Source organism: Hemitrygon akajei, unplaced genomic scaffold (genome assembly GCF_048418815.1).
Source record: "Hemitrygon akajei unplaced genomic scaffold, sHemAka1.3 Scf000075, whole genome shotgun sequence".
NCBI classification, from domain to species: Eukaryota; Metazoa; Chordata; class Chondrichthyes; order Myliobatiformes; family Dasyatidae; genus Hemitrygon; species Hemitrygon akajei.
The window spans coordinates 1276504-1348592 of NW_027331961.1; the positions used below are offsets into that span (position 1 = coordinate 1276504).

At 47.2% G+C, this 72089-nt stretch overlaps 1 protein-coding gene across 1 annotated transcript; it reads left to right on the top strand.

The window, feature by feature from the left end:
- The first annotated feature begins 1342 nt into the window (after positions 1 to 1342).
- Positions 1343 to 59452, top strand: LOC140722345 (NACHT, LRR and PYD domains-containing protein 12-like). The gene is made up of 13 exons (XM_073037110.1): positions 1343 to 1463; positions 5069 to 5236; positions 14705 to 14868; positions 16265 to 16361; positions 20252 to 20418; positions 24646 to 24817; positions 40454 to 42191; positions 55080 to 55166; positions 57729 to 57899; positions 58055 to 58225; positions 58381 to 58551; positions 58707 to 58877; positions 59365 to 59452. Exons 4-13 carry the CDS (start codon positions 16352 to 16354, stop codon positions 59450 to 59452), a joined length of 2946 nt encoding a protein of 981 aa, XP_072893211.1. The 5' UTR covers positions 1343 to 1463; positions 5069 to 5236; positions 14705 to 14868; positions 16265 to 16351.
- The last annotated feature ends 12637 nt before the right edge of the window (positions 59453 to 72089 follow it).

The following is a 72089-nucleotide window of genomic DNA, read 5'->3' on the forward strand; positions in this document are numbered from 1 at the left end:
CTTAATGCTTCCTCCCCAACACGCCACCACAAAGAAGAGGGCGCTCTCCACAACTGACCTATAGAACATCTTCAGCATCTCACTGCAGACATTGAATGACGCCAACCTTCTTTGGAAGTACAGTCGACTCTGTGCCTTCCTGCACAAGGCATCTGTGTTGGCAGTCCAGTCTAGCTTCTCGTCTAACTGTACTCCCAGATACTTGTAGGTCTTAACCTGCTCCACACATTCTCCATTAATGATCACTGGCTCCATATGAGGCCTAGATCTCCTAAAGTCCACCACCATCTCCTTGTTCTTGATGACATTGAGACGCAGGTAGTTTGAGTTGCACCATATCACAAAGTCCTGTCTCAGTTTCCTATACTCCTCCTCCTGTCCATTCCTGACACACCCCTGGTTCCCTTGTTCATTCATCCCTCCTCACTAATCTTCTTCCAGATACTTATCCCTGCATAAGCCTAAGTGCTACACCTGCCGTACCCCTCCTCCCTCACCTCCATTCAGAGACACAAAGCAGTCCTTCCGGATGAGGCAACGCGTCATCTGCGAATCTATTGCTGGGCTCATCTATTGTGTCCCGTGCTCCCGATGCGGCCTCCTCCACATTGGTGAGACCCGCCATAAACTGGGAGACGGTTTTTGTTTAGCATCTCTGCATCATCTGCCACAAGGGGGACATTGCAGCGGCCAAACGTTTTAATTCTGATTCCCATTCCGACGTTTCGATCAGACCGCCCTCAGGGTGGAGGAGCAACACCTTAGTGATCGTTTTCACAAAAAAAACCAAAGGCCGGCAGATGTGTGGAGACGGAAGGGATGGAGGAAATGAGGATCGGACAGAAACATGTGGCTGAGATGGGAGAGCAGCCGCCATCTTGTTGATGGTTAGAGGGGCTGAATGGCCTCCTCCTGCTGTTTTTCACTTGATGTTTCAGTGTTCCTGTCCAGTGAGGCTCTGGAGGAATGTGAATAGAAAAAGAGTGTTTATAAACAAAGAAGTGATTTCAATGAAACCTGCGCAATTCCTTTTCGGGTGGGAATTGTATGTCGGACCGGGATGGGAATCGAACCCTTAACTCTGAGAATCGGGAGATGGAGCCATGGGGACGGGGAAGATACAGAGGGGAAAAATAAAAATGTAGCTGGTGTAAATATGGAATAATGTGGGGAATGCGGCAGGTAGGTCGGGCAGCGTGTGAGGGGCGAGGAGCAGAGTCACCGGTTTCTCGCTCCCATTTCAAACGCAGATCTGCAGCATCTCAGGTTTTCGCTTCCGAGGCCCCGCCCCCGCTCTCACAGACTCCGGATGGGCGGGGTTTTCTTTCCGTTCTCTGTTGAAGCTGATTGTCTGTGGGTAGCAGGCGGACGGATCTCGCTGCTCTCCGGACAAATTGATGAAGTTCTCATCGGTCAGTATTGAGGCCGGTCACGGGTTGAACGCAACCGACAATTTCCCATCGGTGAGTACTGAAGTCGATCCCGGGGGCGGGGAACCTCATGCTGGGCAGAGAGTCCCGTTAACTTCCTCGAACTGGCGGCCTCGTCCCGCTTCCTGGATACAAACTGTCGTGGTCGGTCCGGGTTATGGGACCTTCACACCGAACCGCCTGAGATGAGCCGATGCTCAGCCCCTGGTGTTCTGGTCCCAGGAGCGGGATGAGGTGGTGATGCCGAGACTGAACCCATCCATTAAGATGTACCTGGTGAACTTTGCCTCCGTCACCCGGCCCGGTATCGGATCCAAACTCCACCTGGATCGACGCCTGGGGTCGATAATTGTTTTACATATTTCCAGCACACTGGAAGCGGCCGTTCGGTAAAACAAATCATTCTCAATGATATATATATCAACCATCTTGTTCCACCTCTGTCCAGCCTGTATCCCACTACCTCAATGATATATATCAACCTTCTAGTTCAATCTCTGTCCAGCCTGTATCCCACCACCTCAATGATATATATATCAACCTGCTTGCTCAATGTTTGTCCAGCCTGTATCCCAATGCCGCAATGATATATTTCAGCAATCTCTCTTCTAAACTTTGTCTTCATTGTGAAGTTTAGTATTGCAGCTTTCTATTTATTTATTTATTTGTGTGCCTGTCTGTTTGTTTATTTATTTATTTATTTATTTATTTAATTAGTTAGTTAGTTAGTTAGTTAGTTAGTTAGTTAGTTATTGTTCGCTAGGAATACCAGAGGTTTAGTTGGACACAACACGTGACAGGGTAAAAGCAACCATTTCAATTTTGGATTCACCGTTACAAAATGGCTGCACTGTTAATCTTTGTCATAACGGAACTCACAGCATCTGATGTTGAGTTTGTTATTTCCTTTTTCGGTTATTTTCAGTGAGCCACTTCCTCTGTTTCCAGGGTAACGGCCCGTCAGAGCTGCAGCAAGTGTTGCAGTTTTTATCGCTCTGTGGTCACCGCCTCTCAGTGTAGAGACAGTGGCCTCGGGAGCAAATGTAACAGAATGATAGTGGGAGGAAAGGATGCTGTGAGCATTGACTGTATGGGATGTGTTACACCAGGGTCAGAATGAACTCAGAACTAACAGAGTGGTTGGGGTGGGGTGGCATTTACAGTTCAGGGTGGCAATCAGTTACTATCTGTGCATTAAAATGAAGAGGGAGAAAATACCACAGTTGCAGGAAATTTAAAGTAAGGAAGGGAAAATACTGGAGACGCTCAGCAGATCGGCAGCATCTTGGACAGTCTCAGTTCTGGAACTGGGTCTTCCACCATTTCTCCTTTCAGAGACGTAGTCTGATGTACTGAGCTCCCAGCATTTTCTACTTTATAATTTTACATTTTGTTTCTGCTACACTGCAGGAAACATGGCAGCCCGCTCTGCTGTGCAAGATCCCACACAGCGATGACATAGAGATCAAATGTGCTCGGTTTAGCTGCTGGGGTCAGGCTGAAGTGTATCCGCATCCTCTATATAGACCGGGGAACCAGCCTGAGCACCGGCCCCGGCAGAGGGTCATTAGGTTCCAATTCCACCTTAGTTTGTGAATTGGAAATGGCAGGAACTCCACGGCAAATTGCCGGCACCAAGGCGTCTTTGTATGGGTGATAATATTGGGCTGGTGACTCTGATGATATGGAATTGGCAGTATACGGGCTACAGTCCAGGTTGGTAATTCTGCAGCTGGGATCGGAATTTTCTGTCTGCAGTGAAGCTGAAATCCCGGGCGGTTGGGCATTGGTTATGGGGAAATCACAGTCAATACTGTCCAATAGGATATCATATCTGTCAAGTATTTTGGAGATTATTTAAGAATGAACTGGGGCGTTAGGTGAAGTTGGGCAGTGATGTTGTTCATCTGAACTTTGGTAAAATCTGTAACAAGATCCTGCATGGCAGCTGATCGGGGAGGTTCGGTCACGTTGGATTCACAGGGGGCTGGCGAGGTGGATTCACACCGGGCTAGAGAACAAGAAGGAGAGGGGGATGAATGTAGATGGTTCTAACGAATGGAGGCCTGTGACGAGTGGGATGTGAGTTTCAGTGTTGAGATCTCTGTAATTTACTATTCATGCCATTGATTTGTATATGAATGTACATGGCTACACAGAAAATGTAGTGTAGTTTTTTTGGGGGGGTTTGATTTACTTTTCAGCTGGTTTGGCACACTATTGTGTTCCTGTGATGTACTGTTCCATGTTCTGTTCTATCTTCAGCATCTAGAGTTTCTCTTTGACTTCCACTGGCAGATAGACAGGTGAGAGTGAGGGGGATTTCCAAATGTGAATTCAGTTCTGAAACCCCGGCCTATTTCTACCGGTGCAAACACAAAACAGGGTATTTAATCACAGCCTCTCCCTGTGAGAGATGGAATGGGAACTCATTATCTGCTTTGCTTCCAAAGGAACTTCAGAAACAATCATCTGAGCACAGAACAGAAATACTCGCTCAACATCTCATAAACGCGGACAATTTGATTCCCCGATTCATTTTATCTGGGTCAAGACATGTGTGGTATCCCAGGATGCAACCTCAGAGGGTCACAGCCCGCACCCAGAGCCTCGCACATCTTTTTCACATCTCACACTGAGAGATTCACGCTACCAAGATCCAACCCCCGGAGACGTCTGCTTCATTGCGGAAGGAGGAACATCCAGCCGCATCTGTAAAAGCACCAACGGAGACTGAAGCCCAAACACTGACAGCTCCATATTCCTGGAGCCCCCATCCCAAGATTGTATCTCAAGCACCAGCTCTCCCAGGGCTCTGTGTTGCCAGAATAATCCGAGGAATGATAAGCATTATGCATGTGGAGCATTTGATGGCCCTGAGCCTGTGTTCAGTGGAGTTCAAATGGTTGGCGGGTTAGGACAGGGGTGATTATTTACACCGACTGAATGACAGGAAGTTTGGTTGCAGTGAGAATGGAGAGGGTGTCTTGATTAGACGGAGAGTCTGGGATCTGAGAGTACCGCCTCAGAATAAAGAAGCTTCACTTTAAAACTGAGATGAGAGCAATTACTTTAGCCAAGTGTTGGTTGATCTGTGGAATTGGATGCCACAGAGGGTGGTGGAGGCTGTCGTTGGGTATATTCATGTTCTGGATTGCTAAATAGGTTGCGTGCTATAGCAGGGAAGCAAGAATACGGTGTTGGAAAAAAAAATCCTCCATGATTGATTTTGGAGCAGACTAGAATGACCGAATCACCTAATTCTACTCCTGTGCATTATGATTTGTATCTTATACCATGACTGAGTAATGAGTTCTTTGTGTCCCATCACAAACAAGAGAAACTCTTCAGATGCTGCCAAGCAACACACACAAAATGCTGGAGGAATTCAGCAGGCCAGGCAGCATCTATGGAAGAGAGTAGAGTCGACATACAGATGCTGCCTGGTGTGATGAGGTCCTGCAGCAATTTTGTGTGTGTTTCTTTGTATCCCATGTCAGGCTTTGGAAAGTGTGAGGGGCAGTTACAGATTTCTTCACTCGCATCATTATATATGAGTTCAAGTTTAAGTTCCAATAAGTTTACTTCTTTGTTCTACTTTGTATGAGTAACATGCTTCATTATCTCTCTGGTTAAAGATAGACCTGACCTGCGAGATTTATTGGAAGAAAAGCCCACGACAGGAAGAAAATCACAACTGAAGACGAGTGAACAGCAACAATGAACCAGCCCGAAGACGGACAGCAGCAAATGGAGATAACCCATCTGACTTGGCGTCTCCATTGATTCAGTCAGGAGAAAGTTTGGTGAGTCTTATTTACCCAAGCACTGGTCCTTTAGACATTACATTTCTGTACCAAGGAAGGTAGGAAATAGCTGGAGTGGGACTGAATAAGCCTCGGAATACCAGTATGCGTCTGTCAGACCCATTTGCACTCACTGCAGATTTGCTAATTACTCTGAGAAGCCACGCACATTCCCTCATATTGTTTGCTCATTTCAAACTCTTATCAGTTCTGCTGTTTCCTTGCTTGGCTGTGTTAGGTCACAACAATCTCAAAATGCATTGAGAATTTCCTCCCTTTATAAGAGGCCGCAGTTTTCTCCTGCTCTAGTGATTGCAGAAATGTGGAATTACCGTGAACTACAGCAACATGTCATTGACTCCTCTGTCTATTGCAAGCTGCAACGATATACTTGCCCTCGAGTATGTTGTCGCACAAGCCTCCGCAAACCCTCTTGAAGCCAAATGTCCCAGCACCACATTTCAGTCTTAACTAGCAAATGCCAACCAATAATTTAGATTTGTATACCCTGTCGCCATCAAATGCTTTTCTGCTAATAAATTGTCAGAACCTACGAAGCTGTGATTAAGCATATTTAGGTTTTATAATGAAGTTATGTTCCCATTTGGCCCTGTACCAAAGGCATGGGTTATATCTGTACTTGAGATGTCCCTGCAGCCGGGACTTCTGGAGCTGCCGGGGTTAGTTTAAACTCAGTCGTTGCGGGATGGGAACCAGAGTGTTTGGTCAGATAATAGAAGAGTTGATATAAAGGTAGATGCGAAGTTCACAGAGACTGTGGAAGGGTCGGATGTGGACAGGGCATCATGTAGTCAGTTGGAAATGTCTTTAATTCAATACAATATGTATTAAGAACACGAGTAACTTAGAACATGGATGGTACATGTTATCACCATTACACAGACCGGACTGTTACAAGGGCAGGATTGGTGTTTGATGCTCCAGGTTTTACTTGTTTCATAATACATATGGGGGGGGGGGTGAAAGGCGGAGAATTGTCTTTACTAATTAGGAATCATATGACAGTTACATAAACAGAGGACATCAATGTGGGTGGAAATCAGAAAAGGGAAAGGAGCTATCATTCTGTGAGTATTCTATAGACCTCCCCCAAAGCCACTGGGATAATGAGAGCAGATAACTTGGCAGATTTGGGAAAGGTGCAAAAACAACAAGGTTATTATCATTATTGATCTCAACTTTCCTGATGTTGATCCCTCCTCCTTGTTCCAAAATGTGTCAATGGGGCAGAATGTGTTGTGTGTCCAGGAAGGATTCTTGACATGGTACGTGGATGGGCTAACTGGAGGATTTGCCATACTGTATCTAGTATGAGGCAATGATGCTGGTCAGGCGACAGATGTCACGATGGGTGACCTTTTTGAGATAGAGACCACAACACCTCAACTTTTATCATTGTCATGGACAAGGATAGTAGCAGACGATACGAGGCAGTATTTAACCAGTGGATGGATAGTTACAATGGTATTCGAAGTATCTTGGGGGTGTAAATTGGGAAAACATTTTCAAAGGGAAATGCCAGATGCAACTGTGAAGTTTGTTTCAGGAACACTTGAATGCGGTTCGGGGTAGATTTGTTCCACACACAGTGAAAGAATGTTTATATAAACGAACCGTGGTTCACAAGGGATGAGAACATTTAAGCAAGAGGGAAAAGGAAGCCTTATTTAGGTACAGCGAGCAACATTCAAGCGAGGCTCTAGAGAATTATATGGTATCCTGGAAGGAACTTAAGAAGTGACTTGGAGGTCGAAGGCAACTTGAGAAGTCCTTGGGAAGTAGGACGAAGGAAAACCCAAGGCATTCTACATGTGGGTGAAGAAGAGGAGGGTGAATAGATTGAGGGTAGGACTAGGACTACTCAGGAACAAAGGTGGAAACGTGCCTGGAGGATGCGGTGATAGGTGAGGTGCTTAATGAATGCTTTGCTTCAGTTACCAATGAGATGGACAGTGATTGTGATGATAGAATAGCAGCATGGCAATATTAAGAAAGAGATGTTCAATCTACCAATATGCACCACATTACTACAGGAAGTGAGGGGGGAGGTTACGGGGCATTGACAATGATCATTGTATCCTCTCTGGCCACAGGGATAGTAACACATGATTGGAGGCTGTCAAATGTTGTTCCATAATTCAATTGTCATGGTTCCGGTTGGCTGTTCCCCTTTAACGCTCCTTTCTCCCTAATTATGCCCTAATTTCAGTCATTAGATCTCCATTGCTGCTAGTTTACTCAATTACCATACACCTGGTTTTCATCAGAGACTGTGAAATAAATACGATGGCGACACGATCACAGGTTGCCAGTTTGTTGGTCTATTCCCATGTGATACTTTGTCTCTCGACTGCTTAGAACTGTTTGCTCTAAGTTCAACTCCGGTCTCAAGATATTCCATGAAAACCGCGTCACCGTGTCAAGACTCCATGTCAGAGCTCCGTGTCAAGATTCCTCCGGTTTGCTGTCCAACGTTCACGCCTGCGCCCGCATCCCCAGCTCAATCTCCACGCCGGTGACCTGCACTTGGGTTCTGCTCAGTCGCTCTGTGCCACATCAATAAACCCAATGGGTTTAATCCTGGGGATTATAGACCAGTGAGTGTTACATCGGGGTGGGCAAACCCTTGGAACTCCAGCTGAAAACAATGAAAGACAGTTCCTTATCTTGCTCCGGTGGTTGGACTTGACAGCGGTGAAGGCAAGGCTCAAGGCAAGGCAAGGCTCCAGGAGGAAGGTGAAGGGAAGGGATACAGACAGGGGGTATGGACAAGAATCAGCTTCCTCAACATAAACTGGGGAAAACCTGGAATAAGGAACATGGACCGGACTGTGAACCGGAAGGCGCTACGATCTTAATGTGTTTCCCCGGAAAGGAGCTCCAAACCCACCAGACAAAGCAAGACTACCCAGACACACCAAGTCAAGAGACCAACTCTACCACCCAACAAACCAAAAACTAAAGCTACAAGACCTACACAAAACCACATAGTTGTAGTTAACGTATAGTTACAACAGTGCAGCCAATACCATAACTGATTAAAAAAAAACCATGGGCACAGTAAAAAATAGCCCAAAGATGATAAAAGATTCTAAGTTCGAAAGAAACCATGACACAGTTTCCACAAGTCCTCAGGGTCCCGATAGACTCGTCATCCCACGCAGTCGGCAGAAGGGATTACCCTCGCTATGGACTTCCAAGGCGCCTGTGGACTCAGCTTCACAGACAATGAAAGCTCCGTCAGACCCAGCCTCGCAGACGCAGCACACAGTGAAAGCGCCCCGACCACAGCGGACTCCGAGTCCGTCGAACCCGTTGTGTTAAAGTTAGACCTGAGGTGAGAGATTTATTGGAAGAAATGCCCCAAATGGAAGCAAACCACGAGTGAAGACGAGGGAACAGCAGCAAGTTAACCTGCCCGAGGACTGAGAGCACCAACTGGAGAGAACCCATCTGACTCAGAGTTTCCAGTGATTCAGTCAGCAGAAAGTCGCGTGAGTCTCATTTACTCAAACACTGGTCCTTTAGACATTACATACCTGAACAAAGGAAGGTAGTAAATAGTTGGGATGAGACTGAAAGTGCCCAGAAGTACCAGTTATGCCTCTGTCAGACCAGTTACAATCATTCCAGGTCAGGTGATGTGCTGTCAGTATCCCAGCTCTTTAAAGTCACTCACATTCCCCACACTGGGATTTGATATTACTCTGCGTCCCCTCGTGCCTGACGTCACGTGTGAGTTCCCCCACACTAGGATCTGACGTCACGTGTGCACTTCCTTACGTCACACTGGTGCTGAGACGGTTGAATTTTACCGGCTAAGGTAACAGCTACCTGACCCACCCACCCCACCCGACAGTCAACAGAGGTGTTACCCTCTTCACATTGGTGAGAAGTGATATCAATCACTGCTTACACCCAATAATAGAGATGGACCTGCTGATACCGACTTCCGCTCCCGTCCTCAAACTCCCATTCAAAACAGAACAAATCTCAAAGTAAATGTCCAGCATTTTTATTTATTTACATTTCCCTCCACGTGAAGTGACTTCTGTGGCCGGATTATAATGTATTGCTGACAGAGAGGAGGAGACCGCTCGGCCCATTGGCTTGATTCAGGCTACTCGCAGAGTGAGTGATCTGGCAGAATTTTACTGAGATGATAAAGATGGTGTGTGAGGGGGGTGAGTCTCAGAGGTTGTTTGTCTCTGGGGAAGGAGCCCATTGACAGTGGGGAAGGGGGTGAAGATGGTATGAGAGGGGGGTGAGTCTGAGAGGTTGTTTGTCTCTGGGGAAGGAGCCCATTGACAGTGGGGATGGGGGGTGATGGTGTGAGAGGGGTGTGAGTCTGAGAGGTTGTTTGTCTCTGGGGAAGGAGCCCATTGACAGTGGGGAAGGGGGTGAAGATGGTGTGAGAGGGGTGTGAGTCAGAGAGGTTGTTTGTCTCTGGGGAAGGAGCCCATTGACAGTGGGGAAGGGGGGTGAGGATGGTGTGAGAGGGGTGTGAGTCTGAGAGGTTGTTTGTCTCTGGGGAAGGAGCCCATTGACAGTGGGGAAGGGGGGTGAAGATGGTGTGAGAGGGGGTGAGTCTGAGAGGTTGTTTGTCTCTGGGGAAGGAGCCCATTGACAGTGGGGAAGGGGGTGAAGATGGTGTGAGGGGGGTGAGTCTGAGAGGTCGTTTGGGGGATCAAGGAGCAGGATGGGGAAGGAGCCCATTGACAGTGGGGAAGGGGGGTGAAGATGGTGTGAGAGGGGGTGAGTCTGAGAGGTTGTTTGTCTCTGGGGAAGGAGCCCATTGACAGTGGGGAAGGGGGTGAAGATGGTGTGAGGGGGTGAGTCTGAGAGGTCGTTTGGGGGATCAAGGAGCAGGATGGGGAAGGAGCCCATTGACAGTGGGGAAGGGGGCTATATTATTGAAAGGATGAAGATGGTGTGAGAGGGGTCGGACAGGATACAGAGGCGAGCAGAGGGATTCACCACATTGGGAGGCAAACACCTGCACACTGTTGATCTGCAAGTGTGGCCGATGGTCCGGGCAAAGTGGTTTGGAGTCGTGTTGGGGGGCAAGAATGAACTGGTCTTGAGTCTTATTGAATGACAGGATGAACTGAACGGGCTGAGTGGCCTGCTCCTGTTTCTGGTGTCTTGGTGTTAAAAGAGAATGAATAACCAGACCCTTCTTGGGTCTGCATGATAGATAGATAGATAGATAGATAGATAGATAGATAGATAGATAGATAGATAGATAGATAGATAGATAGATAGATAGATAGATACTTTATTCATCCCCATGGGGAAATTCAACTTTTTTCCAATGTCCCATACACTTGTTGTAGCAAAACTAATTACATACAATACTTAACTCAGTAAAAAATATGATATACATCTAAATCACTATCTCAAAAAGCATTAATAATAGCTTTTAAAAAGTTCTTAAGTCCTGGCGGTAGAATTGTAAAGCCTAATGGCATTGGGGAGTATTGACCTCTTCATCCTGTCTGAGGAGCATTGCATCGATAGTAACCTGTCACTGAAACTGCTTCTCTGTCTCTGGATGGTGCTATGTAGAGGATGTTCAGAGTTATCCATAATTGACCGTAGCCTACTCAGCGCCCTTCGCTCAGCTACCGATGTTAAACTCTCCAGTACTTTGCCCACGACAGAGCCCGCCTTCCTTACCAGCTTATTAAGACGTGAGGCGTCCCTCTTCTTAATGCTTCCTCCCCAACACGCCACCACAAAGAAGAGGGCGCTCTCCACAGCTGACCTATAGAACATCTTCAGCATCTCACTACAGACATTGAATGACGCCAAACTTCTAAGGAAGTACAGTCGACTCTGTGCCTTCCTGCACAAGGTATCTGTGTTGGCAGTCCCCGTGGTGTTCCCGTGGGTGTTGTAGGGACCGGTGCTTGGAGCCCAGTCGTTTCCAAACTGTGTCAACAACTTGGCTGAGGGAACCAATTTAACATTTTCAAGACTGCTCTTGAAAAAAATGTATATTTGTACATTGTTAATGACAGAAAATCTATATTTATGATTATTGACACAACATATATATTTGTATATTGTTAATGACATAAAACTTGTATTTCTATATTGATAATGGCGCAGAATTGTATAATCTGTCATCTGAATGTACTTGCCTGTGATGCTGCTACAAGTCAGTGTTTCTCTGTCCCTGTACCTTCCCATATTGTGCACTTGGCAATAAATTCAATATTTGTTTCTGCTACAGAAGTGGGTGATCTCACAGTTCCCACATTGGGCTCCAGCTGACCTGTTTCTCCAACTCACTCCTTTTACCTCAGTTTCCCTGAAACCTCTTGACAAGAGACACAGAACATTGAACAGTACAGTACCAGAACAGGCCCTTCGGCCCAAAACGTTTTGCTCAGCTAATTAAATTAGGAATCAAATGGCTAACTAATCCCTTCTGCCAACACGTCCCTCACACTCATGTGCTGATTTAAATATCTCTTAAAAGTCACCGCTGTGTCTGCCAGAACCAGCACCCCGGCCAACACATCCTAGCAACCCGCCAGTCCCTCTGGTAATAACACTTGCCCCTCACATCTCCTTTCAGACTACTCCCCCTCACTTTAAATACATGGCCTCTTCTATTAGACCAGGATAAAAAATATTGTCTGTCTTCTCTGTCTCTGCCTCTCATAATGTTATACACCTCCATCGTCTCACCCCAGCCTGCAGGGCTCCAGAGAAAACAACCCAAGTTTGTCCAACCTCTCATTATAGCTCATGCCCTCTAATCCAGGCAATATCCTGGTAAACCTCTTCTGCACCATCTGTGCGTTAAGTAATGAGGGACTGAGGTGCAGTGGCTAGGGAGGGAGGTAGAAAGTACATTGTATTTATTGTAAGAGTTATCAGGTATAAGAATGAAAATGACTTTAACGATTATTTGGACTTTGTTGAGATTGTACCTGGAATATGGTGTAAAATCCTGCCCCACCTCAATACTAACACGGGTTATACAGACCAAAGGACAAACTGCCGGAGGGTCGGGCAGAGTGACAATTATTTGTGTTTTGTTGGGATTGTACCTGGAATATGGTGTAAAATCCCGATCCCCACACTAACACGGGTTATACAGACCAAAGGACAAACTGCCGGAGGGTCGGGCAGCATCTGTGGAGGGAAATGGACCGTCAACATTTCGAGCCGAGACCCTCCCTCTGGCCTGAGAGTGGACGGGAAATAGTCCGAGAAAAGATGTGAGGGGTGGGGATGGGGCAAGAGCTGGGGAGTGAGAGGTGGATCCAGGTGAGGGGGGAGGTGGGAAGGTGGAAATAGTGACAGGGGTGGGAGGTGAGTGGTTGGGGCAACACGGGGCTGCAGAAGATGGAAATTAATTCTATAGAGGATGAACAAAGAGGTTAGAGAGTATTTGTTGTAGAGAGTGCAACAAAGATTCAGCAGACTGATCCCTGGAGTGGTGAGGTCATCATATGAAGAAAGATCAAATGTGATAGCCCTTTCATTTAGAGAATCGAGGACTGAGAGGTGAACACATTGAAATGCACAACATCATTACTGGTTGAACAGCGATCCCAGTCTCTGGAAAAGGGGGTGGACTGTCCGGGACTGAGATGAGGGGAAATGTATCCACTCCGAGGGTGGTGAATGTCTGTAAATCCCCTCCACAGAGGGCGGTGAAGACTCGGTGATCGTCCTCACATAAAACAGAGGCCGGCAGATGTGTGGAGACCGAAGGGATGGAGGAAATGAGGATCGGGCAGAAACATGTGGCTGAGATGGGAGAGCAGCCGCCATCTTGTTGATGGTTGGAGGGGCTGAATGGCCACCTCCTGTTGCTTCTCGCTTGATGTTTCAGTGATCCTGTTCAGTGCGGCCGGGGAAATGTGAATAGAAACATAGACTGATTTAAATAAAACCTGCACAATTCTGGTTTGGGTCTAAAATGTGTGCCGGACCGGGATGGGATTCAGACCCGTAACTGTGACCTGGGGGCTGGAGGGATGTGGACGGGGAAGATGCAGAGGGAAATTTTAAAATATATCCAGTGTAATTATGAGATGATCTTTGAAATGCGGTGGGGGGGGGGGGGTGTCGGGCAGCGTGTGAGGAGCGAGGAGCGCAGTCACCGAGTCACGTGGGAGACCGTCCACCCGTCATGTGATCCCGTTGTACCGCAGGGCTGCAGCATCTGCAGGTCCGTTTCCGAGGCCCCGCTCACAGCTCCGATAACGCGCTGACGACATCGCGCATGCTCAGTACGGGAAGGGACTTTAGTCTGCAGAAGCAAAATGCTCCCACGAACGGAGCCTTTGTTGCAGCGCAGATGGAATTAAACACTGCCGGACAAACGTTTATGAAACCTGGACGTTTTTCTTTGTTGTACTGCATTTTTATCCTGTCCTTTAATTAGTAAGTAAAATCAAAAGAATGTTTTTTTTCTCTTGTCTGTCTTCATCCTAAAATATTCATAGATGCATTTTACAAAAGAGGACACATCTATGATGTTGTGCTTTTCTCAGTCCGTGTGAAAATTTCCGGCTCAGAGCAATGGTTGATCCATGTAGCTGCAAAAATAGTAATTAGAGGGAACATTGGAGACCGAACCACGTTACATTCTATGCATATTAATCACGATTGAATATGGTACATTATCGTGCTTCCTGTTATCGAGGAGATGTTAAAAGTCAATAGAGTGGACAAAACAGTTTCACCGGGAGCCTCTCTGGTATCCAGGAAATAGTAATGAATAACGCAAGAAAAATTAATAATAGTTTCGCCTTGTCCGTGGGAGCGTACTGTCAGGCAAAGACGCTCAGGTGCTGAACGATATAGAACTAATATTGAGCCGCGAATAACTAGACGGTCCATTTACTATAAATTCAAGAGCTTTTCGTTTTCGTTTCTCGAAAGATCACTATTAATGCCCCGATAATCACTTTTACTATCTTTTCAGAACACTGTGTGTAGTACCTCCCCCATTATAGGTATGAGCAAGGATGAGATCTGGGCCAAATTGCGCAATTAAGCGTTCAGCATATCACGCATCATCCTGGATAATCCCAGTTCTGATACTGGGTCTTCCACAGTGTCTTGTTCCACAGATGCAATCTGCTGTACCGAGTTTCCAGCACTTTATAAGAGGACGCAGGAATATGACATTGGGGCGGGAAAAAAAATCAGCCATGATTGAATGATGGAGGAGACTCGATGGACTGAATCACTTCATTCTGCTCTGATATCTTATCATGACTGAATGATGAGTCCTTCGTATCCCGTATCAGGATTTGTGACGTGTGAGGGACAATTATAGATTTGTTCCATGAGATTCTTTTATTTGTCTTAGGCGTTTAAATTTCAGTGAGATTCGCTTTTGAAAAAATTGAGCAGAAATATTTTTTTCTCCTTTGTATTGTTAATGTGCTTCATTATCTCTCTGGTTAAAGTTAGACCTGCGGTGAGAGATTTATTGGAAGAAAAGCCCACAGCTGGAAAGAAGCCACGAATGAGAACGAGGGAACAGCGACAAGTGAACCAGCCCGAGGACTGAGAGTACCAACTGAAGAGAACCCTCTGACTCAGAGTTTTCATTGATTCAGTCAGGAGAAAGTTTGGTGAGTCTCATTCACTCGAACACTGGTCCTGTAAACATTACATATCTTTACAAAGGAAGGTACGAAATAGGTGGAATGCCTCGGTCAGACCAAGTTGCAATCACTCCAGGTCTGGTAATGTGCTTTCAGAAGCCCAGCTCTTTACAGTCAATCACATTCTCTCAGTCTTTGCTCATTTGAAGGTCCTGCATCATCTGAAGTAGCTTTTGGTTAGTTCTAATGTTTCCTTGTTACGTTATAATCATCTTAAAATGCGTTGACAATTTCCTCCCTTTATAAGAAGCCCCAAGTGTGTCGTGTGGTAGTGATTGTAGAAATGTGGAATTACCATGAACTGCAGCAACATGCCCTTGATCCCATTGGCTATTGCAATCTTCAGTGGTATACTTACCCTCGAATATATCGTCACGTAGGCCTCCGCGGAGAACAGACCATTTATAAAGCAAAATATCCCAACGCTGCATTTTATTCAGTCCTAACTAGCACATGGCAACCCATAATTTACATTGACATACCTTGGCCTCATCAAGTACTTTTCTGCTAATCAAATTGTCAGAACCTGTCAACGTGACATTAAGCAGAGGTGGAAATTCAAAGTTATGTTCCCATGGATGTTGTGCATGCGACTTCAGTAAAGCCTTTGACAAAGTGTCACATGACAGCTTGGCCCCGATGATTAGGTCCCATGTTGTCCGGAGAGAGCAAATTGGATGTATTCAAAATTAGCTTCAAGGTAGCAAGCAAAGAGTGCTGGTTGAAGGTTTCTCCTCGCAATGGATGTGAGTAATTAGCGATGTGCCGTGAGGCTACAAATTGGGACCTTTGATATTCGTTATTTTATAGCAATGATTTGGATGCGGTTGCACAAGGATTACTTGACAGGTAAGTTCGCAGAATGCACAACATTAGTAGATCTGTTCACAGAGAAGATTATCGTAGCATCTAGGGGATCTAAATGGACAGGGGCTGGTAAAGAGATTGCAAAGCCAATCTGATCAGCAGCGGATTTATGCAGATGTTGGGGATCATGTGGAGGAAACAGCCAGAGGAAGTGGATGAGCCAGGTGCAGTTGCATAAATCAAAAAGCAGTTGGGGTGTGTAGATGGAGTGAAGAGGCCAGAAGGGAGATGGCCCCATCACAGGAAATTGTGACCATCTCAGTGGGCACTGTGGTTGGCATTGTCTCGTTGGGCCGAACGCTCTGAATTTAGATTTTATTGCTCTGTGACTCTGTCAGTAGATGCGCTAGGTATCAGTGGACAGATATGGTGTGGAAGTGGTTACTAACAGGGAATGTTTGGTCCCCATGCCAAATGCTACAGGGGATGGAAATACTGTCATATTTGCAAAGTAGTCGTACTCTCTGACTCACTGTCTGCTTGTTGTGAAATTTAGAGCCTCACCAGCAGGCGGAGCTGTCCTGCACAGCGACCAAAGTGTAAACAAGACGACGACAATCAACAATCGTCAGTCAGAATCAGAATGGACAAAGGTATGATCACAGGGATCTTTGAATTAAACTTTTTTCGTGTTTGTACACAATAGTTCAGATGAAAAAAAAAACTGACAGAGGTTTTAACAGGGCATAGAAAAGTTTCATCCAGCAGTGTCATTTATCCCACTGGTAAAGCGGCCTTGAGTAATTGATCAACCCAACAGTTCCAGCGCAGGGACCTGACACCAGTAATGGTCGAATCACTCCGCTCATCATACAAAGCTTCGGATGAGTGAAAGGAGCAGGGGCTCCTGAATCAGGTGGTCGTGAGTGAAACACAGACAGCAGTGTGACAGCGATCTTGTGGTTTATGTAAATGTTCAGGGTCAGGGACCATTTCACCTCCAGACAGGCCCTGATGTGTAAGACATCCTCAACTTTCATTTATAAAATTCAGAAGCAGATGATAGGAGCATTTCCGGGATTCCCGAGATTCTATGATTACACAGCATTTCAGGTTTTGGAAGGAAAGCTACCAACTCCCCCCTGGTTTTTCTTGCCTGCTACGCAAAGGAGGAGGGGTGTCACCGAAATCTGTTTTCTGTAGCGGAGCGGAGATCATTGCCGGTGCTGGGAATGGCTGAGGATCAGGAGGCAGCTCATTGTAGATACATTTGTGATCTGCTTCGGAGTTTTAACACCCCAGTGAATGTCTGGGCTGTGGAGAAATGGTGAACCTGAGTTTCTAAGTATTTCCCTCTTGATATGATCTTCTACCTGAATTTAAATTCCCAGGATCTTGGCTGGGAAACCCGGCATAACCAATGACCAAATGTCTCTGTCACCTGTAGACAATGTGATTGTGCTCAAATCTGAGATTCCAGCTGGAATAAAAACGATGCTCCAGCCTGGAAACGTGTCCTTCGGCCCATATAATTCATGCTGACCTAAATGTCCCATTTTCCTGCCGTTTTCCCAAATTTCCCTCGTAAACTTCTTCTCCCCTTTTTCCTGCCCACATGCTCTCAATTTTGTAATTTTATTTGTGTTTGCGGCCTCCTCTGGATGCATGTAATTTATCCCCATCAGCCACCACGTGAAAGAATGCCCCTTTGGTCCCTTTTAAATCTCTGCCCTCGAGTCTCAGACTCCCCTACCCGGGGAAAAAGACTGTGACCATCTATCCTATCTGCACCCCTGATTACTGTATGTGTGTGTGTGTGTGTGTAAGGTTTCCCTTCAAGCTCCTGAGCTCCAGGGCAAGCTGTCCCAGCCCAACCACATAACACAAAAAACAACACCCTAGCCCAGTACCGTAGTGTTCATTCTTCACTTCACACTTTCCAGCTTCATCACCTCCATCCTATAGATTAGCAACTGCAACTACACACAAAACTCTATAACCAAGACTTTGCCAATGACATGCATAGTTGTTACATGATGATCAACAGGTGGGGGATAAGATGGGAACCAGAAGAGAGGTCAGCATAGATCTCAAGGAAATGGTCAGCCTGCGACCCAGGGGACCGGAGGACGTGTGTCTCAAGGGAATGGTCAGTCTGGGACCAAGGGGACTGGAGAAAGCAACTCCAGTCCCCTTGTTCAGTCTCCAGCCCCTCGTGTGAAAAAGCAACTGGAGAATGTGTGATCCCGTTGTTGGTCTTTGTGTGACTCAGACTACTGGACAGTTAGTGACCGAGGGAGATTTTAACTTGTGGAAGATAATATCAGTGATATTTCCCAATATCACCGGACACTGGTACATTATGATCCCGTGGTCATCCGTGCGTTCAACTGCTGTGATTAGTATTACTGTGCCTATCGTGCTATTTTACTGGGAGTAAATGTGTCCAGTCACCGGCTTATCGGGATGGTCACCTGACAGGGTGTACGGGTCACATTAACCAGCACAGTTCCACTCCAAATCTGGTCAGCCAGAGTCTCGGCTCCATTGCAATCTGAATCAGTTTTGCTCATCTCTAAATCATACTCGTATAACCTGCAATTCACCACTTATTTCAGGTGGGATATTGAATCGAGCAGGGAAAGTATTGAAGAGGATTTTACCAGGCGGATCATCGAGGGAAGATGATCGGGACACAGGAAGCAAGGTACCAAAGCAGGGTCAGATTGAGAGCGATGTCCCAATGGAATGCGGTCCGGCGGCAGATGTGGAGGAGAAAATTCAGCCCAGAGACAGTGACGTCAGAGACACTGATCCGGACCCTGGAACCGGTAGAAGTGAGGCGACTGCCTGTCAGCCCAGAGACAGTGACGTCAGTGACACTGATCCGGACCCTGGAACCGGTAGAAGTGAGGCGACTGCCTGTCAGTCCAGAGACGGTGACGTCACAGACACCGATCAGGAACCTGGAACCACCACAAGTGAGGCGACTGCCTGTCAGCTCAGAAGCTCATTGAACACAGAACTGTCAAGTACCCAAGAAGGAGCGGGTGAGTGAAATATGAGGGTGATGTGCTCACAGAATGCGGCAGGGTGGAGGGTAAAGGTGAGTCCTTGTTGGAGTGTTGGTCAGAGGAGAGGAAAAATTTGTGGGTGTGGTACATGTGGTGCACTGGGCAGCCGTTACCCCACTACAGGAAATGTACTACCTGCTCTGAGGATTTCCAGGATGTGAATTGGAGGAAATGCAGCTGTCCAGATGAGGAGAGTGTTTCCGGGATGTGTATCAGGGGAAATGTATTCGCCAGGATGGAGAGAGTATCTCTGGGAAGCGAATATTACCGACAGTCCCAACATTTATGCCCATCCAAATTTAAATAGGTGAATGGGTCGGATGGGGGATGGACTGGTTTATATTAAATGTGGTCCTTCTATTACGTAATGCCTAGAACATTGTTGGTTAGGCTTTAAGGCAAGTGTTACATTCAAGTCAAGTCAAGTCACTTTTTTATTGCCATTTCGACCATAACTGCTGATACAGTACATAGTAAAAATGAGTCGTTTTTCAGGACCATGGTGTTGCATGACACATTACAAAAACTAGACTGAACTACGTAAAAAACAACAGAGGAAAAGAAAAAAAACACACAACAACTACACTAAACTACACACCTATCTAGGACTGCATAAAGTGCACAAAACAGTGCAGACATTACAATAAATAATATACGTGACAATAGGGCAGTAAGGTGTCAGGCCAGGCTCTGGGTATTGAGGATTCTGATAGCTTGGGGGAAGAAACTGTTACATAGTCTGGCCGTGAGAGCCCGAATGCTTTGGTGCATTTTCCCAGATGGCAGGAGGGAGAAGAGATTGTATGAGGGGTGCATGGATCCTTTATAATGCTGCTGGCTTTACGGATGCAGCGTGTGGTGTAAATGTCCGTAATGGCGGGAAGAGAGACCCCGGTGGTCTTCTCAGCTGACCTCACTATCCGCTGCAGGGTCTTGCGATCCGAGACGGTGCAATTTCCGAACCAGGCAGTGGTGCAGCTGCTCAGGATGCTCTCAATACAACCACCTTAGAATGTGATGAGGATGGGGGGTGGGAGATGGACTTTTCTCAGCCTTCGCAGAAAGTGGAGACACTGCTGGGCTTTCTTTGCTATGGAGCTGGTGTTGAGGGAGCAGGTGAGATTCTCCGCTAGATGAACACCAAGAAATTTGTTTTGTTCACATTCAGAGACAGGTTGTTGGCTCTGCACCAGTCCGTTAGCTGCTGCACCTCCTCTCTGTAAGCTGACTCGTCGTTCTTGCTGTGTGTTGCAGCACAGTCGTGGGTCAGCAGAGTGAACAGCAGTGGTCTGTGCACACAGCCGTAGGGGGACTCCGTGCTCAGTGTGATGGTGTTGGAGATGGAGAATTAATCCAATTTTGTATCTGGAGGCAGGTTCAAGACACGGTTTTTTTGTTGAGTTGGGTGAGAGTGGTGGAGACGAGGGATATCTGAGTTCAAGCCTACATTTTCCTTTTTATATTCATAGAGCCAGAGTTTACAATCTCCGACCTCCTGGCACAGGGGGAGGAATATCGACTTTACCAACTGACAAAGTTCTACAGGAACAGACTCAAACAAGCAATTGAAGAAAAGGTTGAGAGACTGGGTTTGATGTTGACAGAGGAGGGACATTTTAGTAGAGAAGAAAATGAGGTGAGTGCAGTTCGTGTATTGTCACTGATCTGCTGGTATCAGGGGGAATAGTGATCAAAATTAATCTCCTGCACGTTTTAGGAGATCGACTTGGGAATGGAGACTTTGATCTCTGACTCGTCTCTCGCAGATCTGGTTTCAGTTTTTAAGGTGGGGAGCACTGGGAACTGCAGGTTTAGCATCACCTTTTCTTGTATCACCTGCTGTATTTATCAGTGTGAAGTAAGAGCAGTGGCTGCATATCTGGACTTCCAAAAGGCATTCGGTCTGAAACTAATTTCAAAGCTTGGCTGAACCGTTGGGTAGCTTCACGTTATCTCATTAATCCAGGATGAGTATTAAACTGTCAATTGGGCCAACCGGCTTCACTGCGGTACCTGAGGGAGGGAAACCAGCTAACCACAGCTTGTCTTGGCTCCGTGAGTTCCCAAACAACGTGTTTCTGACTTGTCATAGTCACAGCAAAGTACAGTGCAGAAACAGGCCTTTTGGCCCATCTATTCCATGCCAGACTACAGAATCTACTTATTCCCATTGACCTGCACCGGGCCATGGCGCTCTATACGCTCATTACGCAAGCATCTATTCAGAATTCTCTTAACCACTTGCACTACTTGCCCTGCTAGCTAGTTTCGCACTCTCACCACCCTCTGAGTAAACCGGGTTCACCTTTGTACCCTTTGAACTTTTCACCTTTCAGCCTTTAGTGATAACCTCTTGTTGTAGTACCTCTTTACCTCAGTACAAAATGCCTGCTTGCATTTATCCTATCTATATCCCAATGTAATTGTGTACACTTCTATCAAATCTCCGCTCAGTCTTTCATGTTCCAATGAATAAAGTCCTAATCAGTTCACTCTTTTCTTATAACTTAGGTCTTCCAGTCCAGGTAACATCCTTGTAATGTTTTTTCTGTACTGTTTCAAACTTATTTCCATCTGTCTCTCCATAGGCCTCTCCAACGTCTTATACAACATCATATCGTACACGATATTTTCATTTACCAAGGTTAATGCGCTAAGAAACTTTCTTTCAGAGCCTATCAACATTTGCTGCCACTTTCAATGGCTTATGTACCTGTATTCCCAGATCACTTTGTTCTACCGGTCGCTGTGTAAGATCTACCCTGATTGGTCCATCCAAACTGCTACATCTTGCACCTGTCTGCATTAAAGTGCATCGGCCCCTTTTAAGCGCATTCTCCAGTTGGTCCAGACCTCACTGCAAGCTCGTGTAATCTTCCTCTTTGTCCACTGCACCTTCCAAATGTTGGAGTCAACAGCAAATTTGCTGATGCTCTTAACCGTAATTTCATCCAGATCATTGATATAGATGACAAACAACAACAGGCACAGCACCGATCCCCCTGACACTGCACGAGATACAGGCGCCAATCAGAAATGCAACAGTCTATAGTGACACTCCGGATTCTTTCCAAAAAGTTAGTGTCTAATCCAGTTTACTACTTTATCTTGAATGCTAAGCAACTGAATCTTCTAGACCAACCTCCTATACGGGACCTTGCTAAATATTGTGCTGAAGTCCATGTAGACAATATCCACAACCTTGCCTTCATCAACATTCCTGGTAACTTCCTCGAAAAACTCTGAGATTGAATAGATGTGAAAGATCACGCACAAAGCTGATATCGTATGACCACAAACATCAATAGTTTGATCTAAAAGTGCAGAAGAAAGCACAAAACATAAATCTGCTGACTGGCTGATATCTCATGATCCCAAAAAATCAACAGGTTGTCCTGAAAGGGAAGGGGCAAACAGAAAAAAATCTGCTAACTTGCTGAATATCTGACTAATGAGAGACAGGGACACACCATTTTAGGTCACTCTCCTTGGAGCTCACAAACAGTGATTGTCTTGTCCTAGATCTGACCTATTCAGCCATGAGTGGTATTAGAAAATCAAGTGTGTTACACCCGTGAGTAACTCTGTTCTCGTTGGGATTCATTGGCGCTGTCTGTAATGAATCACACAGGCATTATCCAAAGGCAAGAATCTGTAAATATGATGCTGATCTATAAATTCATCATCTGGAGACGTCTGCTTTACTGGTTAAATTTCTTTCACAACTGTAACTCCTCTGATCAGGGGATCAGAATATGCGAGTGCGGTCTGGCCAGTGCTTGTTCTTATATTCTGATCCTCTCGAAATGAATGCTGGCATTGTATTTGCCTTTCTGAACACAGACTCAAACTGCACGGAATCCTGCACCAGGTCTCCAGAGACTCTGTACAACTCCGATTTCTGAATTTTCTCCCAGATTCAAAAATAGTCTACGTCTTCATTATTTCTGCTAAAGTATATGGCCATGTACCTCACTATACTACATTCCAATTGCCACTGATGTGTCCATTTATTCATCGGTCTATGTGGGGCACCTGGTCAAAGGTCCTTGGGAAGTCCAAGTAAACAACTTGCACTGACTCTCCGTTGTCGACCCAGCATGCTGTTCTCTCAAACAATTCCAACAGTTCTGTCAGGCAAGATTCCCTTCCATGGATGTTGGCCTTTTTCTTATCATGTGCGTCCAAATACCCCGAAATCTTATCCTCAATTACCGACTGCTGACATCTTCCCAAACGCTGATCAGACTAACTGGCCCATAGTTTAAAATGATCAGTCCTCCGGAACCATTCCAAAATCTAGTGATTCTTGAGCGATCATTACTAATGTCTCCACAATCTCTTCAGCCTCCTCTTTCAGAAGCAATCGGGTGAGTTGATCTGGACTCATCTATCTTCAGAACATTCAGCTTACCAAGCGCCTTCTCCGCAATAATTGCAAATACACTCACTTCTGCCACCGGACATTCTCCAATATCTGGCACGTTCTAGTGTTTTTACAGTGAGGACTGACGCAAAATGCCGACTAATACCTTCCGGCATTTCCTTGTCCCCTGACAGTACTTCTCCACTGTCATTTTCCGGTGGTCCAATATCCACTCTCCTCTCTTTCAATCTTCATATATCAGACGGACGTTTTGGTAAGCTATTTTACATCATTCTCTAGCCCACCTTCATATTTCATATTTTCTCTATTTACGGCTTTTTAATTGCCTTCTGTTGATTTGTAGAAACATCCCAGTCCTCCAGCTTTCTACTATATTTTGTAATACTCATTGCCTTCTCCTTTGCTTTTGTGCTGCTTTGACTAGCTCTTCAGCCACGGTTGATCATCCTCCCTTTAGAATAATTCTTCATCATTGTGATTGTTTGTCCTCCGAGAAACTTCAGCCATTCCTGCTCTGCCATTATCTCTGTTAGTGTCATTTTCAAATTTATTATTGCCCAGCTCCTCTCTCATGCCGAGGTAATTCCTTTATTCTACTGTAGCACTGATACCTCTAACTTTACTTTCTCCCTTTCAACCTGCTGGCTGAGTTCTGCTATTTTATGATCACTGCCTCTTAAGGGTTTATTTAGCTGAAGCTCCCTAATCAACTCTGGTGCAATACACAACACAGACTCCAGATCCGTCTTTCCTATAGTGGGCTCAACCATAGGCTTCTCTCAAAAGCCATCTCATCGGCATTCTATAAATTCCCTCACTTGGGATTCAGCACCAACCTGATTTTCCAAAGCTACCGGCATATTGAAACTTCCCGTGTCAATTTTAGCATTGACCTTTTTCCATGCCTCTCCTCTCCCCCGTTGTAATTTGTAGCCCACATCCTGGCTACTGTTAACATGCCTGTATATAATTTCCATCAGGGTCATTTTACCACATCGTCTAAACTGACATCACCTCTTTCTCAGGACTTTTCATTTTTAATGACAGCAGCTTTGACCCAACACTTTCAACTACCTGCGTATCCTTCCGATTCAATATTTATCGTTGGATTTAAGTACCCAACTATAAACTTTTGTCAGCCACGATTCAGTGATGCCCGCCATCCATTTGTTTTTGCTCTATCTCTCTCCTCTCTTCCGTTCTTGTTGATGTAATGCTGCACATTGACAGATCAAGGAAATTAATCACATTGCATCTACTGCAGGGTGTCAGTAAATACTTATTCTTACACACTATTGATTGAGAATTTCCTTCAGTTACTGTTTCTCTGTTAATGACTGAACCCAGAGAGGATGAGGTAGCAGCCCAGTGACTGCATCTGTTCTGAAGCTACTGGGGCCATGAACAGATACTTTCCTGCACATTCTCCATGTCTGTCTGTCTGCTCCACAATAAATTCATTGTTTCCTTTTGTAGAAAGTCACTGAACTGACAGAGAAGGGAAACCGGCCAGAGAGTTCCAGACTCTTCCTCAGTTTGGTGAATGGCAAAGGCTCCCAGGCCCGGAGGGCGATGTGGGAATCCTTTCTGATGTGGAGGACTGAGTTACCGAAGTTGGACAGAATACTGAGGGAAATACAGGAACTCGGTATGTTAAAACCACGCACTGAACACAAAGGCACATTGAGATAAACATTTTAGTTATTTTAATTATTTTAGCTCTGTTTCCATGGATTTCTTTTATATTTAAACAGGTCCTGATCCACAGGAATACATGAACATCGGCCAAGGTTTATCTGAATTACCCACTCAGCTGATCGGTGAGTGATCAAATGCACAGTTCAAACCACATCTCAAGTGTTAGTCTGTGACTTGGCAAAGCCTGGGAATCAAAATTCGCCATTAATCATTTGCTGATCTCTGGATTCAAGTAACAATTCAAAGTATCTCCCTTTGACACCTGAATATTCTACATTGTATTTTTCGATTAATCCAGCTGTTGGTTCTGATGAAGCCTTCACTCCAGGTCCTAACGCTCTGGGAATCCCAACACACCCTAGGCAGGCTCCTGATACACTGTATGACCCTGTCCAGGTGACTTTTCTATCTTCAGACCTTTCATCTTCCAAGCCCCTTTTCCTTTGTAATAGCACTACACGCAATTCTGTTTGCTGATGTTCTTTACCTTTTGGAATTCTGCCAGTGACTTGCACAGAGTTTGTCTGGCATTTCCTTTTCACCCGTTACAGCAACTACAACAGCAGTTTCTAGTGCTCCGATATTGACCCTTTCCTTTTTTTCACTCTTTATATATCCGGGAAAGAAAAAAAATATACTTTGGTATCCTTTCTTATATTATTGACCATTTCCTTGCATTTCCTGCACATTCATGTATAACTAGGAGCATCTATAACATAGTTGCCTCCGACATGACCCTAGTCACTAGACTCTAGACACTAGAATACTACAGCACAGTACAGGCTCTTCCGCCCTGGATGTTGTGCCGACCCATGTATTCCTTTAAAAAGAGTACTAAACCCACACTACCCCGTGACCCTCTATTTTTCTTTCATCCATGTGCCTGTCCAAGAGGTTCTTAAATACCCTTAATGTTTTAGCCTCCACCACCATCCCTGGCAAGTTGTTCCAGGCACCCACAACCCTTTGTAAAAAACTTACCCCTGATGTCTCCCCGAAACTTCCCTCCCTTAACTTTGTACATATGTCCTCTAGTGTTTGCTATTGGTGCCCTGGGAAACAGGTTCTAGCAATCCACCCTATCTATGCCTCTCATAACTTTTTAGACCTCTATCAAGTGCCCTCTCATCCCTCTATGCTCCAAAGAGAAAAGTCCCAGCTCTGCTAACCTTGCTTCACATGACTTGTTCTCCAAACCAGGCAACAACCTGGTAAATCTCCTCTGCACCCTCTCCATAGCTTCCACATCCTTCCTATAATGAGGTGACCAGAATTGAACACAATACTCTTAAGTGTGGTCTCACCAGAGATTTGAAGATTTTTAACTTGGCCTCTCTACTCTTGAACTCAATCCCCCTATTAATGAAGCCCAGCATCCCATAGGAGTTCTTAACTATCCTATCAACCCATGCAGCGACCTTAAGGGATGAATGCATTTGAACCCAAAGGTCCCTCTGTTCATTCACACTCTTAAGTAACCAACGATTAAACTTGTACTCAGCATTCTGGTTTGTCCTTCCAATATGCATCACCTCACAATTATCCGGATTGAACCCCATCTGCCACTTTTCTGCCCAAATCTGTCTATATCCTCTTGTAACCTTCGACAACCTACAGCTCCATCCACAACTCCTCCAATCTTCATGTCATCCACAAATTTACTCACCCATTCTTCCACCTCTACATCCACGTCATTTATAAAAATCACAAATAGCAGGGGTCCCAGGACAGATCCCTGCGGCACTCCACTAGTCACCGACCTCCAGGCAGAATACTTTCCTTCCACTAATACCCTCTGCTTTCTTCCTGTAAGCCAATTATTTATCCAAACAGCCACGGTTCCACTTATCCCGTGCCTCATGATTTTCTGGATGAGTCTCTCGTGAGGGACCTTGTCAAATGCCTTGCTAAAATTCATGGAGACCACATATTCCACCGTACCTTCATCAATTGCTTTTTGCTACCTCTTCAAAAAACTCAATTAGCCTCATGAGGCACGACCTTCCCTTCACAAAGCCATGTTGACCCAGACAGTAAATTCCAGGCACCCACAACTCTGTTAAAAAACTACCCACAATTGCTGTAAATTTACCCTATCTCAGCTTAACCAAATGCCCTCTGGTATTAGACACCAGTCATATGTAAAAAATAACAAACAAAATACAGGCTGTCGACCCAAACTCATATCTCTCAAACTTGTACACCTCAGTCAGATCTCTATTCTAACTCCAGAATAAACAAACCAAGTTTATCAAACGTCTACTTGTAGCACATGCCACCGAACCCAGGCAACATCCTGATGAACCTGTTCTGCACCCTCTCCAATCCTTCCAAGAGCTGGACAATCAGAAGTGAACACAATACTCCAGATGCTCCCTAAAACCATAAGACCTAGTAGCAGAATTAAGCCATTCGGCTCAGTGAATTTGCTCTTCATTTCCTCTCTACTCCATTATCCCAGTAAATGTCGACGCTCTTCCTAATCAGGAACATATCGACCTGCATTTTAAATATATCCAATGAAGTGACTTCCTCAGCCGTCTATGACAATAATTTCACTGATTCACCACCCGCCAGCCAAGACATTTCTCCCAGTTTGTGTCCCCGGCAGCCAGGACAGTTCCCCACAGTTCTCAAGCATGTTAATATTCTGTATGAGCCTCCCATGTGGGACCTTGTCAAACACTCTACCAATATACAAGTAGACAATATCCATGTGTAACTGCATCCATCACCTTTGTCACCTCCTGGAGGAAATCAATCAAGCTGGCAAGACACAAACCCGACCCAAAGCCTTGCTACTGAACCCCAAACCACCTCATACATCCTCTCTGTCATACTCCCATGGGACAGAACATATAAAAGGCTGAAGGTATGTACCACCAGCCTCAACGACAGCTTTATTCTGCATTTATAAGACTACTAAATGGTCACCTACTATGTTATTATTGGCTGTTAATAATAATAAGACAATTTTATATCTAAAATTATAGCATCGTACATCTCGTAACTAATAACAACTCAGATAACAATTTAGATAACCACAATATACTCACAGGAGAGCAGACAGAATACCGTTCGGGTTTGAACAACAGATAACAGATTATGTAATTTTATTTCAAACCCTGTGGAAAGCAGAAAACTTTCAGTGTTATATTGTCAATCAAAAAAAAACACATCTGATTCTGTTCCTTGTGTTTAAGAGAAGTTCCAAATATATATAAAATTCATACAATAATTGTGAAATTTCTACAACTGATGAAGCATTCGCGTACAATAATCGTCCTATTAACAACCACATAGGAACAACGACCACTATCAAAATAAATGGAGGGATTTTCCAAAGCGACTCACTAAGCCCACTATGGTTTTGTCTAGCTTTAAGCCCACTCATAATTTACTGAAACAGACAAAAATCAGGTATCTAATCAGAAAAATATACGAACTATACCTTGACACAGCTATACATTGATGATTTGAAATGATTTGCTCTTGCAGCAGTAAAGCTGAAACAAATAATTCAAATAATGGAACTAATTTCCAAATATATAAGCATGAACTTTAGACTAGGAAAGTACAGAACATGATTAAACATAAAGAAAGGTGCAATAGAGCCGGTAGAATATCAAACAGACCATCAGGATGCAATGTAACAGAATATGAAATGGATATTGAAGATATCAATAAGCAAAGAAAATAGATAATAGTGTGATAAAGGAAAACCTTCCAACAAAATTTACTTCAAGGCTGAAGAAAATCTGAATTTACTGCAAGGATGAACAAACTTTGAATTTACATCAAGGATCAAGAAAATCTGCCAAACAGAGCTGAACAGTAAAAATATAACGAAGGTAGTAAACACTCACTGTGCCCATATTGACGTATAATTTTGGTAAAATATCCTGGTCTGAAACAGATCTGGAAAATATGCAAAACAATAAGAACTTAAATAGCAATTTCTGGAAAACCCCATGTGCACTGGAGCGCACTTGGATTGATATGAACGAGGACAGTATGAGGATGATGAATAACAGATCTAAAAAAATGAGACAGCAGCCAGATAAAAATTTTCAGAATCAGGGTTAATATCATGGACACATGTCGTGAAAATTGTTTTTCTGCGCCAGCAGCACGATTACAGTAAAGTGTGTGCAGTGAGTCTGTATTTATGTATACAATTGTGGAAATAGAATTGTATCAGCGTGAATTAATCAGTCTGATGGCCTGGTGGAAGAAGCTCTCACGGAGCCTGTTGGTCCTGGCTTTTATGCTGCGGTACCATTTCCCGGATGGTAGCAGCTGGAACAGTTTGTGGTTGGTGAGACTTGGGTCCAGAATGATCCTTCGGGCACTTTTTACCCCCTATCTCTGAAATGACCTGAGTAGTAGGAAGTTCACACCTACAGATGCACTGGGCTGTCCGCACCACTCTCTGCAGAGTCCTGCGATTGAGAGAAGTACAGTTCCCATACCAGGCAGTGATGCAGCCAGTCAGGATGCACAAAATTGTGCCCCTATAGAAAATCGTTAGCATTTAGGAGCCCATCCCAAACGTCCTCAACCATCTCAACCATCTGTTTTTCTGTTTTTCTTTTTTTTTTTGTTCAGACTAGAGAATATGCCAGGCAGGATGTTGGAAAGCTCCTCTTGCAGGATGTGGGAAGTCAGGGAGTCATCCAGTGTCCCTGACAACGATCCCTGCAAGAAGTGCATCCAGCTGCAGCTCCTAACAGACCGTGTTAGGGAACTGGAGCAGGAGCTGGATGACCTCCGGATCATTTGGGAGACTGAGCAGATTATAGATGGTAGCTTCCAGGAGGTAGTTACACCTAAGGAATAGGGCACAGGTAATTGGATTACCATCAGGCGAGCGAAGGAGAAAGGGCAGTTAATGCAGGGTTCTTCTGTGGCCATTCCCCTCCAAAATAGGTATACCAATTTGGATACTGTTGCGGGGGCAGGGGAGGGGGGAGGATGGCTTACCTGGGACAAGCTGCGGCAGCCAGATCTCTGGCACTGAGGAAGAGGAGAGCGGTAGTGATAGGGGACTCCATAGTCAGGGGTACAGACAGGAGATACTGTGGTTGTGACAGAGACTCCCGGATGGTTTGTTGCCTCCTGGGTGCCATGGTCAAGGATGTCTCTGATCGCCTGCACAGCATTCTGAGGTGGGAGGATGATCAGCCAGATGTCATGGTACACATCGGTACCAATGACACAGGTAGAAAGAGTCAGGATGTCCTGAAGAGTGAGTACAGAGAGCTTGAAAAACAGGACACAGAGGGTAGTAATCTCCGGATTGCTGCCTGTGCCACGTGCCAGTGAGGGTAAGAGTGCGAAGCTCTGGCAGATGAACACGTGGCTGAGAAACTGGTGTAGAGGGCAGGGTTTCAGATTTCTAGATCATCGGGACCTCTTCAGGGGCAGGTGGGACCTGTACAAGAGAGACAGGTTACACCTGAACAACAAGGGTACCAATATACTTGCAGGGAGGTTTGCTAGTTTTATTGGGGAGGGCTTAAACTAGATGGGAACCAGAGTGCCAGAGTAGATAGTGGAACGGGGGTAAAAATAAATGATGTTGGTAATTCATGCAAAGTCACAAATAGCAAGGTTGTGTGTGGTGGTAATAATCTTCTGAGGTGTGTATATTTCAAAGCGTGGAGTATTGTGGGAAAGGCAGACGAGCTGAGGGCCTGGATTGAGATGTGGAATTAGGACACCATAGCCATTACTGAAACTTGGCTACAGGAGGGGCGGGACTGGCAGCTCAGTGTTCCAGGGTTCCAATGTTTCAGACGTGATAGAGACAGAGGGATGAAGGGTGGGTGGTGGCTTTGCTAGTCAGGGAAAATATTACAGCAGTGCTTCGGCAGGACAGATTAGATGGCTTGTCTACTGAGGCCATATGGGTGGAGCTGAGAAACAGGAAGGTATGACCACATTAATAGGGTTGTATTATGGACTACCCAATAGTCAGCGAGAATTGGAGGAGCAAATCTGCAAAGAGATAACAGACAACTGCAGGAGACAGAAATTTGTGATTGTAGAGGATTTTAATTTTCCACACATTGATTGGGACTCCCATACTTTTAAACGTCTAGATGGGTTAGAGTTTGTAAAATGTGTTCAGGAAAGTTTTCTAAATCAATATATAGATGTACTAACTCGGGAGGATGCAATATTAGATCTCCTATTAGGAAATGAGTTGGGGCAGGTGACGGAAGTGTGTGTAGGGGAACACTTTGGTTCCAGTGATCATAACATCATTAGTTTCAACTTGATCATGGATAAAGATAGATCTGGTCCTCGGGTTGACGTTCTAAACCTGAAAAGGGCCAAATTTGAAGAAATGAGAAGGGATCTAAAAATCGTAGATTGGGACAGGTTGTTCTCTGGCAAGGATGTGATTGGTAAGTGGGGGACCTTCAAAGGAGAAATTTTGAGAGTGCAGAGTTTGTATGTTCCTGTCAGGGTTAAAGGCAAAATGAATAAGAGTAAGGAGCCTTGGCTATCGAGGGATATTGAAACTCTGATAAAGAAGAAGAGAGAGATGTATAACATGTATAGCAACACGGAGGAAATAAGATGCTTGAGGAGTATAAAAAGAGTAAGAAAATACTTAAGAAAGAAATCAGGAGGGCTAAAAGAATACATGAGGTTGCTTTGGCAGTCAGGGTGAACAATAATTTTAAGAGCTTCTACAGGTATGTTAAGAGCAAATTGATAGTAAGGGATAAAATTGGTCCTCTTGAAGATCAGAGTGGTCGGTTATGTATGGAACCAAAAGAAATGGGGGAGATCTTAAATGGGTTTTTTGCATCTGTATTTACTAAGGAAACTGGAATGGAGTCTATGGAATCAAGGCAAACAAGTAGGGAGGTCATGGAACTTATACTGATTAAAGAGGAGGAGGTGCTTGCTGTCTTGAGGCAAATCAGAGTAGATAAATCCCCGGGACCTGACAGGGTATTCCCTTGGACCTTGAAGGAGACTAATGTTGAAATTGCAGTGGCCCTGGCATAAATATTATGTCGATATCCACGGAATGGGTGCCAGAGGATTGGAGAATAGCTCATGTAGTTCCGTTGTTTAAAAAAGGCTCAAAAAGTAAGTCGTGAAATTATAGGCCGGTATGTTTGACATCGGTAGTAGGTAAATTATTGGAAGGAATACTAAGAGATAGGATCTCCAGGTATTTGGATAGACAGGGACTTATTAGAAAAAGTCAATATGGCTTTGTGCGTGGTAGGTCATGTTTAACCAATCTATTAGAGTTTATCGAGGAAGTTACCAGGAAAGTGGATGAAGGGAAGGCAGTGGATGTTGTATACATGGACTTCAGTAAGGCCTTTGACAAGGTCTCACATGGGAGGTTAGTTAGGAAGATTCAGTCGCTAGGTATACATGGAGAGGTAGTAAATTGGATTAGACATTGGCTCAATGGAAGAAGCCAGAGAGTGGTAGTAGAGGATTGCTACTCTGAGTGGAGGCCTGTGACTAGTGATGTGCCACGGGGATCAGTGCTGGGTCCATTGTTATTTGTCATCTATCTCAATTATCTGGATGAGAATGTGGTAAATTGGATCAGCAAATTTGCTGATGATACAAAGATTGGAGGTGTAGTGGACAGTGAGGAAGATTTTCAAAGCTTGCAGAGGGATTTGGACCAGTTGGAGGAATGGGCTGAAAAATGGCAGATAGAGTTTAATGCGGACACGTGTGAGGTATTGCACTTCGGAAGGTCAAACCAAGTTAGAACCTACAAGGTAAATGGTAGGACACTGAGGAGGGCAGTAGAACAGAGGGATCTGGGAGTATAGATACATAATTCCCTAAAAGTGGCGTCACAAGTAGATAGGGTCGTAAAGAGAGCTTTTGGTAAATTGGCCTTTATAAATCAAAGTACTGAGTATAAGAGTTGGAATGTAATGGTGAGGTTGTATAAGACATTGGTGAGACCGAATTTGGAGTATTGTATGCAGTTTTGGTCACCTAATTACAGGAAGGATATTAATAAGCTGGAAAGAGTGCAGAGAAGTTTTACAAAGATATTGCCGGGACTTGAGAAACTGAGTTACAGGGGAAGTTTGAATAGGTTAGGACTTTATTCCCTGGCATGTAGGAGAATGAGAGGTGATTTGATAGAGGTGTATAAAATTATGATGGGTATAGATAGAGGGAATACAAGCAGGCTTTTTCAACTGAGGCTAGGGGAGAAAAAAAACAGAGGTCATGGGTTAAGGGTGAAGGGGGAAAAGTTTAAAGGGAACATTGGGGAAGGTGCTTCTTCACGCAGAGAGTGGTGGGAGTGTGGAATGAGCTGCCAGATGAAGTGGTGAATGCGGTCTCACTTTTGACATTTAAGAAAGACTTGGACAGGTATATGGATGAGAGGTGTATGGAGGGATGTGGGCCAGGAGCAGGTCAGTGGGACTAGGCAGAAAAATGGTTAAGCACAGCCAAGAATGGCCGAAAGGCCTGTTTCTGTGCTGTAATGTTCTATGGTTCTGTCTGAGGTGAAGGAGGTGCTGTTGTGCCTTTTTTCACCACACAATTGATGTGTACAGACCACGTGAGATCCTCGGTGATGTGAATGCCGAGGAACTTAAAGCTGTTCACTCTCTCAACCCCAGATCCATTGATGTCAATAGGGGTTAGCCTGTCTCCATTCCTCTTGTCTTTGCGACATTGCATCCAGCTCCTTTGTTTTTGCGACATTGAGGGAGAAGTTGTTTTCTTGTCACCACTGTGTCAGGGTGGTGACTTCTTCTGTGTAGGCTGCCTCGTTATTATTTGAGATTTGGCCAATAAATATAGTATCCTCAGCAAATTTAACTAGCAGATTGGAGCTGTGGGTGGCGACACAGTCATACGCATACAGAGAGTAAAGGAGGGTGCTTAGGACACAACCCTGAGGGGCTCCTGTGTTGAGGGTCAGAGGGGTAGAGGTGAGGGAGCCCACTCTTACCACCTGCTGGTGATCTGACAGGAAATCCAGGACCCAGCTGCACAAGGCAGGGTGAAGGCCGAGGTCCCTGAGCTTCTTGTCAAGCCTGGAGGGAATGATGGTATTGAATGCTGAACTGTAGTCTAATAACATCATTCTCACATAAGCATCCCTCTTCTCCAGATGTTTAAGGAGGTGTGCAGAGCAGTGGCTATTGTGTCATCTGTTGATCGGTTGTGTCGGTAGGTGAATTGTAGGGGGACCAGTGTGGGTGGGAACAAGCTGCAGATGCAGTCCTTGACCAGCCTCTCAAAGCATTTGCTTATTATTGAGGTGAGTGCGACAGGACGCCAGACGTTCAGGCATGTTGCGTTAGTTGCTTTAGGTACAGGAACAATGGTGGATGATTTGAAGCAGGAGGGAACTCTACACTAGGAGAGGGTGAGATTAAAAATATCCATAAATACACCTGCCAGTTGTGCCGCGCGCATCCTGAGTACCCGCCCTGGGACGCCGTCCGGTCCCGCAGGCTTGCGACTGTCCACTCGTTGGAAACACCTGCGAACTTCAGCCTCAGAGATGACCAATGTGCAGGTAGCTTTGTCGGCTCTCCTCGGGGTCTCAGTGTTGGCGATATCGAACCGAGCGTAAAGAGACTTAGATCCTCTGGGAGACAGGCAGCGATGTTGGCAGCACCACTGCACTTAGCTCTGAAGTCTGCATTGGGGTGCAGAGCTTGCCATAAGCTGTGTGTGTTGTTGGTGGAGAGCTGTGTCTGAATACGATCTCTGTATTGTCGTTTCGCTGCCTGGATGACTTTGCACAGATCGGAGCTGAATTTCTTGAGCTCCTGCTGATCACCGGCAATGTAAGCAGTCGGTCACACGGCAAGTGCTGTTCACACGGAACTGTTGATACAAATTTTGTGGTTTGGGAAGTCCTGATCGATTTCTGAAGGAAATCATTCCCCCTCTGTGACAATAACACACAACTGGGGGATGTTGTTATTACACAGCTGTGATAATAACAGCTGGGAACTCCCTTGGCAGCCGGAAAGGTTTACACAGCAGCACCAGGTACTCCAGATCTGGGGAACAAAAGGGTTTGAGGGCATGGACGTTCCGGGGTTCCACCAAGCATTAATGATCATGAACATACCCTAAATCCTGTTCTCTTCCCAAATAGTGTGTGTGTGTGTGTGTGTGTGTGTGTGTGTGTGTGTGTGTGTGTGTGTGTGTGTGTGTGTGTGTGTGTGTGTGTGTGTGTGTGTGTGTGTGTGTGTGTGTGTCTGTCTGTGGGGGGTGGGTACTGGATGACGACACGATTGTTGGTGACGGTAGGGGCCAATTCTGGATCTGTGGACTCGGGAGCAGTTGGGACAGAGGGACAGCTGGGATGCAGGCGCTTGGGTAGTTGGATCCTTCTTGCATCCCCTCTTCTTTTGGAGTTTTTCGACGATGTAACAAGGAAGTTAGACAAGGAGATCCAGTTGATGTAGTGTACCTCGATTTTCAGAAGGAATTTGATAAGGTCCCACATAGGAGATTGGTGGGTAAAATCAAAACTCAGGGCATCGGGGGGAAGACATTGACATGGATAGAAAACTGGTTGGCAGATAGAAAGCAAAGGGTCGCGGTGAATGGGTTTTTCTCGGAATGGCAGGTGGTGACTAGTGGGGTGCCACAGGGCTCGGTATAGGGACCACAGCTGTTTACAATTTACGTCAACAATTTAGATGAAGGCATTGAGAATAACATCAGCAAATTTGCTGATGATACTAAGCTGGGTGGCAGTGTGACATGTGATGAGGATGTTAGGAGAATTCAGGGTGTCTTGGATAGGCTGGGTGAGTGGGCAAATACTTAGCAGATGACGTTTAATGTGAATAAGTGTGAGGTTATCCACTTTGGGAGTAAGAACTGGAAGGCAGATTATTATCTGAACGGTGTAGAGTTAGGTAAGGGAGAAATACAAAGAGATCTAGGAGTCCTTGTTCATCAGTCACTGAAGGTGAATGAGCAAGTGCAGTAGGCAGTGAAGAAGGCTAATCGAATGTTTGCCTTTATTACAAAGGGAATTGAGTACAAGTGCAAGGAAATCCTTTTGCATTGGTACAGGGCCTTGGTGAGACCGGACCTGGAGCATTGTGTACAGTTTTGGTCTCCAGGGTTAAGGAAGGACATCCTAGCTGTAGAGAAAGTGCAGCGTAGATTCACGAGGTTAATTCCTGGGATGTCTGGACTGTCTTACGCAGAGAGGTTAGAGAGACTGGGCTTGTACACGATGGAATTAAGGAGATTGAGAGGGGATCTGATTGAAACATATAAGATTATTAAGGGATTGGACAAGATAGTGGCAGGAAATATGTTCCAGATGCTGGGAGAATCCAGTACCAGAGGGCATGGTTTGAGAATAAGGGGTAGGTCATTTAGGACAGAGTTAAGGAAAAACTTCTTCTCCCAGAGAGTTGTGGGGGTCTGGAATGCACTGCCTCGGAAGGTAGTGGTGGCCAATTCTCTGGATGCTTTCAAGAAGGAGCTAGATAGGAATCTTATGGATAGGGGAATCGAGGGATATGGGGACAAGGCAGGAACCGGGTATTGATAGTAGTTGATCAGCAATGATCTCAGAATGGCAGTGCAGGCTCGAAGGGCCGAATGGTCTACTTCTGCACCTATTGTCTATTGACTATTCAGCAGTCACTGTTCAGGGTTCCTCAAAATTCCTGGCATTTCTGTGGATCAGCGGCTGCCACTCGTTGACCTCCATATTTACCTGAGAGCCTCTGCTTAATTTGGTCCTTGTACCTCCTGCGCGGGGCACCACGATCTCTCTTGCCCTGAGAGAGTTCTCCGCAGAGTACTGCTTTCGGTAACCTGGAGTTATCCATGCGAGCCATGTGGCCTGTCAGACGGTGGATCTGGCTGAGCAGCGAAGTGGCTTCAGGGCCTGGAAATTGAACATATATAGCTGTGCATGTCTGTGTGATTATATGAAATATTAAACTAAATAAGTAGTGCAGAAATAGAAATTTAAAAAGAGATTAGTTAAGCAGTATCGATGGGTTCAATGTCCATTCGGAAACTGCATGGTAGAGGAGAAATTGCTCCTGAATCGTTGAGTGTGCGCCTTACTCCGATCCTCGTGAACCAGACGGTGATGCAGCCAGTTACAATGCTCTGCAAGTTACATCTGTAGAAATATTCAAGTGATGCTGGAAACTACTGATGAAATATAGCCACTGTTGTGCCTTCTCTGTAGTTGCATCGATATATTGGGTCCAGGTTAGATACTCGGAGATATTGACAGCCAGGAATTTGGAATTGCTCACTCTTTCCACATCAGATCCCTGTGTGAGGACTGGTGTGTCGTGTTCCCTGATCTTGCCTTTTCTGAAATCCACAATTAGCTCTATTGACATAGATGTCGACAAGGAAGCGTCGAGCCCCTGGCTCAGAGTTGGAGACCTCTTCCCAGAAACAGAAGGGATCATTGTAGCAATACAGGACAAGGTTGTTGACACATGTAGTTATCAATAATACAGAATAAATGACTGATAGGTCCAAGACGATATATGCTGAAAATTATAAGAGAAACTACAAACAAACAATCCTACTTTACAAGATCCTGCAGTAGTTCAACTGAATCTCATTACTTGCACAAGCACAATAAAATGGCGGACAACATTCACAAAAACATTGCTTCAACTACAACTGATGAAAAACACCATAATTTACTAAACGTACAAGCCTCTTCCACTTTTAGAGTTAGAGTTAGAGTCCTTCATATCATACTGCGTCCGATCATTATTTCGGATAGGATAATACATGATCTGCGTTCGGATGTAATTTTACAGGATAAACAAGCAAAAGCAACTTTTTAAATTTATATAGCTATTCCAAACACACATAACTTACAGAAATAAATTAGTAAAAAACAATACCAGAAATATGTTGAATTGAAAGGGCAAAATGAAAGACTATGGAACACGAACAGGGTATTATTTATCCCAATCGTAATATCAATAACTGGTATCGTCCTAAAGGCTTTACAGAATAGTATTAATAAATTAGGCCCACACGGCGATACTTGTGTAAATCTTCGAAAACCCATAACACTATACACCACGAGAATAGTCTGAAATCTCCTATCATTTGAGACATGAGTGTGCTTGGCTATACCTGTACCTCAAGTTTTACCAGTTTAGGCTAAGATAATAATAATAATAATAATAATAATAATAATAATAATAATAATAATAATAATAATAATAATAATAATAATAATAATAATAATAATAATAATAATAATAATAATAATGACTTATTTATAAAGCACCTTTCATCCAGACGATGCCGTTCAAACCGCATCACAACGGGATAAAGTGCAAACTATAAAATAAAAGACAAAATGTGTCAGTCCTAATATACACCTCAGACTTCTGCACAGTACTGTAGTTTAAGGTGTTGAATTCTACAGTTTAGGAACATCGTCCCAAAAAAACTCAACGCTGACCTCCCAATGATCCTTTGGCCTTCTACCTTATCGTCTGCCTGCACTGCATTTTCTCGGCAACTGAAACACTGTTTCCCTGAACTATTCTGTTCCATTTTTCCTTGTACAACCTCATTGCACCGATGTGATGTAATGATCTATTTGGATCGCATGCAGAAAAGTTTTCCATTTTACAGAGGTGCATGTCACAATAATAAACCAATTTACCGATTCATTGTCAATAATACAGCGCCCATTGGTTGCTTAAGATTGTTATAACCGGGGGGTGGGGTGGGGGGGGGGGGTGACAGTGCGGATGAGCTGCCACGACCTATTAAATGCTCCCAGTGGCGAGTAGCCTCTGTCCAGCTCTTGGCCTTCACGTGCGGTTTAGCCACTAATCCCGGTGGAAGCGTTTCTTCCCACAGGAGAAGGGGCAGAGGTGGGTTACTGGTGCCTTACAACCAGTCGCTTTGGGCAGATGAGGCTTGTCGGCCGTGATTGGCAGCTCACCCAGGAACAAGAAAACTCTGATCTCAAAACTCCACTGCCTTGTAACTGTAACCCCTCATGGGGAAGAGTTTGGGAGTAAACCCAGTGGGAAAAGCCTGGAGCTGGAGTCCCTGAGTCAGTGTTAAATGGTGTTCCACGCAGACTGGCATCTCCTGCGACACCTCTGGTGCCAAGCTTTGTCAGTCTCTGTCGTTCCTTTGTGTACATCAGATGCATGGAGAGAGGGAGCTTGCTACATCGGCAGAAGCTTCCTCTCCATATCGGAGTGTCCCGGCTTGCAGGGGCAGGACATCCATGGTCGACTCTGACAGACGGAGGCCTCATTAGACAGCGCCCCACACCCCCACAGCAACACTGATGAGTAGCAGTTGCCAAGACTTCATCACCCTCTCCCACAGACACGATGTACATCACTGAGACAGACCCTTGTGGCTTCTTCCATTAACGGAGATTCCATCTTTCCACCAATCCTCCATCACTGCGATTGAAAACTACCCACTTTCATTCCTGTCATTCCGATGGGTTATCGATCCGCAACTTCACTGTGATTCTCCCCCAGACGCTGCCCGACTTGAGTATTTCCCGCGTATTCTGCTCCTGTTGTGATGCAAGAGCAGTGGACACCTGTGACTCCCCAGTGTGCAGATTGGCCAAAATGCACAGTGTCCTGCTCTCCATAGTTCCACACCAGATCAACATTAACAGCGTCTGTTAATGATGCAAACAATTCCTTAAATATAGTGAAAAGTTGTTGTAACGGGAGTGCAGTCAGGATTGCAATAGGATATTCAAGATTCAAAAACTTTATTGTCATTCCAACCGTACATCAGCTCTGCAGGGTAGAATGAGACAGCGTTTCCCAGGAGCAGTGCAATCATAACATAACAAACGCAACAATAAATAATAAACACAACAATAAGTAATAAAACACAACAGCCACATGTCACTTTAAATCAAGTTGTAAGTGTCCGGTGCAAGTTAAAAGTGTCCAAAGCAGAGTCAGGTAGAGCAGCTATTTAGCAGTCTGACTGCCTGTGGGAGGAAGCTCTTTAGTAGCCTTGTGGTTTTAGTTTTGATGCTCCTGTAACGTTTACCTGATGGCAGACGAACAAACAGTTCATGGAGAGGGTGTGAGGGGTTTTTAATGATGTACCGTGTCTTCTGGAGGCATCGACGTTGAAAGAGGTCTTGGGCAGAAGGTAGGGATACCCCAATAACCTTCTCTGCTCCCCTAACCACCCCCTGCAAGGCTTTTTTTGTCGGCAGCACTGCAGCTGGAGTACCAGGTTGTGATGCAAAAGGTCGGCACACTCTCAACCACGCCTCTGTAGAATGTAGTTAAGATGTTAGTGGGGAGTGATGCTTGTTTAAGCTTCCTCAGAAAGTGCAATCAGGGGAATGTTCACCTTCGCAAATAACTAGAACCAAAACATGAGGATTGGACATTTTCAGGGACATCGATTGCTGTCAATTCCGTGTCTGCGAACAGAATTTTACTTTCTGTCCTATCCATGGAAGCATTGAATTTATTCATGTAATCTCAAACACTGAATGCTGAAATACCGTTATAAAGTTCTTTGTCAGATGAGCCATTTAACGTTTTGAATATGTTCTCTGTTCCCATGGAAGATGTTCAACAGAAACACAAGGAGACTCTGCGGGCACAAACTGAAACTCTGAGAGTGAACACGATCCTGATGACGGAGAAGGTGAAGGTTTTCCAGCTGGCTGATCGATACGCTGAGCTCACGGTCATTTCTACTGTTCGACATCGGACACTGCTGGAACATGAGCTGCTGGCAAGAGGCAGAGACCATGAGGATTATAGAGAGAAACAACTCCGCAGTCAGCTGGAAAAAATCCGTACTGATCAGTTATTCCAGAGCAGCTTTTCCCGGAGTAAATCCAAATCTGGGAGTTCAGCAGCAGTGGCCGGAGTCCCGGGGATCGGGAAAACAACGATGGTACAAAAGATTGTTTATGACTGGGCCACGGGGAAAATATACCAACAATTCCAGTTTGTCTTCAGTTTCAAATTCCGAGATTTAAACACCGTTAATTGTGGAATAAACCTGAAGGAACTGATTCTGGATCAGTATCCTTACTTTGGGAATATCCTGAGAGAAGTCTGGAAGAACCCAGAGGGATTACTGTTTATATTCGATGGTTTAGATGAATTCAAACACAAAATCGATTTTGCGGACAGTCGGAGAGATACAGAACCCAAGCACCAGTGTCCAGATCCCGAGTGGCGGTGTGAAGTGTCCGACATTGTGTACAGTTTAATCCAGGGCAAGCTGCTCCCAGGGTGTTCAGTGCTGGTGACCACCCGCCCCACTGCGTTACATTTATTGGAAAAGGCGGAGATCAGTGTCCGGGCTGAAATCCTGGGATTTGTTAATGAGGAACGGAAGGAATATTTCATCAGACATTTTGAAGATCAGACGGTGGCGGAAGCTGTTTTCAATTATGTGAAGGAGAACGAGATCCTGTACACCATGAGCTACAACCCCTCCTACTGCTGGATCCTCGCTCTGGCACTGGGCCCCTTCTTCACGCAAAGAGTTAGGGACCCACAGCGAGTTCCCAAGACCATCACCCAACTGTACTCCTACTATATTTACAACATCCTGAAAAACCATGGCCGTGAGATTGAGAAACCCCGTGATGTGTTACTCAGGGTGGGTCAGATGGCCTACAGAGGAGTGTTGGAGAAGAAGATTGTGTTTACAGATGGAGATTTGATCAACTACAGTCTGCACCCTTCCCAGTTCCTGTCCGGGTTCCTGATGGAACTTTTGGAGAGAGAGGATTCTGCCCAGAGCGTGGTGTACACATTCCCACACCTCACCATCCAAGAGTTTGTAGCTGCAGTCGCACAATTCCTGAATCCACATCCCGGGGATATCCTGAAATTCCTCACTGAAGTTCACAACACGACAGATGGGCGATTTGAGGTATTTCTCCGTTTTGTTGCTGGTCTCTCCTCCCCAATGACAGCTCGGGGCCTGGTGGAGTTTCTGGGTCCATTTCCTCATGAAACAACCTGCCGGGTGATTGACTGGGTGAAGGAGCAGGTTAAACGCAAGAGTGGAAACACAGAGAGTGAAGCTGGTAAAAGGAGCCTCCTGAACACATTGCACTACCTGTTTGAGTCTCAGAATCGTGGACTGGCTCAGGACGCACTGGGATCAGTGAAAACACTTTCATTCAGTGGAATGACACTGACCCCGATTGACTGCGCGGTCCTGTCTCATGTCATCGGACTCTGTAATACAATAAAACACCTCGACCTGGAGGACTGCCACATTCAGTGTGAAGGAATCCAGCGGCTGGGACCCGGGCTGCACAAGTGCCAGGAGTTGAGGTAACTTGATTTATCTCTCACTCTGAACTGTGAAATTGTTTTATTGTGTCATTTCAATGTAAAGGGATTTGGGTTAAACAGTGATAAATCAGATTGTGATGAATTGTGACAAATGCCCAGGGGATCGGTCAGTAATTCCCCAAGGACGGCAGGATTCTGTGGTTCCTTGTGAAGGGATGTTGAAGACTTCATCAGATCAGTGAACAAAGACCATTGGTTTAATGGTAGTAAATCACAGGAATGGCCGTGTTTCTCGCTGCCTGTGACACGTCCATTGACAATGTTCCTTCTCACTGTTACTGACACCCAGACCGACACTGACTGCAGCAGCTGGGTCAGAGATTCACACCCCCTTCCCGGTGAGGGACAAGAGTCCATCTGCAGACTGTCCCAGTGAGAAGAAAATAAATACCATTGTGAGATTGTCCTCCCCTGCCCTTGATAGTGTGTGACGTTGCTCACTACCAGATTCACAGAGAGCGAGGCTGCATCTCCGCTGGGTCTCTGTTCAGACCCAACACACACGTACAAAGATTTACTGCATCCTCTCGTCCTGTAGGATTATCGTTTACCCTTGGAATCCTCCTGTGGGACTTTTTATCCCAATCCCCCTTCGATTCTTAGGGATCTCGTCCCCATCCCCATTCCTCCTGTGGGCTCTCTATTACCCTTTCCTCATCCTCCAGTGAAATGTCTTTTCCCCACCCCACTTCCTACGGGATCTTTCTTCCCCATTCCCCTCCCTCCTGTGGGTTCTCTCTTCCCCACCCCCCTTCCTCCTGTGGGATCTCTTTTCCCCATCCCCCATCCGCCTATGGGATCTCTCTTCACAAATCCCCTTCATCCTGTGCGATCTCACTTCCCCATCCCCCGCCCTCCTGTTGGATCTCTCCTCCCCATTCCCCTTCGTCCTGTCAGATCTCTCTTCCCCATCCCCCTTCCTACTGTGGGATCTCTCTTCCCCATCCCCCTTCCTCCTGTCAGATCTCTTTTCCCCAGCCCCCATCCGCCTATGGGATCTCTCTTCGCAAACCCCCTTCAACCTGCCAGATCTATCTTCCCCATCTCCCTTCCTTCTGTGGGATCTCACTTCCACATCCGCCTTCCGCCTGTGGGATCTCACATCCCCATCTCTCTTCCTCCTGTTGGATCTCTCCTCCCCATTTCCCTTCCTCCCGTCGGATCTCTCTACCCCATCCTCCTTCCTCCTGTGGGATCTCTCTTCCCCATCCCACTTCTTCCTGTGGGAACTGACCTCCCCATATTCCTTCATAGAATCGTAAAATCATAGAACACTACAGCACAGAAAACAAGCCATTCGGCCCTTCTGCTCTGTGCCAAAACTTTATTCCGATAGTCCCATTGACCTGCACCCAGTCCATAACACTCCAGACCTCTCCCATCCATGCATCTATCAGACTTATTCTTAAAACTTAAGAGTGTGTCCGCATTTCCCACATCAGATGGCAGCTCGTTCCACACTCTCACAACTCTCTGAGTGAGGATGTTCCCCCTAAACCTTTCCCCTTTCACCCTGAAGCAAAGTCCTTTTGTAATTTATCTCTCCTAATCTGTGTGGAAAGAGCCCATTCGCATCTACCCTGTCTATACCCTCGTAATTGTGTAAACTTCTATCAAATCTCCCCTCATTCTTCTGCGCTCCAAGGAACAAAGTCCTAACCTGTTCAACCTTTCCTTGTAACTCAACTCCTGAAGAGCCGGCAACATCCTCGCAGATCTTTTCCGCACACTTTCAGTCTTACTGATATCCGTCCTATAGTTCAGTGACCAGAACTGCACACAATACTCCAAATTTGGCCTCACCAATGTCTTATACAACCTCACCATAACATTGCAACTCCTATACTCAACTTTGATTTATGAATGCCAGGATGCCAAAAGCCTTCTTTACAACCCTGTCTCCCTGTGACGCCACTTTCAGGGAATTATGTATCTGAACTCCCAGATCCCTTTCTTCCTGCGCACTCCTCAGTGCCCTACCATTTACTGTGTATGTCCTACCTTGATTTGTCCTTACAAAATGGAACACCTCACACTTGCCTGCATTAAATTCCATCTGCCATTTTCTGGCCCATGTTGCCAGTTGGTCCAGATCCCTCTGCAAGCTTTGAATGCCTTCCTCGCTGTCCACAACGCCTCCAATCTTAGTGTCATCAGCAAACTTGCTGATCCAATTTATCACATTATCATCTAGATCATTGAAATAGACAACAAACAACAATGGTCCCAGCACAGATCTCTGAGACACACCACTAGTCACAGGCCTCCAGTCTGAGAAGCAATGATCCACTACCACTCTCTCTCTTCTCACACACAGCCAATTTCGAATCCAATCTACAACCTCTCCATGGATAGCTACTGTCTGAACCTTCTGAACTAACCTCCCATGTGGGACCTTGTCAAAAGCCTTACTAAAGTTCATGTAGACAACATCCATAGCCTTTCCTTCATGTGCATTCTTGGTAACCTCCTCAAAAAACACTACAGGATTCATTAAGCACGATCTGCCATGAACAAAGCCATGCTGACTGTCTTTAATCAGCCCTTGGTTGTCCAAATCCTTGTATATCCGAACACCTTCCAATAATTTACCTAATACCGATGTCAGGCTCACTGGCCAGTAATTACCTGGTGTACTTTTGGAGCCTTTTTCAAACAACAGAACAACATGAGCTTCCCTCCAATCCTCTGGCAGCGCAATTGTGGCGAAATACATTTTAAATATTTCTGCCAGGACCCCTGCAATTTCTACACTAGTCTCTCTCAAGGTCCGAGAAAATATCATGACAGGCCTGGGGGATTTATTTACCTTTATTTACTGTAAGGCAGTAAGCACCTCCTCCTCTTTAATTTCTATATGTTCCATAAAACATAGAATGGTACAGCACATTACAGGCCCTTCGGCCCACAATGTTGTGCCGACCCTCAAACCCTGCCTGCCATATAACCCCCCACCTTAAATTCCTCCATATGCCTGTCTAGTAGTCTCTTAAACTTCACTAGTGTATCTGCCTCCAACACTGACTCAGGCGGTGCATTCCACGCACCAACCACTCTCTGAGTGAAAGACTTTCCTCTAATATCCCCCTTGAACTTCCCTCCCCTTACCTTAAAGCCATGTCCTCTTGTACTGAGCAGTGGTGCCCTGGGGAAGAGGCGCTGGCTGTCCACTCTGTCTATTCCTCTTAATATCTTGTACACCTCTATCATGTCTCCTCTCATCCTCCTTCTTTACAAAGAGTAAAGCCCTAGCTCCCTTCATCTCTGATCATAATCCATACTCTCTAAACCAGGCAGAATCCTGGTAAATCTCCTCTGTACCCTTTCCAATGCTTCCATATCCTTCCTATAGTGAGGTGACCAGAACTGGACGCAGTACTCCAAGTGTGGCTTAACTAGAGTTTATAGAGCTGCATCATTACATCGCGTCTCTTAAACTCTATCCCTTGACTTATGAAAGCTAACACCCCATAAGCTTTCTTAACTACCCTATCTACATGTGAGGCAACTTTCAGGGATCTGTGGACATGTATCCCCAGATCGCTCTGCTCCTCCACACTACCAACTATCCTGCCATTTACTTTGTACTTTGCCTTGGAGTTTGTCCTTCCGAAGTGTACCACCTCACACTTCTCCGGGTTGAATTCCATCTGCCACTTCTCAGCCCACTTATGCATCCTATCAATGTCTCTCTGCAATCTTCGACAATCCTCTACACTGTCTACAACACCACCAACCTTTATGTCGTCTGCAAACTTGCCAACCCACCCTTCTACCCCCACATCCATGTCGTCAATAAAAATCACAAAAAGAAGAGGTCCCAGAACAGATCCTTGCGGGTCACCACTAGTCGCAATCCTCCAATCTGAATGTTCTACCTCCACCATGACCATCTGCCTTCTGCAGGCAAGCCTATTCTGAATCCACCTGGCCAAACTTCCCTGGATCCTATGCCTTCTGACTTTCTGAGTAAGCCTACCATGTGGAACCTTGTCAAATGCCTTATTAAAATCCATGTAGATCACATCCACTGCACTAGCCTCATCTATAGGCCTGGTCACCTCCTCAAAGAACTCTATCAGGCTTGTTAGGCACGATCTGCCCTTCACAAAGCCATGCTGACTGTCCCTGATCAGACTGTGATTCTCTAAATGCCCATAGATCCTATCTCTAAGAATCTTTTCCAACAGCTTTCCCACCACAGATGTAAGGCTCACTGATCTATAATTACCTGGACTATCCCTACTACCTTTTTTGAACAAGGGGACAGCATTCGCCTCCCTCCAATCCTCCCGTACCATTCCCGTGGACAACGAGAACATAAAGATCCTAGCCAGAGGTTCAGCAATCTCTTCCCTTGCCTCGTGGAGCAGCCTGGGGAATATTCCGGCAGGCCCCGGGGACTTATCCGTCCTAACAACTCCAACACCTCCTCTCCCTTAATATCAACATGCTCCAGAACATCAACCTCACTCATATTGTCCTCATCGTCATCAAGTTCCCTCATGGGTGAATACCGAAGAGAAGTATTCATTGAGGATCTCACTCACTTCCACAGCCTCCAGGCACATCTTCCCACTTTTATCTCTAATCGGTCCTACCATCATTCCTGTCATCCTATTGTTCCTCACATAATTGATGAATGCCTTGGGGTTTTCCTTTACCAAACTCGCCAAGACATTCTCATGCCCCCTTCTTGCTCTTCTCAGTCCCTTCTTAAGCTCCTTTCTTGCTACCCTATATTCCTCAATAGACCCATCTGATCCTTGCTTCCTAAACCTCGTGTACGCTGCCTTCTTCCACCTGACTAGATTTTCCACTTCACTTGTCACCCATGGTTCCTTCACCCTACCATTCTTTATCTTCCTCAGCGGGACAAATTAATCCCTAACATCCTACAAAAGATTCTTAAACATCGACCACATGTCCATAGTACATTTCCCTGAAAAAACATCATCCCAATTCACACCCGCAAGTTCTAGTCTTATAGCCTCATAATTTGCCCTTCCCCAATTAAAAATGTTCCTGTCCTCTCTGATTCTATCCTTTTCCATGATAATGCTAAAGGTCAGGGAGCAGTGGGCACACCCCCCCCCCCCCCAGATGCTCACCCACTGACAGATCTGTGACCTGACCCGTTTCGTTACCTAATACTAGATCTGGTATGGCATTCCCCCTCATCGGCCTGTCAACATACTGAGACAGGAATCCATCCTGGACACACTTAACAAACTCTGCCCCATCTAAACCCTTGGAACTAATCAGGTGCCAATCAATATTAGGGAAGTTAAAGTCACCCATAATAACAACCCTGTTATTTTTGCACCTTTCCAAAATCTGCCTCCCAATCTGCTCCTCGGTATCTCTGCTGCAACCACGGGGCCTATAGAATACCCCACGTAGAGTAACTGTTCTCTTCCTGTACCTGACTTCCACCCATACTGACTCAAAAGAGGATCCTGCTATATTATCCACCCTTTCTGCAGCTGTAATAGTATCCCTGACCAGTAATGACACCCGTCCTCCCCTTTTCCCCCTTCTCGATCCCTTTTAAAGCACTGAAATCCAGGAATATTGAGAATCCATTCCTGCCCTGGTGCCAGACAAGTCTCCGTAATGGCCACTACATCATAATTCCATGTATGTATCCAAGCTCTCAGTTCATCACCTTTGTTCCTGATGCTTCTTGCATTGAAGTACACGCACTTTAGCTCTTCTACCTTACTGCCTTTATACCCTTTATTCTGCTGCTCTTTCCTCAAAGCCTCTCTATGTGTCAGATCTGGCTTTACTCTATGCATTTCTTTCACTGCTCTATCGCTCTGGGTCCCATCCCCCTTGCAAATTATTTTAAACCCTCTCAAACCATGCTAACAAACCTACCTGCAAGGATATTGCTCCCCCTTGAGTTCAGGTTCAACCCATCCAATCTGTACAGGTCCCACCTTCCCCAGAAGAGATCCCAATGATCCAAAAATCTAAAACCCTGTCCCCTGCACCAACTCCTCAGCCACGCATTCAACTGCAATTTCCTCCCATTCTTACCATCACTATCACGTAGCACTGGCAGCAAGACTGAGAACACCACCCTTGAGGTCCTGTTCTTCAGCCTTCTGCCTAGTTCCAGAAACTCACCCTTCAGGACCTCATCCCTCTTTCTGTCTATGTCATTGGTACCAACATGTATCATGACTTCTGGTTGCTTTCCCTCTCGTACCAGGATGTCATGTACCCGGTCAGACACATCCCGGACCCTGGCACCCGGGAGGCAACAAACCATGCGGGTTTCCTTCTCACGTCCACAAAATCTCCTGTCTGTTCCCCTGACTATAGAGTCTCCAATGACGACAGCTCTCCTCCTCTCCGTCCCAGCCTTCTGCATCACAGGGTCAGACTCAGTGACAGAGGCCCTGACACCGTGGCTCACACCTGGTCGGTCGTCCTCACCAACAGTATCCAGGACGGTAAACTTATTATTCAGGGGAATGGCTACAGGGGTGCTCTGCACCTACTGTCTACTCTCCTTCGCTTTCCCCCCTCGGACTGTCACCAAGCGACCTGCTTCCGGCAGCCTAGGTGTGACTACCTCCCTGTAGCTCTCATCTATGACTGCCTCATTCTCCCTTATGAGTCGAAGGTCATCCAGCTGCTGCTCCAGATTCCTCACACGGTCTTCCAGATCGCCCAGCCGCAAGCAGTTCTGGCAGATGTGACTCTGCGGGAGAGGGGAGTTCCCCCAAGACTGCCACATCTCACAGGAAAGGCACATCACTGACTCAGGAGCCATTGTAAAGAACTGTCAAAGCCTCAAATCTCCACTCACTCACTGGCCGCTTTCCACAGGGCGCTCAGCTTGAGCTATCCCTCTATTTATTTGTTTGAGCTTTTCAAACTGCTTGGTCAATCAGCTGCTTTCTGCTGAGTCTGAGCTATTCAAATCTTGGTTGTCTTGATTTGCACAGTCCAACTGCCAAAACTGCCAGAATCTCTCGAGTCAAAGCCTCAAATTTCCACTCCTTCACTGGCCCACTCACTCACTGGCCGCGTTCCATGACACTACTGTTTGTTTCCTTTAATTCCATATCCTCTATGCCAGTTTCCTGAGTAGACACTGACGCAAAAAAACTGTTTAAGATCTTCCCCATCTCGTGATGCTCCACACATAGACCACATAGACAACCACTCTGATCTTCTAGGGAACCAATTTTGTCCTTTACTATCCTTTTACTCTTAATATACTCGTAGAAACCCTTCGGGTTTACCTTCACATTATCTGCCAACACAACCTCAAGTCTTCTTTTCCCCTGTGGGATCTCTCTCCTGCATCCCCCTTAGTCCTGCGGGATCTATCTCCCCCATCCCCCTTCCTCCTGTGGGATCTCTCTCCCCCACTCCTCTTCCTCCTGTGGGATCTATCTCCCTCATCCCTCTTCCTCCTGTGGGATCTCTGTCCCCAATCCCCATTCCTCCTGCGGGATCTCTCTCCCCCGTGCCCCTTCCTCCTGTGGGATCTCTCTACCCCATCCCGCTTCCTCCTGGGGGATCTCTCTCCCCCATCCCCCTTCCTGCTGTGGGATCTCTCTCCCCATCTCCCTTCCTCCCGTGGGATCTCTCTCCCTCATCCCCCTTCCTCCTTTGGGATCTCTCACCCCATCCCCCTTCCTCCTGTGGGATCACTCTCCTCTGTGGGATCTCTCTCCTGCATCCCCCTTAGTCTTGCGGGATCTATCTCCCCCATCCCGCTTCCTCCTGTGGGATCTCTCTCCCCCACTCCTCTTCCTCCTGTGGGATCTATCTCCCCCATCCCTCTTCCTCCTGTGGGATCTCTGTCCCCAATCCCCCTTCCTCCTGTGGGATCGCTCTCCCCCCGTGCCCCTTCCTCCTGTGGATTCTCTCTCCCCCATTCCCCTTCCTCCTGTGGGTTCTCTCTCACCAATCCCCCTTCCTCCTGGGGGATCTCTCTCCGCCATCCCCCTTCCTGCTGTGGGATCTCTCTCCCCATCTCCCTTCCTCCCGTGGGATCTCTCTCCCCCATCCCCCTTCCTCCTTTGGGATCTCTCTCCCCATCCCCCTTCCTCCCGTGGGATCTCTCTCCCCCATCCCACATCCTCTTGTGGGATCTCTCTCCCCCATCCCCCTTCCTCCTGTGGGATCTATCTACCCCATACCCCTTCCTCCTCTGTGATCACACTCCCCCATCCCACTTCCTCCTGTGGGATCTCTCTCCCCCATCCCCCTTCCTCCTGTGGGATCTATCTACCCCAACCCCCTTCCTCCTGTGCGATCTCTCTCCCCCATCCCCCTTCCTCCTGTGGGATCTATCTACCCCAACCCCCTTCCTCCTGTGCGATCTCTCTCCCCCATCCCCCTTCCTCCTGTGTGATCACACTCCCCCATCCCACTTCCTCCTGTGGGATCTGTCTCCCCCATCCCCCTTCCTCCTGTGGGATCTCTCTCCCCCATCCCCCTTCCTCCTGTGGGATCTCTCTCCCCATCCCCCTTCCTCCTGTGGGATCTCTCTCGCCCATCCCCCTTCCTCCTGTGTGATCACACTCCCCCATCCCACTTTCTCCTGTGGGATCTGTCTCCCCCATTCCCCTTCCTCCTGTGGGATCTCTCTCCCGCATCCCCCTTCCTCCTGTGTGATCACACTCCCCCATCCCACTTCCTCCTGTGGGATCTGCCTCACCCATCCCCCTTCTCCTGTGGGATCCCTCTCCCTCATCTCCCTTCCTCCTGTGGGATACGTCTTCCCCATCCCCCTTCTCCTGTGGGAACTCTCACACCATCCCCCCTCCTCCTGTGGGATCTCACTCCCCCTTCCTCCTGTGGGATACGTCTCCCCCATCCCCCTTCCTGCTGTGGGATCTCTCTTCCCCATTCCCCTTCCTCCTGTGGGATCTCTCTCCCCATTCCTCCTGCGGGATACGTCTCCCCCATCCCCCTTCCTCCTGTGGGATCTCACTCCCCCTTCCTCCTGTGGGATACGTCTCCCCCATCCCCCATCCTGCTGTGGGATCTCTCTCCCCCACCGCCCTTCCTCTTGTGGGATCCCTAACCCCCATCCCCCTTCCTCCTGTGGGATCTCTCTCCCCTGTGGGATCTCTCTCCTGCAACCCCCTTAGTCCTGCGGGATCTATCTCCCCCATCCCCCTTCCTCCTGTGGGATCTCTCTCCCCCGTGCCCCTTCCTCCTGTGGGATCTCTCTCCCCCATCCCACTTCCTCTTGTGGGATCTCTCCCGCCCATCCCCCTTCCTCCTGTGGGATCTATCTACCCCATACCCCTTCCTCCTGTGTGATCACACTCCCCCATCCCCCTTCCACTTGTGGGATTTCTCTCCCCCATCCCCCTTCCTCCTGTGGGATCTATCGACCCCAACCCCCTTCCTCCTGTGGGATCTCTCTCCCCCACACCCCTTCCTCCTGTGGGATCTATCTCCCCCATCCCTCTTCCTCCTGTGGGATCTCTGTCCCCAATCCCCCTTCCTCCTGTGGGATCTCTCTCCCCCATCCCCCTTCCTCCTTTGGGATCTCTCTCCCCATCCCCCTTCCTCCCGTGGGATCTCTCTCCCCCATCCCACATCCTCTTGTGGGATCTCTCTCCCCCATCCCCCTTCCTCCTGTGGGATCTATCTACCCCATACCCCTTCCTCCTCTGTGATCACACTCCCCCATCCCACTTCCTCCTGTGGGATCTCTCTCCCCATCCCCCTTCCTCCTGTGGGATCTATCTACCCCAACCCCCTTCCTCCTGTGGGATCTCTCTCCCCCATCCCCCTTCCTCCTGTGTGATCACACTCCCCCATCCCACTTCCTCCTGTGGGATCGTTCTCCCCCATCCCCCTTCCTCCTGTGGGATCTCTCTCCCCCATCCTCCTGTGTGATCACACTCCCCCATCCCACTTCCTCCTGTGGGATCTGTCTCCCCCATCCCCCTTCCTCCTGTGGGATCTCTCTCCCCCATCCCCCTTCCTCCTGTGGGATCTCTCTCCCCATCCCCCTTCCTCCTGTGGGATCTCTCTCGCCCATCCCCCTTCCTCCTGTGTGATCACACTCCCCCATCCCACTTTCTCCTGTGGGATCTGTCTCCCCCATTCCCCTTCCTCCTGTGGGATCTCTCTCCCGCATCCCCCTTCCTCCTGTGTGATCACACTCCCCCATCCCACTTCCTCCTGTGGGATCTGCCTCACCCATCCCCCTTCTCCTGTGGGATCCCTCTCCCTCATCTCCCTTCCTCCTGTGGGATACGTCTTCCCCATCCCCCTTCTCCTGTGGGAACTCTCACACCATCCCCCCTCCTCCTGTGGGATCTCACTCCCCCTTCCTCCTGTGGGATACGTCTCCCCCATCCCCCTTCCTGCTGTGGGATCTCTCTTCCCCATTCCCCTTCCTCCTGTGGGATCTCTCTCCCCATTCCTCCTGCGGGATACGTCTCCCCCATCCCCCTTCCTCCTGTGGGATCTCACTCCCCCTTCCTCCTGTGGGATACGTCTCCCCCATCCCCCATCCTGCTGTGGGATCTCTCTCCCCCACCGCCCTTCCTCTTGTGGGATCCCTAACCCCCATCCCCCTTCCTCCTGTGGGATCTCTCTCCCCTGTGGGATCTCTCTCCTGCATCCCCCTTAGTCCTGCGGGATCTATCTCCCCCATCCCCCTTCCTCCTGTGGGATCTCTCTCCCCCGTGCCCCTTCCTCCTGTGGGATCTCTCTCCCCCATCCCACTTCCTCTTGTGGGATCTCTCCCGCCCATCCCCCTTCCTCCTGTGGGATCTATCTACCCCATACCCCTTCCTCCTGTGTGATCACACTCCCCCATCCCCCTTCCACTTGTGGGATTTCTCTCCCCCATCCCCCTTCCTCCTGTGGGATCTATCGACCCCAACCCCCTTCCTCCTGTGGGATCTCTCTCCCCCACACCCCTTCCTCCTGTGGGATCTATCTCCCCCATCCCTCTTCCTCCTGTGGGATCTCTGTCCCCAATCCCCCTTCCTCCTGTGGGATCTCTCTCCCCCACTCCCCTTCCGCCTGTGGGATCTATCTCCCCCATCCCCCTTCCTCCTGTGGGATCTCTCTCCCCCATCCCCCTTCCTCCTGTGGGATCTCTCTCCCCCATCCCCCTTCCTCCTGTGGGTTCTCTCGCCCCCATCCCCCTTCCTCCTGTGGGATCACTCTCCCCCACTCCCCTTCCTCCTGTGGGATCTATCTCCCCCATCCCCCTTCCTCCTGTGGGATCTCTGTCCCCCATCCCCCTTCCTCCTGTGGGATCTTTCTCCCCCATCCCCCTTCCTCCTGTGGGTTCTCTCACCCCCATCCCCATTCCTCCTGTGGGATCTCTCTCTCCCATCCCCCTTCCTCCTGTGGGATCTCTGTCCCCCATCCACCTTCCTCCTGTGGGATCTCTCTCCCCCATCCCCCTTCCTCCTGTGGGATCTCTCTCCCCCATCCCCCTTCCTCCTGTGTGATCACACTCCCCCATCCCACTTCCTCCTGTGGCATCTCTCTCCCCCATCCCCCTTCCTCCTGTGGGATCTCTCTCCCCCATCCCCCTTCCTCCTGTGGGATCCCTCTCCCCTCTCCCCGTTCCTCCTGTGGGATCCCTGTCCCCAATACCGCTTCCTCTTGTGGGATCTCGCTCCCCCATTACCCTTCCTCCTGTGTGATCTCCCTCCCCCATCCCCCTTCCTTCTGTGGGATCACTCTCCCCCATCCCCCTTCCAACTGTTGGGATCTCTCATCCCCATCCCCCTTCCTCCTGTGGGATCTCTCTCCCCCATCCCCCTTCCTCCTGTGGGATCCCTCTCCCCCATCCCCGTTCCTCCTGTGGGATCCCTGTCCCCAATACCCCTTCCTCTTGTGGGATCTCGCTCCCCCATCACCCTTCCTCCTGTGGGATCTCTCTCCTCCATCCCCCATCCTCCTGTGGGATCACTCTCCCCCATCCCCCTTCCAACTGTTGGGATCTCTCATCCCCATCCCCCTTCCTCTTGTGGGAGCTCTCTTCCCCATCCCCCTTCCTCCTGTGGGATCTCTCTCCCCCATCCACCTTCCTCCTGTGGGATTTCTCTCCCCCATCCCCCTTCCTCCCGTGGGATCTCTCTCCCCCATCCCCCTTCCTCGTGTGTGATCACACTTCCCCATCCTCCTGTGGGACCTCTCTCCCCCATCCCCCTTCCTCCTGTGGGATCTCTCTCCCCCTGTGGGATCTCTCTCCCCCATCCCCCTTCCTCCTGTGGGTTCACTCTCCCCAATCTCCCTTCCTCCTGTGGGATCTCTCTCCCCCAACCCACTTCCTCCTGTTTGATATCGCTCCCCCATCCCCCTTCCTCCTTTGGGATCACTCACCCCCATTCCTCTTGTGGGATCTCGCTCCCCCATCCCCCTTCCTCTTGCGGGATCTCTCTTCCCCATCCCCCTTCTTCTTGTGGGATCTCTCTCCCCCATCCCCCTTCCTCCTGAGGGATCTCTCTTCCATATCCACTTCCTTCTTTGTCTTTCCATCCTTTACCTGAGGTGTCGTCTCTTCCTGCATCTCCCATCGACATTCCCCGATTCTCAAATCTTCCTCACTGTTTGACTTTCTCCCCTTCACCCCTGCCCTTTCCGACTGTCTCACGTCAGGAACACTTTTCTAACCATCAGGGAATGAGAGAGAATATGTGGAGTTTACAGGGTCACACCGACAGACGAAATTACTGACATTTGGTGAATTCATTGGAGCTGGGCAGTGAGGGACATTGACAGTGATGGGAATTATGATCAGTGAATTAATAAAGGGTTTAATGTTTCCTGAAATATCCGAGTGAGAGAAATTGCCTCAGACCCACGGTTTTAATCATTATGTTCATCAATCTGTCTATTTGTGTTTAGTCTCGGGGGGAATGACCTGGGAGATTCTGGAGTGAAACTGGTGTCTGTGGCTCTGAAGAACCCGGAGTGTAAAATACAGAAACTGTGGTAAGTACCAGACTGTGGGAGATTGTGTTTACAGTCATTGGGTGTCTGACACTGAACATTAATGTGATCAGTAATTGTGTTACTGATAAACACTGGGGATTTGTACCGTCTCCTGTCTCTCTGTGTCCTTCACCCTCACTCTCTCTCATCTCCAGGCTGGAGAATGTCGGTCTCACAGATTCTGGTGTCGAGGATCTCATCTCCGCTCTCAGTACAAACCCATCACTGACGGGGCTGGACCTGATATCAAACTCGCTGACAGACTAGCCTTATAATCTTCCATATTCATATCATTACCTAATTTTTGAACCTTTTGGAAGCTCTTCTTTTCTTCTTCACTAGATTCACAACGGCCTTTGTGCACCACGGATCTTGTACCCCACCATCCATTCCATGTCTCATTGGAACGTATCTACTCAGAACCCCACACAAATATCCCTTGAACATTTTCTACATTTCTTTGGTCCGTTTCCCTGAGGACATCAATTTCCAATTTATGCTTACATGTTCCAGCCTGATAGGCTCATAGTTCTCCTTACTCCAATTAGAGGTTTCCCTAACTTGCCTGTTCCTATCCCTCTCTAATGCTATGGTAAAAGAGATAGAATTGTGATCACTATCTCCAAAATGCTCTCCCACTGACAGACCTGACACCTGGCCAGGTTCATTTCCCAATACCGGATCAAGTGCAGCCTCTCCTCTAGTAGGCTTATATACATATTGTGTCAGGAAACCTTCCTGAACACACCTAACAAACTCCACCCCGTCAAAACCCCTCACTCTAGGGAGATGCCAATCAATATTTGGCAAATTAAAATCTCCCACCTCAACAACCCTGTTATTGTTACTCCTTTCCAGTATCTGTCTCCCTATCTACTCCTCGATGTCCCTGTTCCTGTTGGGAGGTCTATACAAAACACTCAGTAGAGTTATTGACCCCTTCCTGTTCCTAACCTCCACCCACAGAGACTGTAGACAACCCCTCCATGACGTCCTCCTTTTCTGCAGCCGTGACACTATCTCTGATCAACAGTGCCATGCCCCCACCTCTGTGGCCTCCCTCCCTGTCCTTTCTGAAACATCTAAAGCCTGGCACTCGAAATAAACATTCCTGTCCCTGCACCATCCAAGTCTCTGTAATGGCCACCACATCATATCTCCAAGTACTGATCCACGCTCTGAGCTCATCTGCTTTGTTCACAACACTCCTTGCATTAAAATAGACACATCTCAAACCATCGGTCTGAGAGCGTCCCTTCTCTATCACCTGCCTATGCTCCCTCTCGCGCTGTCTCCAAATTTTCTCTATTTGTGAGCCAACCTCCCTTTCCGCCATCAATTCATTTCAGTTCACACCCCCTCCCAGCAATTCAAGTTTAAATTCTCCCCAATAGCCTTAGCAAACCAGGATATCGGTTTCCCTGGCGTTCAAGTGCAACCCGTCCTTTTTGTGCAGGTCACAGCTGCTCCAAAGGAGGTCCCAGTGATCCAGAAATCTGAATCCCTGCCTCCTGCTCCAATCCCTCAGCCACGCATTCATCCTCCACCTCATTCTATTCCTGTACTCACTGTCGCATGGCACAGGCAGTAATCCCGAGATTACTACCTTTGCCGGTCCTGCTTCTCAACTTCCTTCCTAACTCCCTGTAGTCTGTTTTCAGGACCTCTTCCCTTTTCCTACCTATGTCACTGGTACCAATATGTACCACGACCTCTGGCTGTTCTCCCTCCCACCGCAGGATATCTTGGACGTGTTCTGAAACATTCCGGACCCTGGCACCTGGGAGGCAAACGACCATCCACGTTTCTTTCCTGCATCCACAGAATCGTCTATCTGGCGCTCAAACGACAGAGTCACCTATCACTACTGTCTTCCTCTTCCTTTCCCTGCCCTTCTGAGCCACAGGGCCACTGTTGCCTCCACCAGGTAGGCTGTCCCCACCCCTCTCCAGCAGTACTTGAACAGGGGTACTTATCGTCAAGGGGAATAGCCACAGGGGTACTCTCTAGTACCATCCACTTCTCCTTCCCTCTCCTGACTGTGACCCACTTCTTCAGTCTCCCGTGGCCCCGGTGTGACCACCTGCCTGTAACTCCTCTCTATCACCTCCTCGCTCTCCCTGACCAGACAAAGGTCATCGAGCTGCATCTCCAGTTCCCTAACTCGGTCCCTAAGGAGCTGCAGCTCGACACACCGGGTGCAGATGTTGCCATCCGGGAGGCTGGGAGTCTCCAGGATCTCCCACATCTGACACCGAGCAAAGAAAACCAGCCTCACACACATACTCTCTGTCTGTATTGTCAACAGATAACCTACCTCGCCTCGACCCTTTATCGCCGAAGCCCCGTTGATCCAAAGCCTTCCTACTCTGTCTCCCGCTCCTCTGACGCTCGCTCTGTAAATCTGTCTTCCTTTTAAACTCTTCTCGTTGTTCTCACTGGCCGACTTGCGCAGTCGTGCTGAAGAAAAAAAATCAGTAATTGTGTTACTGATAAACACTGGGGATTTGTACCGTCTCCTGTCTCTCTGTGTCCTTCACCCTCACTCTCTCTCATCTCCAGGCTGATCAATGTCGGTCTCACAGATTCTGGTGCCGAGGATCTCGTCTCCGCTCTCAGTACAAACCCATCACTGACGGATCTGAACCTGAGTTATAATAAACTGGGAGATTCAGGAGTGAAACTGGTGTCTGCGGCTCTGAGGAACCCGGAGTGTAAAATACAGACACTGTGGTAAGTACCAGACTGTGGGAGAATGTGTTTACAGTCACTGGGTGTCTGACACTGAACATTAATGTGATCAGTAATTGTGTTACTGATAAACACTGGGGATTTGTACCGTCTCCTGTCTCTCTGTGTCCTTCACCCTCACTCTCTCTCATCTCCAGGCTGAACAATGTCGGTCTCACAGATTCTGGTGCCGAGGATCTCGTCTCCGCTCTCAGTACAAACCCATCACTGATGGAGCTGGACCTGAGTGTTAATAAACTGGGGGATTCAGGAGTGAAACTGGTGTCTGCGGCTCTGAGGAACCCGGAGTGTAAAATACAGACACTGTGGTAAGTACCAGACTGTGGGAGATTGTGTTTACAGTCACTGGGTGTCTGACACTGAACATTAATGTGATCAGTAATTGTGTTACTGATAAACACTGGGGATTTGTACCGTCTCCTGTCTCTCTGTGTCCTTCACCCTCACTCTCTCTCATCTCCAGGCTGGACAGTGTCGGTCTCACAGATTCTGGTGCCGAGGATCTCGCCTCCGCTCTGGGTACAAACCCATCACTGACGGAGCTGGACCTGAGTGGTAATAAACTGGGGGATTCAGGAGTGAAACTGGTGTCTGCGGCTCTGAGGAACCCGGAGTGTAAAATACAGAAACTGGAGTAAGTACCAGACTGTGGGAGATTGTGATTACAGTCACTGGGTGTCTGACACTGAACATTAATGTGATCAGTAATTGTGTTACTGATAAACACTGGGGATTTGTACCGTCTCCTGTCTCTCTGTGTCCTTCACCCTCACTCTCTCTCATCTCCAGGCTGAGGTATGTCGGTCTCACAGATTCTGGTGCCGAGGATCTCGGCTCCGCTCTCAGTACAAACCCATCACTGACGGTGCTGGACCTGAGTGATAATAAACTGGGAGATTCAGGAGTGAAACTGGTGTCTGCGGCTCTGAGGAACCCGGAGTGTAAAATACAGAAACTGTGGTAAGTACCAGACTGTGGGAGATTGTGTTTACAGTCACTGGGTGTCTGACACTGAACATTAATGTGATCAGTAATGGTGTTACTGATAAACACTGGGGATTTGTACCGTCTCCTGTCTCTCTGTGTCCTTTACCCTCACTCTCACTCATCTCCAGGATGGACAATGTTGGTCTCACAGATTCTGGTGCCGAGGATCTCGTCTCCGCTCTCAGTACAAACCCATCACTGACGGATCTGGACCTGACATCAAACTCTCTGTCAGACCGATCTGTCCCCGCTCTCCGCCGCCTCATACTGACCCTCCCGAGTCTGGAGCGGATCTGGTGAGTGTTTGTGTGAATGTTCAATGTGATAAAATGTCAGCGGATCCGCGGGTTTTCTGGTGATATTTGTCTCTGAGTGTTGTTGAAACATTAACCCCGGTCCCCAGTTACTGACACTGTTGTGTAATCTGTTTATTTCATCTTTATTCTCCCATCTGTTTCAGGCTGGGGGGGAATGAGTTCAGTGAGACCGGGATGAAGGAACTGGAGCCTCTGCGGGGAGTCAGACCCGGACTGACAGTGATCGTGTGAACATCTGAATGTGTGAACATCCCCGCCCGCGGGATGGGGACATTTGGCCGACTCCCCGCCCTCCCCTTTAACTCCCGCCCTTACCTTTAACGGCCGCGCGCCGGGGCTGATTCCCAACGGTTTTAACGGAACCGGCTCGGGCCTCGCGCTGTGTGCGTCGCTCGCAGCGGTCCCGCAGTGACGTGTTTCCGCCTGCTGTCCGGCGGGGCAGCTTCCGCCGGAAGTGCGTGTTCGAGACTCCCCACGAGACACCCGGGGGGATTACCCGGACAGGAAGAGCCCGGGGGTCCGGGGCTCAGTCTGGGACACCGGTGTCCCGGGGCGGTGGGGGATTATCCCGGGGGTGAATCCTTTTGCCCCCTTTGCTGAGGACGGTGCATTCGGCAGCCTGGCCGATATAATGATGTTAAATGGACAAATCCCTCGGCAGTGACCCTGGATCTGCAGCGATCCCGGACACGGCCCTGAAGTGTGATTTTATAATCATCGGTTCCCCGATGCAGAGTGACGGTGAGAAACGGGACTGATTATTCAACCGGTCACTCCTTGTCGCCGGTCAGTAAATTGTGTTTGACTGTGAGCAGATTATTTATTCCCGCACGTTAGCAGCTCACACATTGTTTCATTTATATTTCTCATAAAAAATCAATAAACCACTGTATCTTCCTGACTTGTGTCGGACTCGAGTTTTATTTGAGGTTTCTGTTGCCCTCCACACCCTGTGCACTGCAACAGTGGGTCGGAGCTCCTCACAATGACACAGTAGCGTCTCAGCTCCAGGCTGAGGGAGGTCGGACAAGCAGAGTCTAGGAGCCCAGGATCTCATCTCCACCAGATAGATAGATACTTTATTCATCCCCATGGGGAAATTCAACATTTTTTCCAATGTCCCATACACTTATTGTAGCAAAACTAATTACATAAAAATACTTAACTGTAAACATATGATATGCATCTAAAATCACCCTCTCAAAAAGCATTAATAAATAGATTTTAAAAAGTTCTTAAGTAGTTTACTTAATACATTGAGTCCTAACCCCGGCACTTTAACATATCCTACTCCTAGCGGTTGAATTGTAAAGCCGAATGGCATTGGGGAGTATTGACCTCTTCATCCTGTCTGAGGAGCATTGCATCGATAGCAACCTGTCGCTGAAACTGCTTCTCTGTCTCTGGATGGTGCTATGCAGAGGATGTTCAGGGTTTTCCATGATTGACCGTAGCCTACTCAGCGCCCTTCGCTCTGCTACCGATGTCATACTCTCCAGTACTTTGCCCACGACAGAGCCCGCCTTCCTTACCAGCTTATTAAGATGTGAGGCGTCCCTCTTCTTAATGCTGCCTCCCCAACACGCCACCACAAAGACATAGGAAAAATGTTGAATTTCCCCATGGGGATGAATAAAGTATCTATCTATCTATCTTCAGCATCTCACTACAAACATTGAATGACGCCAACCTTCTAACGAAGTACAGTCGACTCTGTGCCCTCCTGCACAAGGCATCTGTGTTGGCAGTCCAGTCTAGCTTCTCGTCTAACTGCACTCCCAGATACTTGTAGGTCTTAACCTGCTCCACACATTCTCCATTAATGATCACTGGCTCCATATGAGGCCTAGGTCTCCTAAAGTCCACCACCATCTCCTTGGTCTTGGTGATATTGAGACGCAGGTAGTTTGAGTTGCACCATATCACAAAGTCCTGTATCAGTTTCCTATACTCTTCCTCCTGTCCATTCCTGACACACCCCACGATGGCCGTGTCATCAGCGAACTTCTGCACATGGCAGGACTCCGAGTTATATTGGAAGTCTGATGTGTACAGGGTGAACAGGACCGGAGAGAGCACGGTCCCCTGCGGCGCTCCTGTGCTGCTGACCACCGTGTCAGACCTACAGTCTCCCAACCGCACATACTGAGGTCTATCTGTCAAGTAGTCCATGTTAATGGGTTTCACGGCCTCACATCAGACCTCCCCGCTCCGGACCTGCTTCAATACTCACCGAAAGGAAAATCTTGGTGTCGCCCCGCAGAGAATGATCCGTCCCCGGCTCCCCGCCCCAAGGGGCGAGGGTGAGGACCCTCTCCCGATCCCGCTTCAACAAAGAACGAAAAACAACACCGCCCTTCCCGGACTGAGCATGCGCGATGTCGTCAGCGCGTCACTGGGTAAGTGGGCGGGGCCTCGGAACGAAGCTGCAGATCCATGGCTGCCCTGTGCTTTCAACCCCAGTGTTACCCCCCACCCCACCCCGCCATCCCCAACTCAATTTGACAGAATTAGAGAAAATGTATCAATTTTGATTCCTTTCAATGAGGCTGGTGACATGACTTCTATTATTCTTTATGTAAATAAGTGCCATTGGGCATCACCCCTGAATGGACTTGTTCCACCATCCACGTGTTTAGACTCTTCCATCTGAGTAGCTCACCCACCTCTTCCATTGTCAAACACATCACCCTGAAAGTCTTCTATATACAAAGGAATCAATGTTCCACTCTACGAAACTAGTCCTTGGAATGTAACAGTTGGTCCAGATGTGATCTGATTCAAACAGATTATCATTTTGTTTGCTCAATCCTCTTAACCTCTGTTACTTGCTTACTCTGTTTCATAGTTTTGACAAAGGACATGAACATTAACTCCAATTCTCCTTGCAACACGGAAAATGCTGGAGGAATTCAGTGGGTCAATTAACATCATAGAGGGAAACAGACAGTCGATGCTTCAGGTCAAGACCCTTCAGCCTTTAAATTTCTGCAGCACTAAGGATGCTTTACAGAATACCTTTCTAGGCAAAATTAATGTTTATCTGGATAGTCAGCTTACCCTGTGATTTCCTCATCTCCTTTGTAGCTAAAGCACGACTCCCACGCTGAATGCTGCTTACATCAGTGGTCACATTGTTAACCCTCAGCTCTTGCCCCAGCGACTTCCGACCATAAGCGTTTTCACCAAGTCCTCCATTGACATCGTCTCTGCCTGTAAAGAAAATCACATTGCTCAGATAAGAAAAAAAAGCAGCAACCTTCTTTCTACTGATTCTTGCCATTAAAATTATAGTTGTGCCAAATTGAGACGTAAAATACAGCACTCAAAAACTATTCAATTGAACATTAACCTTATGGCTTGTAAATCAATCCCACTACCATTCTGGGAGAGAAAAGTATATCTGCACACATTGGAGTATGTTTTTTCCCTAAGAAAGGGATACTCATTGCTGGCACCAGGAACTGTTGACTATCTGTAAAACTGCTTTCTAAAAGAAACTATCCTTAACAAAGAAGCTTCTGCTAGAAACAATTTAAAAAAAAAACAGATTTTTAATTCTTCTTTCAGGCCTTCAAGTAAATACTGTTACCTCTTGAATTGAAAGTATTGTAACATAGATCAATACAGCACAGTACAGGCCGCAATGTTACGCAATCCTTTTAACCCAATCCAAGATCAATCTAACCCTTCTTTCTCACATAGCACTCCAGTTTTCTTTTATCCATGTGCCTATGCACATGAATGTCTTAAATGTCCTGAATGTATCAGCCTCTATCATCATCCTCAGCAGTGTGTTCTGTGCACTGAGCACCGTGTTAAATTAAAAAAGGCGCTGGCTGTCCACTATCTATGCCCTTTATCTTATACACCTATCAAATTGCATTTCATCCTCCTTCGCCCCATACAGAAAAGCCTTAGCTCACCAAACCTTTCCTCATTAGACATGCTCCAATCCAGGCAGCATCCTGGTAAATCTCCTCTGCATCCTCCCTTAAGGCTTCCACATCCTTCTAATGATAAGGTGACGGGTCTGAACACAAGACTCCAAGTGAAGTCTAAATAGTTTTACAGAGCTGCAGCGTCACGGCTCTTGAACTCAAATCACCCGGCTGATGAAGGCCAACACACCATATGCCTCCTTATTAACCTCATCAACTTGTGTGGCAACTTGAAGGGATCTATAGATGCGGACCACAAGATCCTTCTTTCCTCTACGCTGTCAAGAATCCCGGTAATACAGATTCAACTTTGTATCACTTCACACTTGGCAAGGATGAATTCCAGCTTCAATTCCACCTGCCATCTCTCAGCCCATCTGTACATCCTATCAGTGCCCATTGTACTTTATGACGAGCTTCTACACCATCTACAACATTATCAACCCTTGTTATCAAACTTACTAACCCACCCTTCAACTTTGACATTCAAGTTGTTTATAAAGATTACAAAAGAGCTGGGGTCCCAGAATAGATCCCTGTGGAAGGCCTCTAGTCACAGACCTCCAGGCAGAATACACTCCGTGTATTACCATCCTCTGTCTTCCATGGGCAAGCTAATTCTGCATACATGCAAAGCTTCCCTGGATCCCATGCCTACTGATTTTCTGACCTAACATTGGAAAGCTTGTTGAATGCCTTACTGAAATCCATATGCACAATTACTGCCCCATCTTCAGTTTGTAACTTCCACAAAGCAGTAAATCAAGCTCGTGATTTCCAACCTGCTTCACTCAAAACTATGCTGATTATCCCTAATCAGCCTGTCCTCCTCCAAATGCTCACAAATCCTGTCTCTAAGAATCCTCCCCCGATTAGTTTGCCCAGTATTGACGCAAGGCTCACTGGTCTGCAATTCCAAGGGTAATCCTTATTACCTTTCCTGAAGAAAAGGAAACATTTGCCACCCTCTGGTACAACTTCTAGTACTACGCCAGTGGCCGAGGATGCAAAGATCACTGCCAGTGATATGAATCTCCTCTTTCACTCCCATAGTAACTTGTGGTACAATCTATCCAGCCCCAGAGACTTACCTACCCTGATATATATTTTTTTAAAAGTTCCAAGACATCTTCTTTCTTAACCTTCATATGTTCCAGCACATTGAACTGTTCCTCACTGACTTCACATTTATCAAGATTCCCCTCACTGAAGCAAAATACTTAATGACCTCCGCCAACTCCTCTGACTCCAGGCATGTTTCTTCGCTCTTCCCTGATCAGTCCTGCCGTCACTCTAGCCATCCTCTTTTTCATATACTTGTAAAACATGGGGTTTTACCATAAGACACGGGTGTAGAATTAAGCTATATGGCCCATCGAGCCTGCTCCGCCATTCAATCCTGGCTGATCCTTTTATTTCTCCCCTACTCCGCCCCACTCCCCAGCCTTCTCCCCGTAACCTTTGATGCCTTGTACACCCAACAACCTGGCCTCCACAGCTGCTTGTGGTAATAAGTTCCACAAATTCACCACCCTCTGGCTAAAGAAATTTCTCTGAATCTCGGTTTTAAATGGATCCCCAGCTATCCTGAGGCTGTGTCCTCTTGTCCTTGACTCCATCATTGTAAACATCCTTTCCACATCTACTCTGTCAAGGTCTTTCAACATTCAATGAGATCACCCCCCCCCCACCCTTCTAAATTCCAGCAAGTACAGACCCAGAGCCATCAAACGTTCCTTGTACAATAACCCCTTCATTCCTGGAATCACCTTTGTGAACCTCCTCTGAACTTCTCTAATGCCAGTACATCTTTTCTTAAATGAGCCCAGAACTGTTCATATTCCTCAAGATGAGGCCTCACCAGTGCCTTATAAAGCTTCAGCATCACATCCCTGCTCTTGTTCTAGACCTATTGAAATGAATGCTAACATTGCATTTGCCTTTCTCACCACCGACTACCTGCAAGTTAACCTTTAGGGTGCTCTGTACAAGGACTCCCAAATCCCTTTGCATCTCAGATGGTTGGATTTTCTCCCCATTTAGAAAACACTCTGCACATTTATTTCCTCTACCAAAGTGCATGACCAGGTGCAACCCGTCACTTTTGTACAGGTCATACCTCCCCCAGAATAGATCCCAATGATCCAAGCATCTTAACCCTGCCCCCTGAACCAGCTTCTCAGCCATGAATTTATCTGGCAAATCATCCAGTTTCTATGCTCGCTGGCACGTGGCACAGGCAGCAATTCAGAAATTACTACCCTGGAAGTCCTGCCTCTCAGCTTTTCACCTAGCTCTCTAAATTCTCTTTTCAGGACCTCTTTGCTTTTCCTTCCTACGTCATTGGTACCTATAAATACCGAGACATCTGGCTGCTCTCCCTCCCTTTCCAAATGACGCAATGTGAGTCATCCCTGACTCTGGCACCTGGGAGGCAATGTACCATTACGGTGTCCCGTTCACGCTCAGAGAATCTCTTGCCTATTCTCCTGACTACTGACACTCGCCCATGTCACCACCACTCCTCTCTTCTCCCTCTTTCCCTTCTGCACCACAGATCTATGCTCAGTGCTAGCAGTCTGGTTTCTGTGGCATTCCCCTTGGAGGTCATACCCCACAACAGTATCCAAAGTGTGTTACTCATTGAGAGGAATGGCCACAGGGGTGCTCGGCGCTAACTGCCTATTCACTTTTCCATTTCTCCTGATAGTCACCCAACTACTTGCCTTCTGCAACTTTGGAATGACTGCTTCCCTGCAAATCTGATCGATTATCTTCTCACTCTCCCATACAAGCAAGTCATCCAGCTGCTGTTCCAGATCCCTAGCATGGTCTTCAAGGAGCTGCAGCTGGATGCACTTCATGCAGAAGTAGCTCCTTGGGAGATCGAGTCTCTCAGGACTCCAACACCTAACAGGAACACACAACAGCCATTTATTACACTATGTACAGTGAGGGGAAAAAAGGGAACCTTAACAGAAGCTTACCCAGAGCCAACGCCTCTTTCGAGCTGGTCTTTCCTTAATCCTAAGCCTTCAAGTCCCCTCCTAGCACTGTTAAATCACTTCTTGAGCTCTTTCTTAGCTACCTTAACTGATCTTTGTTTTCTAAACCTCAAGTACTCTTCCTTCTTCCTTGACTAAATGCTCCATTTCTCTTGTCAACCATGATTCTTTCATATTATCATCCTTTACCTGCCTCATAAGGACAAACCTATCTAGAACCCTACGCAAGTGCTCCCTAAAAAATATTCAGATTTTCAATATACATTTGCTTGAGAACATCTGTTCTCAATTTATGCTCTCAAGTACCTGCTTAATACCATTGTAATCAACCCTCCCCCATGAAATACTTTCCCATACTGTCTGCTCCTATTCTTGTCCAAGACCAGCTAAAGGTCATAGAGCTGTGATCACTCCTGAAATCCTCACCCATCAAGAGAGTCGTCACCTGACCAGGTTCACTGCCTAGTCTAGATCCAGTATGGCCTCTCCTCTAGTTGGCCTGTCCACATATCACAACACTTTCCTGGGCATACCCAACAAATTCTGCCCCTCCTACATCTCTTACAACAGAAGTGCCAATCAAAATGAGGGAATCTGATTTCTCCCACGACTTTTCCCTGTTAATTTTATATCTTTCTAAAATTTGCCTACCAACCTGCTCCTTAGTGTCTACTGGGGGACCTATGGAATACTTGCAAAAGGATGATTGCTCCATTCCTGGTTCTGTTACCCACACAGACTCTGTAGATGATGCCTCGTGTCGCTCTCCCTTTATGTAGCTATGATATTTTCCCTCATTAGAAGTGTTCTCCCCAACTTCAATTCCCTCCCTCCCTGTCCTTTTTGACCCCAGAAAACGTGTTCTGAGAGGTTGGTGACCAAACATACCAATCGCTGCCTAAGCAGTGACTTAGATCCATTCTAATTTACCTTTCACCACCACAGGTCCATAGCAGAAGCCATTTCATTAGCTCTTCACTTACTACAGTTTTGCATTCAATACTATTAACCCCTCAAAACAAATCAATTTGCTTCAAGACCTAGGCCTCAACACCTACTTGTGCAACTGTTTATTATTTACTGTAATGCCAGTACTGTTTTTGTGCACTTTATGCAGTCCAGTGTAGGTCTGTAGTCTAGTATAGCTTTCTCTGTGTTTTTTTTATTTACGTAGTTCAGTCTAGTTTTTTGTACTGTGTCATGTAAACCATGGTCCTGAAAAACGTTGTCTCATTTTTACTATGCACTGTACCAGCATTTATGGTTGAAATGACAATAAAAGTTGACTTGACTTGAATCGAATCCTCAATTTCCTCACTTGCAGACCCTAGTCAGTTCAGATTGGCAACATCTCCTCCACAATCACCATCAACACTGGTGCACTTCAAGGCTGTATGATTAGTTCCCTGCCCTACTCACTTTATACTGGGAGGCCAAGCAAAGCTTCAATGCCAGATTTAAGTTTGCTGATGACACCACTGTCCTTGGGCAAAGCAGCATATAGGAGGGAGATTAGACACAGCTGACTGGTGCCCACAACAACAACTCTCATTCAACGTCAGCAAGACCAGGGAGCCGAGGAAACCGATGTCCAAGAGCCTGTCCTCATTGGAGGATCAGAGGTGAAGAGGGTCAGCAACTTCAAATTCCTTAGTGTTATCATTTCAGAGGATCTGTTCTGGGTCCAGCATAGCATGCAGTGCCATTACAAAGTACAAAGAAATGCCTCCACTTCCTTAGAAGTTTGCAAAGATTTGGTATCTAAAACTTTGAAAAACTCCAATAGATGTGAGGTGAAGAGTATATTGACTGGTTGCATCAAGACCTAGAATGGAAACACCAATGTACAGAAAAAGCCTACCAGAAGTAGTGGATACCTTGAACCTGCCTGTCCAGGTGGACCCATTGTCTCAGATTGCTCCTGCCCCACAGAACTCATTTCTGCATACCTTGATACCTTGAACCTGCCTGTCCAGGTAGACCCATTGTCTGAGATTGCTCCTGCCCCACCTAACTCATTTCTGCATACCTTGATACCTTGAACCTGCCTGTCCAGGTGGACCCATTGTCTGAGATTGCTCCTGCCCCACCCAACTCATTTCTGCATACCTTGATACCTTGAACCTGCCTGTCCAGGTGGACCCATTGTCTCAGGTTGCTCCTGCCCCACCCAACTCATTTCTGCTTACCTTGATACCTTGAACCTGCCTGTCCAGGTGGACCCATTTCTCAGATTGCTCCTGCCCCACATAACTCATTTCTGCATACCTTGATACCTTGAACCTGCCTGTCCAGGTGGACCCATTGTCTCAGATTGCTCCTGCCCCACAGAACTCACTACTGCATACCTTGATACCTTGAACCTGCCTGTCCAGGTAGACCCATTGTCTCAGATTGCTCCTGCTCCACCAAGCATGCGCGTCACCAGGTAAGTGGGCAGATATATATCCACCCAACTCATTTCTGCATACCTTGATACTGTCTTATCCCCCCCTTGTTCAATCCCTTCCCACCTATGTCCGTGACACTTCTCACGCTTTGAATTTTTTCAATGGTTTTAAGTTCCCTCGCCCCCTCCGCCTCATTTTCTCCATGGACGTCCAGTCCCTATATACCTCCACCCCCGACCAGGAAGGTCTCAAAGCTCTCCGCTTCTTTTTGGATTCCAGTCCTAAACAATTCCCCTCTACAACCATTCTCCTCCGTCTAGCGGAATTAGTTCTTACTCTCAATAATTTATCCTTTGTCTCCTCCCACTTCCTCCAAACCAAGGGTGTAGCCATGGGCACCCGCCTGGGTCCCAGCTATGCCTGCCTTTTTGTTGGTTATGTGGAACAGTCCATGTTCCAAGTCTATACGGGTATCCATCCCCCTCTTTTCCTTCGCTACATCGACAACTGCATTGTGTCTGCCTCCTGCACGCATGCTGAGCTCGTTGACTTCATTAACTTTGCCTCCAACTTTCACCCTGCCCTCAAATTTACCTGGTCCATTTCCGACACCTCCCTCCCCTTTCTTGATCTTTCTGTCTCCATCTCTGGAGACGGCTTATCTACTGATATCTACTATAAGCCTACAGACTCTCACAGCTACCTGGACTATTATTCTTCCCACCCTGTCTCTTGCAAAAATGCTATCCCCTTTTCGCAATTCCTCCGTCTCCGCCGCATCTGCTCTCAGGATGAGGCTTTTCATTCCAGGACGAAGAAGATGTCTTCCTTTTTTAAACAAAGGGGCTCTGACGGTGGTGTCAGAAAAGAGGATGCTGTCCAAGTTGCATGCCATCTTGGACAATGACTCCCATCCACTCCATAATGTAATGGTTAGGCACAGGAGTACATTCAGCCAGAGACTTATTCCACCGAGATGTAACACTGAGCATCATAGGAAGTCATTCCTGCCTGTGGCCATCAAACTTTACAACTCCTCCCTCAGAGTGTCAGACACCCTGAGCCAATAGGCGGGCCCTGGACTTATTTCCACTGGGCATGATTAACTTATTATTATTTATGGGTTTATATTGCAATATTTCTTCACTATTCTTGGTGGTGCGTCTGTAACGAAACCCAGTTTCCCTCGGGGTCAATAAAGTATGTCTGTCTGTCATCACCTCTGCTCTGAAACGCATCTCTCCCATTTCCCGCACATCTGTCCTCACCCCATCTGCCCACCACCCGACTCAGGATAGGGTTCCCCTTGTCCTCACCTACCACCCCACCAGCCTCCGGGTCCAACGTATAATTCTCCGTAACTTCCGCCACCTCCGACGGGATCCCACTACCAAGCACATCTTTCCCTCCACATTCCCTTTCTGCTTTCCGCAGGGATCGCTCCCTATGCGACTCCCTTGTCCCCCCATCCCTCCCCACCGATCTCCCTCCTGGCACTTATCCTTGTAAGCAGAACAAGTGCTACACCTGCCCTTACACTTCCTTCCTCACCACCATTCAGGGCCCCAGACAGTCCTTCCAGGTGAGGCGACACTTCACCTGTGAGTCGGCTGGTGTGGTATACTGCGTCCGGTGCTCCCGGTGTGGCCTTTGGTGAGACCCGACGCAGACTGGGAGACCATTTCGCTGAACACCTACGCTCGGTCTGCCAGGGAAAGCAGGATCTCCCAGTGGCCACACATTTTAATTCCACGTCCCATTCCCATTCTGATATGTCAATCCATGGCCTCCTCTACTGTCAAGATGAAGCCACACTCAGGTTGGAGGAACAATAACATATACCGGCTGGGTAGCCTCCAACCTGATGGCATGAACATTGACTTCTCTAACTTCAGTTAATGACCCTCCTCCCCTTCTTACCCCATCCCTGATATATTTAGTTTTTTTTTTCCACCCTCCTCCTTCTTTTCTCTCTTTCTGCCCGTCACTCTACCCGTTCTCCATCTCCCTCTGGTGCCCCCCCTCCCTCTTTCTTTCTCCCGAGGCCTCCCATCCCATGATCCTTTCCCTTCTCCAGCTCTGTATCCCTTTTGCCAATCACCTTATAGCTCTCAGCTTCACCCCACCCCCTCTGGTCTTCTTCTATCATTTCGCATTTCCCCCTCCCCTCGTACTTTCAAATCTCTTACTATCTTTCCTTTCAGTCAGTCCTGACGAAGGGTCTCGGCCCGAAACGTCGACAGAGCTTCTCCCTGTAGATGCTGCCTGGCCTGCTGTGTTCCGCCAGCATTTTGTGTGTGTTGCAGATGCTGCGGATCCGCGGTAAAACGGGATCACGTGACGGGTGGAGGGTCTCCCACGTGACCCGGTGACTCCACTCCTCGCCCCTCACACGCTGCCCGACCTCCCCACCGCATCTCCCACATTATTCCATGTTTACACCGGGTACACGTTTAACATTTTCCCTCCGTATATTCCCGTCCCGCCCTCCACCTCCCTGGGTCACTGTTACGGGTTCGAATCCCGTTCCGATCCGACCGACATTTTAGATCCAGAACAGAATTGTGCAGGTTTCATGTAAATCAGTCTATGTTTATAAACACTAATTTCTATTCACATTCCTCCTGCCTCACTGGACAGGAACACTGAGACATCAAGTGAGAAACAGCAGGACGTGGCCATTCAGCCCCTCTAACTATCAACAAGATGGCGGCTGCTCTCCCATCTCGGCCACATGTTTCTGCCCGATCCTCATTTCCTCCATCCCTTCGGTCTCCACACATCTGCCGGCCTCTGTCTTACGTGGGGACGATCACCGAGTCTTCACCGCCCTCTGTGGTGGGGATTTACAGACATTCACCACCCTCGGAGTGGAGGCATTTCCCCTCATCTCAGTCCCGGACAGTCCATCCCTGTTTCAGAGACTGGGATCCCTGGTCCAGCCGGTAATGATGTTGTGAATCTCAATGTGTTCACCTCTCAGTCCCCGATTCTCTAAATGAAAGGGTTATCACATTCGATCTTTCACCATATGATGACCCCCACCACTCCAGGGATCAGTCTGGTGAATCTTCATCGCACTCTGTATAACAAATACCCTCTTTGTTCATCCTCTATGGAATTAATTTCCATCTTCTGCAGCCCCGTGTTGCCCCAACCACTCACCTCCCACCCCTGACACTATTTCCACCTGCACACCTTCCCCCTCACCTCGTCACAGACCTCCATTCGTTACATTCATCCCCCTCTCCTTGTTCTCTAGCCCGGTGTGAATCCACCTCGCCAGGCCCCTGTGAATCCCACTTGACCGAACCTCCCCGATCAGCTGCCATGCAGGATCTTGTTACAGACTTTACCAAAGTTCAGATGAACAACATCACTGCCCAACTTCACCTAACGCCCTACTTCATTCTTAAATAATCTCCAAAATACTTGACAGATATGATATCCTATTGGACAGTGTTGACTGTGATTTCCCCATAACCAATACCCAACCACCCGGGATTTCAGCTTCACTGCAGACTGAGAAAAT

What these genes read in the sequence shown, in the direction of transcription:
- LOC140722345 (XM_073037110.1), top strand. An exon ending in TGTAAAATACAGAAACTGTG is followed by an intron (nt 55,167 to 57,728) that starts GTAAGTACCAGA and finishes TCTCATCTCCAG; the next exon opens with GCTGATCAATGTCGGTCTCA. An exon ending in TGTAAAATACAGAAACTGTG is followed by an intron (nt 58,878 to 59,364) that starts GTAAGTACCAGA and finishes CATCTGTTTCAG; the next exon opens with GCTGGGGGGGAATGAGTTCA.